Source organism: Hirundo rustica, chromosome 7 (assembly GCF_015227805.2).
Source record: "Hirundo rustica isolate bHirRus1 chromosome 7, bHirRus1.pri.v3, whole genome shotgun sequence".
NCBI classification, from domain to species: domain Eukaryota; kingdom Metazoa; phylum Chordata; class Aves; order Passeriformes; family Hirundinidae; genus Hirundo; species Hirundo rustica.
The window spans coordinates 676220-745934 of record NC_053456.1 but is presented as its reverse complement, the minus strand read 5'-3'; the positions used below and the strand labels follow the sequence as shown (position 1 = coordinate 745934).

The 69715-nt window shown below is 54.5% G+C and overlaps 2 protein-coding genes and 2 non-coding genes across 6 annotated transcripts in view; 2 read left to right on the top strand and 2 right to left on the bottom strand.

Annotated features, from left to right (window-relative positions):
- Positions 1 to 20395: 20395 nt before the first annotated feature.
- On the bottom strand, positions 20396 to 25616 carry NR4A2 (nuclear receptor subfamily 4 group A member 2). The gene is made up of 7 exons (XM_040069499.1): positions 25535 to 25616; positions 24541 to 25406; positions 23589 to 23718; positions 23344 to 23507; positions 22619 to 22821; positions 22021 to 22199; positions 20396 to 21946 (listed from the first exon to the last, which is right to left on the bottom strand). Exons 2-7 carry the CDS (start codon positions 25402 to 25404, stop codon positions 21690 to 21692), a joined length of 1797 nt encoding a protein of 598 aa, XP_039925433.1. The 5' UTR covers positions 25405 to 25406; positions 25535 to 25616; the 3' UTR covers positions 20396 to 21689.
- Positions 25617 to 44849: 19233 nt separating this feature from the next.
- TRNAA-CGC (transfer RNA alanine (anticodon CGC)) lies at positions 44850 to 44921 on the top strand. The gene has a single exon. It is a non-coding gene; the product is annotated as a tRNA-Ala (tRNA).
- Positions 44922 to 45158: 237 nt separating this feature from the next.
- TRNAG-GCC (transfer RNA glycine (anticodon GCC)) lies at positions 45159 to 45229 on the bottom strand. The gene has a single exon. It is a non-coding gene; the product is annotated as a tRNA-Gly (tRNA).
- Positions 45230 to 52328: 7099 nt separating this feature from the next.
- GPD2 (glycerol-3-phosphate dehydrogenase 2) overlaps positions 52329 to 69715 on the top strand; it is a 47270-nt gene continuing 29883 nt past the window's right edge. The window contains exons 1-3 of one of the 3 annotated variants that reach the window (XM_040070041.2): positions 52329 to 52459; positions 63031 to 63138; positions 67713 to 67881. In XM_040070041.2, coding sequence (XP_039925975.1) covers positions 63037 to 63138; positions 67713 to 67881 — 271 coding nt within the window. In that variant the 5' untranslated portion in view covers positions 52329 to 52459; positions 63031 to 63036. Of the gene's footprint in view, positions 52460 to 52754; positions 52774 to 62455; positions 62543 to 63030; positions 63139 to 67712; positions 67882 to 69715 lie in introns of those variants that run through there. The other 2 variants (XM_058421382.1, XM_040070042.2) reach the window with 2 other exon arrangements.

Here is a 69715-nt window from a genome sequence, read left to right as displayed (position 1 = left end):
TAATGGAATATGTCTCCCCAATGTAATCAAAGTTGACCTAACAGATTTGTCTTTCTGGCGAAACAATCCACTGGAAATCTTTAAGGAAATCAGGACTGGATTCAAACAACAAAGGGGAAAAATCACTTTTTAAATATGAAACAGGCCTAGAGAAAGCAACTCCTACCAGTTAGAAATGCTGCAATCATGGAATGGTTCCGGCTGGAATGCATTGCCCGGGAGCCTCCAGCAGTCCTTTGGGATGGGACACTCCAATGCAGCCAACACCAGGCTTGGAGCACAGCAGCACTGACCTGAACCTCCAGGGAGGCTGAATAAATCCAGTTTAGAACACAAAAATTTCATCGATTAGGACTCCTTTCTTGTCCAGGGGTACAAAAGCAAAGCACTTCAGGCTTGCCTCATAAATGCATAAATTTAAAGAAGCGTTTTTCCAAATCTGTGCCTAAACAAGCGGCTCTGAATTGGCACAATATTAAATTGATTTTATTAAATCCCTCCATGTCAAAACATGCGAATGATTCTCCCCCAGAACGGTTTAATCACACCCTGAGTCAAGTTTACCTGTCACTAAAATATCTCAGTTTTAGGATCGCTGTTAACTGAAGAACGTAATGCTGATTTCTACAAAGTTAAGAGCAAGGAGTAAAACTCTAAAAATCCAAACTTCTCTTGCCCAGGAGCTGAGCAGAGGAGCCTGGATCGGGAGGCAGAGCCACTGCTGGTCCCTGAGCACACACAATAAAACCAGTCAGATTCCATTTGCTCGAACATGTGATTCAATTAATTTTGCCATCTTTACTGAATAATTCACTTGATGAATCAATTCTTCTGGTAAATAAGCACTTCTACATCCCATTGACCTCTGTGTGGGCAAAGCTAATGTTTCTCTTGGCACTGATGTTCTCTGGGGCCGGGGCAGGAGGTGGCTGGTTCCGGAGGCAAACCCAGAGGAGCCCCTGGCGTGGATGGACACACCCGTGCCCAAGGCGGGACCTTTCCCGGGGGACAGGAACCAGGAGAGGGCTCAGGCCGAGCCCAGCAGACGAACAGCTCCAGGGAATGAGCCCTGGAAGCTCAGCAAGCCCCAGGGAATGACCCCTGGAGGAGCCCACGCCCGCTCCAACCAGCGCCGCGCCTGACGACGCATCTGGAGACTTCCCGCGGTTTGGTGGGCTCCCGGGAGCCCCTTGGCCAATAGACAGGACATGGGAGCTGCTCAGAACGATTTTTTGGCGTTCTGTGACGGGTGAGAAACGCTGTAACATTTTTAAAAACCAGGCTTTCCAGTAAGCACCTCCAATTTCCTTAAAATGTTTGCGGCGGAACCTTTATCTCGCTGAAAAGCCAAACATAAGGACGCGGAGACAGAGAGGAGATATTCCTGCGTCTATTTGAAGAAATCTCATCCATAAAGAAGCAAATTGCCATGGTAATTATCACTCCCTTACTCGTAGTTGTGGGAATAACCGTGCATGGGTTATACATATGGACCGCTCTCATCCCGCGTGCGTTAATTCTCCCTGGAAAGAAATGATCTTTTATGGAGCAGGAGTATTAAAAGCGTTCTGGCGGCGGGGAGCGCTGCCTGGGCCAGGCGCTGCGCCGCAGAACGGGGATGGAACCGCTCCTGGGCGCTGCAGGGCGGCCTCACCCCACACCAGACCCCGGGGAACACACACTCCATGCTCCCAGATCCCCTGGCTGTGCTCCAGGACAGCCCTGGCACAGCTGGGACCTGCACCGGGGCCGTTCCCACCAGGCTTCCCCAAAAACCTCCCAAACGAGCCTGGGCTGCACTCTGGGCACCACAGGTTATTTAATTATCCAGGGGGTGAGTGGGTCTGCCACGGTTTGGGACGGGGAGCTTGGCCAAACTGTGGCAGAGCACCGAAAAACACATAAAACTGAAACTCTGCGCTATAAAGCCAGACGTGGATTAGTATTTAGTTCCTCTAGTCACTGCAGGGAATCTGTTCCAAAAGGCCAAGGAGCTGGAGCACTCCTGTTCCTGGCCCAATTAGTCACTGGGAATAAATCACCAGATTCTGCTGGACAATGGCCAGGGACCTTCTGGGAACAGAAGCTCTCTGCCTGCTCACCTGGGCTGCAAACCCAGCGGGAGAGACACAAGCAGTGTCCCTGGATGCCCCTGGATCCCGGGAAGTGCCCAAGGCCAGCCTGGACAGGGCTCGGAGCACCCTGGGATAGCGGCAGGTGGCCACGAAAACCAACAAACAGACCAAAAAACCCACCAAAATAACAAATAACCTCATTTTTTAAATTTCTGTCCTTTTCTGCTGAGATAAAGGAGGTGGCCAGGCCATACCTCTGCTAGTCCAAGTGGTGCAGGAATATTTCAACCCACTGCTCCCGTGGTTCCACCGCTGAAAAATTCCACAAGAATCTCCCCTCCAAGGCCCTGTGCCCCAGCCCTGTGTGCCCAGAGCTCTTCCTGCCTCCTTACCCCAAAATTCAGCTCCTCACCCCAAAATTCAGCTCCTCACCCCAAAATTCAACTCCTCACCCCAAAATTCAGCTCCTCACCCCAAAATTCAACTCCTCACCCCAAAATTCAACTCCTCAGCCCCAAAATTCAGCTCCTCAGCCCCACAATTCAGCTCCTCACCCCAAAATTCAGCTCCTCACCCCACAATTCAGCTCCTCACCCCAAAATTCAACTCCTCAGCCCCAAAATTCAGCTCCTCAGCCCCAAAATTCAGCTCCTCAGCCCAAAATTCAGCTCCTCAGCCCCAAAATTCAGCTCCTCACCCCAACACTCAGCTCCTCACAAGGGTTTTTTGTGATTTGAGTTTAACTCTTTTTGACTCACGGATGTTTCCAGCAACTGCCCTTTGGAAACCTGGAACTGGGATCTCTCATTAGTCAGATTTTTCTGCCTTCTGCGGGGAGCAGCAACTGCTGCTGTAAAATTATTTATGAACAGCGAAAAGAAGACTTGGATTTCACCTAGGGCACCAAAAGAAGAGGATTTTTATCACAACTCCAGCCGACAGATGCAGGGTTGGAGAGCAGCGCTGCACCTGCAGCAAGAGGGTGGTGGGAATTTTTTGGTCAGCGCCGACTGCTCTCCACGCGCAAGGAACAGAGAAACTGGAAATATCCTACGCTGCACGCTCATCCTGCCTTTTACCCCCAGTACTTGGACGCCTGTGAGGAAAACACGAACTTTCTTTAGAAGTTTCTTCCTGGGATTTTTTTGGCCTCAAGTTTACATTAAAAAAAAAAAAAAAAAAAAAAAAAAAAAAAAAAAAAAAAAAAAAAGAGCCCCTATTCCTATTAATAAACGCAATCAAACTGCAAGCTAGAATGTTAATTCTGGCTCTTAGTGCTTCCTAATCTGTTTGTTGGGCTTTTTCTTCCTCCAAAACCATCTCCAGGAGGAGAGGAGAGGAGAGGAGAGGAGAGGAGAGGAGAGGAGAGGAGAGGAGAGGAGAGGAGAGGAGAGGAGAGGCGAGGAGAGGAGAGGAGAGGAGAGGATGAGGAGAGGAGAGGAGAGGAGAGGAGAGGAGAGGAGAGGAGAGGAGAGGAGAGGAGAGGAGAGGAGAGGAGAGGAGAGGAGAGGAGAGGAGAGGAGAGGAGAGGAGAGGAGAGGAGAGGAGAGGAGAGGAGAGGAGAGGAGAGGAGAGGAGAGGAGAGGAGAGGAGAGGAGAGGAGAGGAGAGGAGAGGAGAGGAGAGGAGCGCTCCTGGCCGCGGTGTCCCCGGGACACGCGTCCCCTTTCGCCGGCGATGCTCGGCAGCGCGGCTCCCCGCTCCTCGCTCCTCGGGCCACCTTCAGACGTTGTTTTTGAGGCTGCTCAGAGCCCGGGGAGGCAGGCTGGGATCCGATCCGCTCTGACAGGTAAAGGGCACCGTGAAGGCTCCGTGAGCTCCCTGCTACAGGGGGAATGCGCCGGGGATGCGCAGCACCCTTCGTGTGCCGGCCGCTCCTGAGCAGCAAAATCACCCATCTATGGAGGGGCAGAGCAGCACCTTCCCCTTCCCGGGCTCCCCTCCTCGCCGCAGCCGCGCAGAGCCGCGGCAGGGACGGCAAAGCAGGGAACTGGGGGAAGGCAGCACCACAAAATTCATCTGTCGGGGGAAATGATGCCCTTCAAAGGAAACCCCTCTGTATAGAAACCCAAGCACTTCACTGCTACTACAGGAGAGCCTAAATCGTGCGGGCATTAAAAAAATAAATGGTTTTTTCGTGGTTTTTTTCATGTTTTTTTCCACTGATCCGGTCAGGAGGAGAAGTTTGTATTGCCACAGACCACGAGCACAATTAATTACGCGTGAAACTCCAGAATGCCTTATCGGCAGAGGGCTCCGTGTGTCACAGAGGGGTTTGGGCGGGGAGGGACCGTGGAGCTCCTCCGCCCCAGGGCCCTGCCCTGAGCAGGGACAGCCTCCCCCAGAGCAGGAGCATCCCCTCCTGGAGCCCTGGCACCTCCCTGGCACGGCTGGCCACGGGCACGCACAGCCCCTGCTCGCCCGTGAAAGGAGAGAGGTCTCATCAGCCGGCTTTAAAAGTCGTGTTTTGATCTCTGTAATCAGGGTTTGTGCCCAGCAAAACTCTCAGACAACCCCACGGGGCTGTTCCCTACCAGACAACGCCGGTGGGCTCGGCAGGGCTCCTGCAGTCGCGCTCTCAGGATGAAAAATGCTGTAAATAGGGTGTTACAGCGTCTATTTCGAGAGGCATGAGGTTGGAAAGTGCAAAAGAAAAAAAAACCAACTAACTATCGCTGCAGTAATTTCTGCTTCTCCGGTTCCATCTGAAAATCTCAGAAGTTGCAGCTCGGCCTTTGCAAGGCTCGTGTTTGTGTTCCAATTTTTCCCACATATTTGATGACGACTGTTTTCGCCAGCAGAGCGGCCAGACTCCCTTACAGAGCAATTACACAAGGAATTAATTATAGGAAAAGCAGATGAGAGCAGCACTCAAAATAACTCGAGGTCAGATTCAAGCCGTGTAGCAACTTTACGTAACCAAAGCGGGTTCAGGGTTGAGCTGTACCCCAAAAAAAACCTTCCAAAGGGAACATAGATATTCCTGCCGTGGTCATTGGCAGGGCAGGAGGCTCAAATTCACCTGCTGGAGCCAGAGCAGAGGAGCCACAGAGCTGCTCCAAGGGCTGGAGCCCCTCGGGAGCCAGGCTGGGAGAGCTGGGAATGTTCCCCTGGAGAAGGGAAGAGCTCAGAGCCCCTGGCAGGGCCTGAAGGGGCTCCAGAAGAGCTGGAGAGGGGCTGGGGACAAGGAATGGAGGGACAGGACACAGGGAATGGCTTCATAACGACAGAGGGCAGGGATGGGTGGGAGACAGGGAATTGGGAATTCCTGGCCGGGATGGAATTCCCAGAGCAGCTGTGGCTGCCCCTGGATCCCTGGCAGTGCCCAGTGCCAGGCTGGAGCAGCCTGGGACAGTGGGAGGTGTCCCTGCTCATGGAACTGGATGGGTTTCAGGGTTCCTTCCAGCCCAAGCCATTCCAGGAGCGCATGGAAGAGAGGCAGATCAGAAACATCCCCGTGCCCTGAGCTCCAATCCCTTGGAACACGGGGCAATGAACAGCCAGTGCTTCCTGCGGGGTCCCAGAGCCCCAGCCTGGCACGTCCCCTCTGTCCCCCTCTGTCCCCTCTGTCCCCGCCCTCGGGACAGGGGGCTGCTCTCACCCCCAGCTGAGCTGCTCTGGGTGAAGTCATCAAGCCTGGGCTCTGCATTTTTTGGTTGTTTTACTGGGATTTTGGTTGTTTTGTTGTTGTTGTTGTTGTTTTGTTTCATTTTGCTTTTTTTTAATTGAGTCTCCTTTAACACTTTGGGTTCACTTGTGCCCAAATCCAGCAGCATTCGGAGCTCAGCTCAACACCAAAGCCAAAGCTGCTGGGTTTCATAAACATTTGCTGCCGACACTCATGCTGATGAAGATTTTCTCCTTTTACAGCTTTATTTTCCCTGAAAAGTTGATACTTTGCACTGCTCAAACTCGGGAAAATGTAAGGGTTTTATTCAGAGATATTTGGCAGATTTTGTTTTGCCCCCACACCACTCTCTGGTGGCAATCTCCAATTTTCCCTTTGGAAATCGGGCACATCCGGAGGCGAGGCGGAGAAATGCCACACGGCAAACTTCAGCACGGCTGTGCTCCCCCCGCACCTGAAATGGAGCCATTGTTATGACACCATTCAGGAACCCAATGACTCCTAAGCACAATTTAGCGAAGATCAAGTGTAAAATCTGTTCAATAATACCCGGTACCTCCTCTGTCCCGGAGATTATATCCTGCATTTGCAGGGCATTGACTCCATAATCTAACAGGTCTTTTCCATCTCTGACTTCTATTAGCCTATGAATTATAACAAAAGGACCATTAGGCAAACCATAATTGTGGAAACAGCCTCTGACACGTGAGACTAACTCCTGCCACGGCAGGGGAAACTAAAATTAAAACACAGACAACGGAGGGGAAAGCATTCCCTTTATCCAAGTATTAACTCGCTCGATTGAAATCAGGAAACAAAACTCAGTAAGTCACAGAAAAGGTTTTTGTTGGGTTTTTTTTCTCTCCCCACATCTTTAGAGGAAAGACTTTGAGCAGCACAGCAGGTGCTGCTTTGTCCCTGCAGGAGGGATGGGGCCGGGGGCTCTTTTGGGATATTTTCCTTATCTGCTGCCTCTGCCCAGCCCAACTTGTCTTGCACCCCGGAGCCACTTCTGCCAAGAAAAGTCACATCCTCGGAGGAGCTTCACCCGGGGAAGCACAAAGCGACAAAGCAGCCCCCAGGCTCGGGGAAGGCAGAGAGCATCCAGCCCAGGCTGCCGGGGAAGGGGCTGGGCTCCAGCCGTCCTCCAGCAGCCCTGGCTAGCACACATCCCTGCAAAGGTCACGGGCTCTGCAACTCCTCCGAGGGAGAGAGCAGCTCCAGATGGAGTCACAGGCTGTACACACGCACGGGGAACGCAGAGCCGGGCAGGGCAGCGGCCAGGGACACCCTCAGCTGCTGCTGCGGGGCTGGGCCAGGGCTCCCAGCCCGTCCTGGCTGCCCGGACACTGCCCGGACACTGCCCAGACACTGCCCGGACACTGCCCTGACACTGCCCGGACACTGCCCAGATGCTGCCTGGACACGGCACAGACACTGCCTGGACACTGCCCGGACATTGCCCGGACACTGCCTGGACACTGCCCGGACACTGCCTGGACACTGCCTGGACACTGCCCGGACACTGCCCGGACACTGCCTGGACACTGCCTGGACACTGCCTGGACACTGCACAGACACTGCCCTGACACTGCCCTGACACTGCCCGGACACTGCCCGGACACTGCCCAGACACTGCCCGGACACTGCCCGGACACTGCCCAGACACTGCCCGGACACTGCCCTGACACTGCCTGGACACTGCCTGGACACTGCCCGGACATTGCCCTGACACTGCCCTGACACTGCCCGGACACTGCACAGACACTGCCCGGACACTGCCTGGACACTGCCTGGACACTGCCCGGACACTGCCCGGACACTGCCCGGACACTGCACAGACACTGCCCGGACACTGCCTGGACACTGCCCGGACACTGCCCGGACACTGCCCATGCTGGGGGGTGCCAGCACACAGGGGTCATTCCTGCCCAGCATCCATCCTGCCCCAGCACAGCCTGGCCCAGCCCATGGCTTGGCACCATCCTGGTGTCCAGCCAGCACTGACCAGAGGGACAGGATGGGCTCAGCCCTGGTGTCCAGTGGGCACTGACCAGAGGGACAGGATGGGCTCAGCCCTGGTGTCCAGCCAGCACTGACCAGAGGGACAGGATGGGCTCAGTCCTGGTGTCCAGCCAGCCCTGACCAAAGGGACAGGATGGGCTCAGCCCTGGTGTCCAGTGGGCACTGACCAAAGGGACAGGACGGGCTCAGCCCTGGTGTCCAGTGGGCACTGACCAAAGGGACAGGATGGGCTCAGCCCTGGTGTCCAGCCAGCACTGACCAAAGGGACAGGACGGGCTCAGCCCTGGTGTCCAGCCAGCACTGACCAAAGGGACAGGACGGGCTCAGTCCTGGTGTCCAGCCAGCACTGACCAAAGGGACAGGACGGGCTCAGTCCTGGTGTCCAGCCAGCACTGACCAAAGGGACAGGACGGGCTCAGCCCTGGTGTCCAGCCAGCCCTTACCAAAGGGACAGGACGGGCTCAGTCCTGGTGTCCAGCCAGCACTGACCAGAGGGACAGGATGGGCTCAGCCCTGGTGTCCAGCCAGCACTGACCAAAGGGACAGGACGGGCTCAGCCCTGGTGTCCAGCCGGCCCTGACCAAAGGGACAGGATGGGCTCAGCCCTGGTGTCCAGCCGGCCCTGACCAAAGGGACAGGATGGGCTCAGCCCTGGTGTCCAGCCAGCACTGACCAAAGGCCCAGGATGGGCTCAGCCCTGGTGTCCAGCCAGCCCTGACCAAAGGGACAGGACGGGCTCAGCCCTGGTGTCCAGCCAGCACTGACCAAAGGCCCAGGATGGGCTCAGCCCTGGTGTCCAGCCGGCCCTGACCAAAGGCCCAGGATGGGCTCAGCCCTGGTGTCCAGCCGGCCCTGACCAAAGGCCCAGGATGGTGAACATGGCTGTGGGAAGGGCTCTGGGGATTCCAGCACCGTTCCCTGAGCACAGAGTCCCCCCACCCTGGTGCTCCTGGCAGCCGTGCTGCTGTACACTGAGCCCCCAGGGAAGGGACACCCCGTGAGGTCACCTGGGTCCACCCCAGCAGGATTTCCCTCACCCCTGTGCTCAGAGCAGGGGCTGGAGGAGCACGTCGTGCTTTGGGGCCAGCAGAGCCACCCTGGCACTGGAGTGAGCCATTCCCAAGGCATCCCTGACAGAAATCCCAGCTTTCGGCGCTCCGTCACATTTCTCCAGCTTAAATAAGAAATATTTTCACATGGCCAACTGCTCCTTTTCCCCATAACTTGTAACACAACTGCTTGTGCCAAACACGCTCATCACAGGCGGTTCCGCAGCCTCATCCGCACACGCCGCCGTCTGCGAGGGGAGAGCGGGGGCTGATCCCTTACCTCTGCTCCCGAGGAGGCAGGCTGGGGCAGCCGCGGGCCGGAGCCCAGCCCGTGGATGCATGTGCTGCAGCAGGCTCTCACAGCTGCGCTCCGCACCGCGAGCAGCCTTGCAGCGCATCTGCTCGCCGCCCGGCCCTGCACAGCACGGGCGCCAGCGGCGCCTCGCCGGGCCACGCCGGCTGGCAGAGGGGGCTGGATGTTATTTGTGGAGCAGAGGGATCTCCAGCAGGGATTAGGAGGACTCTCAAGATCGCTTCTGTTTGCGACTTGAGCTGGCTTTGAGAGCGGGTCCCTTCGAGCGGCGGCGAGTGAAACGACACAACTCAGCCGCGATGCGCTTGGAGAGCGTCAATGCCTTCGGTTAAAAATCAGCTTTACGCTCAGATTTACACTCAGCTTTACACTCAGCTTTACACTCAGCTTTACACTCAGATTTACACTCAGATTTACACTCAGCTTTGCAATTAGCTTTGCAATCAGCTTCACAATCAGCTTTGCAATCAGCTTCACAATCAGCTTCACAATCAGCTTTACACTCAGCTTTACACTCAGCTTTGCAATCAGCTGTACACTCAGCTTCACAATCAGCTTCACAATCAGCTTTACACTCAGATTTACACTCAGATTTACACTCAGATTTACACTCAGATTTACACTCAGCTTTGCAATTAGCTTTACACTCAGATTTACAATCAGCTTTGCAAACAGCTTCACACTCAGCTTTACACTCAGCTTCACACTCAGCTTTGCAATCACCTTCACACTCAGCTTTACACTCAGATTTACACTCAGCTTTACACTCAGCTTTGCAATCACCTTTACACTCAGCTTCACACTCAGCTTCACACTCAGCTTCACACTCAGCTTTACACTCAGTTTCACAATCAGCTTTACACTCAGCTTTACACTCAGCTTTACACTCAGTTTCACAATCAGCTTTACACTCAGCTTTACACTCAGCTTTACACTCAGCTTTACGCTGAGTTGTACGAGGGGTTCGGGAGCTGGCAGCGAGCGCTCCCCACGAGCCAGAAGCGGCCACACCCCAGCTGCTGTTCTCGTTCCAGGCAGATCCCGAGGAACGGCGGGGCGAAGAGCCGCGTGGCCGAGCGGGATCCGTGGAAAAGCGCACGGCACCGGAGGTCACCCGGGCAGCGTCACCTGCTGATGGCCGTGACGCCCCGCTGCCGTCCCCGCCGCGCCTCAGAGCCCCTGCCTTGGGCAAAGAGGCAGGAGCAGGGCAGGAGCCGTCCCGCATGGCCAGGAGAGGCTTTGTGCGCTCGCCAGGAGAGTGACCATCGCCTCTCCCGCCAGCGCACGGCCCTGCTGCTGCTCCCAGTCAGCGCCCCACCTCAGAGCACAGCCCCACCCCGCATGCCGCGCAAGAGCGAGGCTGTAAAAGACTCCTGGCTTGGAAAAGTGCCCCCAGCCCGCCCCTTTTAGCTCCTCTTCCCAGCAGGATTTGGTGGGACACTGTCTCGGAATTCCCAGCGTGTTCTCAGCCCCGAGCTGTAACTCAGCCTGGAGCAGGAGCTGCCGGGACGTGGAACCTTCTGCGCCAAAAGCAGCAGCTCCTGGTTTCGTTTTCCTCTTCCCTAAAGGAAGATCTCCGCAGTATTAATCCCTGTTAAACCCACATTAAATATTATTAATGAACTTGGGAAGGAGCTGGGGCCGGATGCACGAAGCCAGGATTGCTCCCTGGAAGCACAGACTCCAGCACAAACACGCGGGATCGCTCCCAGGGCTCGGACAGCCTCGGATCCCCGCAGGAAATAAACCGGCTCCAGCTTTCCACGGCACAGGGGTTCTGGGATTACAACACCGAGGGTTTCTCTTCAGCCCCTGGTTACCAAACCCGCAGCTTTCTCCCCCGGGACGTCTCCAAAGGCAGAGGGCAGAGGTTTGGAATTCACTTCAGCACCGCCTCACCAACAGCAGGGAAATTCTCCCGGTAACTGTCATTAAATCACATTTTGTTCGCAAATCTGTTAAAAATACAACTCCAACCCAAACGTATTCTACGGAATCTGCATTTCTCGTCGTGGCCCTGCTGCTCACTTACAGATGAGGGAAGCATCGTGAACACGTGAAATGTGTCAGGAAATGCAACGAAATGAAAATATCACAAATCCTTCCGTTCTAGAAGATTCATCTTCGGGAATTAGCACAAAGAATCATTTTTACAGTGGTTTTCAGGAGAAAAGACATCAGGATGTGACTCAAAATTAATTTGTAATAAGCTTAAGTGTGTTTTATTGTGCTTCTTTGTGCTCTCTTACACAGGAGACGATTCATAAATATCATGAATATATGAATTTGGGGTGCTGTTCTTCAGGACCCTCAATCATTTACATTTAAAAAATATTGATATAAAACGTTGTGATGCTGTGGTCACCAGCCCTGAGCTTCAGCAGTTTGTTGATGCCATAGACTCACGCGCCTAAGGTGTAAAATTCAGGGCCAGGTACTGGAAGTCACATCGCTCAAAAATCATGTCCTTTCTCTTCGGACAGCTCCAGGAAAACACCCAATTTTACAGCAAAACGGGACAAAACAGACGATGAGAGTCACTTCATGGCAGCTCTAGGGAAATGCTGTGCTCTGAAAATACGAGAGTCCTGAACCTTCACTAAGTACCTGCAGAGAAAAACACAAAAAACCTCAAAATACAGGAGTTCTGACCCTTCACTGATAACTGCAGAGAAAAAAACCCAAAAAAACCCCAAAATATAGGAGTTCTGAACCTTCACTAAGTAACTGCAGAGAAAAAAACCCAAAAAACTCAAAATATGAGAGTCCTGACCCTTCACTAAGTAACTGCAGAGAAAAACCCCCCAAAAACCCCAAAATACAGGAGTTCTGAACCTTCACTAAGTAACTGCAGAGACAAAACCCCAAAAAACTAAAAATATGAGAGTCCTGACCCTTCACTAAGCAACTGCAGAGACAAAACCCCCCAAAAACCCCAAAATACGAGAGTCCTGACCCTTCACTAAGTAACTGCAGAGAAAAACCCCCAAAAGCCCTGAGGGCAGAACAGCCAGCCCTGGTTCCAGCCCCAGCAGATTCCTGCTCTTCCTCTCCTGGGTTTGCCATTTCTGACAGCAGCAGGGTGAAATGGTCACAGCCGAGGATCCCAAACTTCTGGAACGGCTCTGAAAGAGAATTCCCCAACCAGGAAACAGCGGCACAGCTCCTACAGAAGGGGCTTTGAGCACCGTGGGACCACAAAATCCCGGAGTGCAAAGCCAGGAGCGTCCAGGAGAGAGCAAGACCCCAAAGCAGGAACACTGTGTCCACGGAGCAGGGCCTGAGCCCTGCAGGACAAATCTGGGAGAAAGATTTTGAATGGGTGTTGGGTTTGGGGGGGGGGGGGTTTGGGTGTTTTTTTTTTTTGGTTTTTTTTTTTTTTTTTTAACTGGTTTGGGAAAATAACTTTTTTTGGAGAAAAATGGAAAAAAATTATTGGTTTAACCAATAAAGTGCCTATACATATAAAGAATGAATAATGTGAAACAGTGTCACTTTTTGTTGTTTTGAAATGAGATGGTAAATTTAGAAAGCTTGTTTAGTTTTTCATTAGTCTTTCTGGAGGTTTAGGCCCTGGTGGGCTGCAGGTGTGAGCTTTTGGAGGTGGTTTTTTGGCTTTTTTTTTGTTGAGGTTTTTTGGGGGGGGGGGGTGGTATTGTTTTTTTGGTTTTTCTTTTTTAGTTTAGAGTAGGTTTAAACAGTTTTAAGAGAAAAAAGAAGTTTACAGAGCTTCTTTGCTTCTAGCTAGTTAAAACTAACTAAAAGCAAAGAGATTTCTGTTGTGCTGCTGTTTGCACTTTGGGTGAATTTACAGTTTAGGAGAAGCAATAGAGAGGTGTGGGTGCTGCTTTCAGGACAAACTCTGCCTTTTCCCTCCTCGCTGCTCGCTCTCAGAACCAGTCCTAAAGGCGCAGACTGAGCTCACAGCACAGACAGGAGAGCTGGGGGGACGAGCACCCCCAGGACACCCCTGCAGGGCAGAGACCCAGAGCAGCGTGTCCCCTGTCCCAGGGGACCCACAGCAGCGTGTCCCCTGTCCCTGAGAGACCCACAGCAGCGTGTCCCCTGTCCCATGGGACCCACGGCAGCGTGTCCCCTGTCCCTGAGAGACCCACAGCAGCGTGTCCCCTGTCCCAGGGGACCCACAGCAGCGTGTCCCCTATCCCACGCGACCCACAGCAGCGTGTCCCCTGTCCCTGAGAGACCCACAGCAGCGTGTCCCCTGTCCCACGGGACCCAGAGCAGCGTGTCCCCTGTCCCACGGGACCCACGGCAGCATGTCCCCTGTCCCATGGGACCCACGGCAGCGTGTCCTCTGTCCCACGGGACCCACAGCAGCGTGTCCCCTGTCCCATGGGACACATCGCAGCGTGTGTCCTCTGTCCCTGAGAGACCCACAGCAGCGTGTCCCCTGTTCCATGGGACCCAGAGCAGTGTGTCCCCTGTCCCTGTACAGCACAGTGACACACACCTGGCTCCAGTGTCCCCTGTCCCTGTACAGCACAGTGACACACACCTGGCTCCAGTGTCCCCTGTCCCTGTACAGCACAGTGACACACACCTGGCTCCAGTGTCCCCTGTCCCTGTACAGCACAGTGACACACACCTGGCTCCTGTGTCCCCTGTCCCTGTACAGCACAGTGACGCACACCTGGCTCCAGTGTCCCCTGTCCCTGTACAGCACAGTGACACACACCTGGCTCCAGTGTCCCCTGTCCCTGTACAGCACAGTGACACACACCTGGCTCCAGTGTCCCCTGTCCCTGGCAGCACAGTGACACACACCTGGCTCCAGTGTCCCCTGTCCCTGTACAGCACAGTGACACACACCTGGCTCCAGTGTCCCCTGTCCCTGTACAGCACAGTGACACACACCTGGCTCCAGTGTCCCCTGTCCCTGTACAGCACAGTGACACACACCTGGCACCTGGCTCCAGTGTCCCCTGTCCCTGTACAGCACAGTGACACACACCTGGCTCCAGTGTCCCCTGTCCCTGTACAGCACAGTGACACACACCTGGCTCCAGTGTCCCCTGTCCCTGTACAGCACAGTGACACACACCTGGCTCCAGTGTCCCCTGTCCCTGTACAGCACAGTGACACACACCTGGCTCCAGTGTCCCCTGTCCCTGTACAGCACAGTGACACACACCTGGCTCCAGTGTCCCCTGTCCCTGTACAGCACAGTGACACACACCTGGCTCCAGTGTCCCCTGTCCCTGTACAGCACAGTGACACACACCTGGCTCCAGTGTCCCCTGTCCCTGGCAGCACAGTGACACACACCTGGCTCCAGTGTCCCCTGTCCCTGTACAGCACAGTGACACACACCTGGCACCTGGCACCTGGCTGGGCTCTGTCCCTCCTGGCCCAGCCCAGCACTGCCTGGGGCTCCACATCCCCTCCCAGCAGCAGTGTTGGGGTTTGGGCAGGAGTGGGGTGGGATTATTGACGATGAATTTGTATTTTTGGTAATTGCTGTGGATATAGGTTAACTTTGGGAAGTTTAGTTTAACTGTTTGAGTAATTATACCGAAATCTTGAGTTTCTGTAAGTAGGGTGACTGGGAGTAACGCTGTACTTTGGAGGTTTATTTTTGGTTTTTTGTTTTTTTGGGTTTTTTTTGTTAATCCTAATTTGAAAAGGCGAGACAGAAATTTCACAGCTCTCTAAGAACCTGATTACCTTTGACATTTGGCACACAGCACGGCGCTGCCCTGCCCGCCGAGCCCAGAGCCGGCCGGGCTCGGGGCTGCGCTCCGGGTGCGAGCAGCACGGCAGCGTGCCCCTGCTCCCCTCGCTGACCCCGGCCCACCCCTGCCCGCCGGGTGCGCTCCCCGCCCCAGCCCCAACCTTCCCGGAGGGGCCGGGCCGCTCCTCCCGCAGCCTCGGCTTTGGAGCTCTGCCCCGGAGCTTGGCGCTTCTCTTCACCTCGCTCTGAAGCTGCTGCAGGGGGCTGAGGCTCAGGTGGGTGCCTGCACTGCTCCCGGAGCCAGCCCTGTGCCCACAGCGTCACCCACAGCACCTGGGAGAGCAGCGATCACCCACAGTGTCACCCACAGCACCCAGGACAAAAAGTCATCACCCACAGCCAGCCCTGTCCCCACTGTGTCCCCCATAGCACCCAGGAGCAGCAGTTGTCACCCTCAGTGTCACCCACAACACCCAGAACAAGCAGCTGTCACCCCCATAGTGTCCCCCACAGCACCCAGGAGCAGCAGTTGTCACCCCCATAGTGTCACCCACAGCACCCAGGACCAACAGTCATCACCCATAGCACCCAGGAGAGCAGTGGTCACTCCCAGAGTGTCACCAAGAGCACCCAGAACCAGCAGCTGTCACCCACAGCCAGCCCTGTGCCCACAGTGTCACCCACAGTACCCAGAACTAGCAGCTGTCACCCCCAGTGTCACTCACAGCACCCAGAACCAGCAGCTGTCACCCCCAGTGTCACCCCAGTGTCACCCCAGTGCCACCCCCAGTGTCACCCCGGTGTCACCCCCAGTGTCACCCCCAGTGTCACCCCAGTGCCACCCCCAGGGTCACCCCCAGTGTCACCCCAGTGTCACCCCAGTGCCACCCCCAGTGTCACCCCCAGGGTCACCCCAGTGCCACCCCCAGTGTCACCCCGGTGTCACCCCCAGTGTCACCCCAGCATCACCCCAGTGTCACCCCCGGTGTCACCCCCAGTGTCACCCCAGTGTCACCCCAGTGTCACCCCCAGTGTCACCCCAGTGTCACCCCAGTGTCACCCCAGTGCCACCCCCAGTGTCACCCCAGTGTCACCCCAGTGTCACCCGCAGTGCCACCCCCAGTGTCACTCACAGCACCCAGGCCCAGCACTGGTCACCCCCAGTGCCACCCCCAGGGTCACACCCAGGGTCACCCCAGTGTCACCCCAGTGCCACCCCAGTGTCACCCCAGTGCCACCCCCGCGCCCAGGCCCAGCAGCCGTCACCGCCAGCCCTGGCCGTGCCCCAGCAGCCCGGCGCTGCCCAGCACAGCCGTGTCACACGCTGCTCTGGAGGACGGGAGCGCACAGAAAAGACTTTTTGCTGTTTGCTTTATCCCTGTGTCATTGCAGCTCTGGCTGGGGCGCTGCAGTTCACTGTGATTCCGAATGGAACATCAAAAGGAAATAATAATAATCAACATTTTATATTTTTCTTTGTAGCAAACCGAATTAGTCAAGAGAAAACGAGCTGAGTGATGCAATTTGGTGTTTACTAACGCCCGTGAGTCCCTGTGCCCTCAGCACGGCACCCAACAAGCAGCCAAAGCTGGGCTGGGCCGTGCTGCGGAGCTGAGCTGAGCCATCCCACTGCAGCCCTTAATTCAGGGAGCACCAGCGCACACAGCACCAGCAGCGCTGCCAAAAGCCACCCCAAAGACCCCACAGCTGCCAGGGCCACCAGGCTGCAGCCCCCCGAGGGGGTGACACGCCAAAGCTGAGTGTCCACGTGCCGAACCTGGCCCGAGATCTCTGCTCCTAAACCGGAACATTCGCCTGGAATGAAACTCTCCCACCGCGGTGGTGAGGGAGGGGCTGAGGAGGAAAGGCTGAAGTGACCAAAACACCCGAGTTCTGCTGCAGGAATTCTCCCCTTAGTGATGGTCCTGAAATTACAAATGAGCTTTGGGTTCTTGCGGAGAGTTATAGAGATTTGAAAAGAAATTGGAGATTCCCTGGCTAGACAAGAGGCCTGGTCAATGGAAAGCGCTGCTTGCACGGGTCCAAAGGCAGATTTCCCCCGAGTGCCTCAGCCTGGCACCTTGCCCTGGTGCAGCACACAGCGGGCAGGAGCTGGAGCCGCCCCAGACCTCCTCCCTGCTCGTGTCCTACCGAACCAAACACGCTCCTGCCGCACCTCACGGAGCTCCGGCTCGGCACGCACCCCTCAGCCCCGGACCCTCAGGGATCCGCAGGCTGGGCTGGCTGCTCTGGAAGGAGAACGCAAACCACCTGTTCTGTCCAAACGAGCTCTCCTGGCCGTCCCTGCACCCCATGGAAATGCAATAACCCCATCAAAATGCACTAATAGACACTTTGAAATAGGATAAATTAAAAAAACAAACAACCCCACCAAGCTCGAGCTTCTCTACCTTGTGCCTCCAGCCCACAACGCCAGAGAAGGAAACTCCTCACTGCTAAACCAGGGCAGCAGAGACAGGAGGGAATCGGGAAAACAGAGAAAGCACAGCACATAGGAAATGTCAAATATGTCAAAACATTCATGAATACCAACATCTCCCTCTGCACCGTCCCCAGCTGCAGAGGTTACTCAGGGCTAACGCTTCAGCAAGTGCAGATTATGCAGCGCGGGGTTTACTTATACATAAAAAATCAGCTACAGGTGCATCCGAGGTGCTTTTTTGCGTGCAGCCAGGCCGGGGATTTCTCCCACTCAGGAAAAGCCGGGAGGGTAAAATCATATAAAATGCGAATTTCCCAGCTCTGAGCACCCCAGATGTAAATTCCCGCCGGCTGCTCGCGGTGCCCGGGATGAGGAGGATCAGGGCAGGGACCAAAGCAGCTCTTGCCGATCGCATTCCCAAACCAGCCAAGCTCCCGCACGGGGCTCGTGCCCCGGGCAATCCGTCTGCAGGGGGAAAACCTCCTCCCCGTGCCCGAGCCACCAGCTGGGAATTGTGCCAGCCCAGCCCGGTGGCACCCGGAGCTCAGCGCAGCACCACATCGCCCAGACCCTCCGAAAAACGCAGCCGAAATTAAAAGTCACCCCTCGGAGCGCGGTGGGCAGGGTAAGCAGCGAACACCCGGGCCTGAACCCACCCCCGGGTTGCTCGGCAGGTTTGGAAACCTCGGCGTGGTCGGGGAATTGTGCCGTGGTGCGGCCTCCCCGTGCCTCCGGGGCAGGAGGAGGAAGGTGCCCAGCTCCGGGGAGGAGCGGACTCTCCCCTGCTCGGGCTCCCGCGGCACCCCGGGGTGACTTCCAGACAAAGCAAGCGCCCTCCATCCTCACACCTCGGAGCGCCCCGCGGAAAACGGGGCAGTTGCACCGAGCAGAACAAAAACTTGGGCTCCAGTCAGCCCGGTGGGTTGGTAAGGAACTACAAAGCCCGAAATTCCGAGGGAACAAACCGGGATGGGTCTGGCTGCTCCTCACACGAGCCCGGCAGAACGAGCGGTAACAAATCCCAGCAGCAGCAGGCGGCTAAAAATAATTAAGATAGCTATTGATCCGGAATATTGCAAGCCTGGAGAAGCGAAATCTTTTAATAAATCCTCCCATTTGATACCACCAGTTAAAAATTATTCCTTCGGCTCCGCACTCCGCCTCGAGCTCCGGCTCTGAACATTTTTCTCAATGTCTCTATAGAGCGCTCGGCGTTGCCTCCGCGCTTTCCTGCCTCGCTCCAGCCTGCGGAGCCCGGCGAGCAGGAACCCGGGAGCGCGGAGGCTGCGGCAGCGCTCTGCTCTCCAGCCTGCCCCCAGAACCGGCCCCCAGAACCGGCCCCCAGAACCGGCCCCCAGAACCGGCCCCCAGAACCGGCTCCGTGCCCGTGCCCGGCCGGGTCCCTCCGGCCTTTGCTCCGCGCTGTCCCGGCGGCCGAGTTGGGGGCACAGCGGGAGGAGGGGGTGAGCGGGGAAAAGCCGAGGCAGGTGCGAAATGGCCGCCTGGGAAGGAGAAATTCTGCTCTCCCCAGGTGCGGAGGGTTAAACCCGTTAGAAAAGTTCCAGCAACAGACGCTGATGCCAGCGGTGGAGGCAGCTGATTCCTGGGAAGAACAGGAAATCTGAGAGGACCTGGGCGATGTTCAGAGGGGGATCGAGTTGTTAAATTCTTTCTATAAGCAGGTTTTTGTTTTTCTTTTGCATTTTAAACCCCTTCTATAGCACAGACATTTACACTTCCGTATTTATTTACACATACTTAGGGAATGTCCGTGTTCTCTCTGCATATTCGGGGGATATCCGTATTCCATGTGCGCTGCTGGGTTAAAGCCACAGCTCCTCCAGCCCCGCGCCGGTGGCGATCCCGAGCTCAAGACCCCGCTCAGGATGAATTCGGCAGCTCCGGCTCTGCCCCGGCCCCGCTCCTGGCTCTCCCGCCTGCCTCGGCACCGACTCCTCGTGCATCCTACAGCTCTTTATTTGGGGAGTTGTTCTCCTGACCGAGCCGAGCCGCAAAGCGCCTTCCCGGGCAAAGCGGGGTTCGGGGCTCGCCCGCACCGGGGGCTGCAGAGCCGCGGATCGCAGAGCCCCGGCACGCCGGGGTGGGGACGGGGCACCGGGATGGGGACGGGGCACCGGGATGGGGATGAGGCACCGGGATGGGAATGAGGCACTGGGATGGGGACGGGACACCGGGACCGGGATGAGACACCGGGATGGGGACGGGGCACCTGGATGGGGATGAGGCACCGGGATGGGAATGAGGCACCGGGACGGGGATGAGGCACCGGGACGGGGATGAGGCACTGGGGCAGAAATGCGGCACCAGGACTCTCCCCGCCAGCTGCGGGGCGAGGCTGCCCCGTGTCCGTGGGTTCTGGGCACCGCGGCACGCGTGGCACAGAGGAGCCAAACCGATGCCGGCCGTGCTCCCCCACCCTCCCACGGGCGTTCCGTTGTCTCCCCGAGGCGAGAGGCTGGAGTTCCGTCCCCGCGGGAGAACCGGCGGAGTTCGGGTTCCTCCTCCCCCTCTGCCCGAGAGATCCCCGTGAGCGCATCCCGGAGCCGGGACCCGCGGTGCCCCGGGCGCGGTGACCGTGTCCCGGAAGCGGTGCCGGTGCCCCGAGCGCGGTGCCCTGGGAGCGGTGCCGGTGTCCCGGGAGCGGTGCCCTGGGAGCGGTGCTCCGGGAGCGCTGCCGGTACCGCGGAGCTCCAAGAGGCGCTCCCGACCTGAAGCGCGGCAGGATCCCGGGACTCCGGAGCCCCGCACCCCGCTGTGCCCCGCGCCGCCCCCCGAGCCCCTCCGCCGGTTTGGGAGCTCGATCCCTCCGCTCAAGGTGTGTTCCTGCGGAATCAGCCCCCCCCACGAAGGGATGCGCCCGAGCGAACGCCGGCGCGGGAGGACGGAGGGATGGCGCAGGATGCGGCGGGGACCGAGCGGGGCGAAACCCGGGGAAGGACCAACCTCCGAGCCGCGGGTTTTCCTCCTCTTCCTCCCGCGGAGCCGGCGGCCGCGATCGGGAGCGGCCCCGGCCATCGCCGCTCCGGGAGCGCCGCACGGGCAGAGGCTTTTGTCCCCTGGCTGCGGCGGAGCTTCGCACTTCGGCAGAAAGGAGACGAAATTCGATTCGTTTACATGTTTTATTGTTGTAAACATTAAAATTGTCTTTCTCAAAGAAAGAGTTCTCGGGAGAAAAATAATAATAATAATTATAATTATAATAATAATAATCCGCGTTTCTAACTGTCGTACACCATTATTAAAAAAAAGGCAGCGACTTTCCCGTGTGCCAAACCGGGGCATACAAAGAAAAATACTACAGAATATGGCAATATTAAAAATATTACTCCAACATAAAATAATATATTAACCGACGATTTTTAGACATTAAAAAAAAATAAACCAAACGGAACAAAACAAACCAAAAATTCAAAGTGCTCAGTAATTTCCAGGGAGTTATGTATAGTATAAGCACTCTGGAAACAGTCAAAAGCTGCTGCATGCAAGATCTGTTTAGCTTTAGACAACAAAATAATCAAGATATAAACTTCTTCTTTAATCAACATCAACAGTACATACAACACTTACAAACAAGGGGTGTCGGGCGGTGTTTACAAACACTATGTGTCCCTTTGGGGGGAATTCCGGGGGGTAACACTTGTGCCCACCTATTTTACAATTGAGAAAATGTTCGAAGCTTAGATAACTACCAGTCTTTATAAAAGCTACCAGACTACATAGTGTCTGAAATACTATTTATAGAATATAGACATTACTGAAATAGCAAGTGCCTATAACATTGTCACCCTGGAATCGTCATGCTTCCCTGGTATGGACAGATTGAGTTCTCTTTTTTTTTTTTTTTTTTTTTAATTCTCTCTTTTTTTTTTTTCCCCCAATTATTTTTTCCAAACACATTTAGCTTTTATTTTTGATTATTTTTTTTTTTTAAGACTCGTTTCCCATGTTTCATCATAAATAGGCACAGAATTTCTTTTTTTTTTTTTTTTAAAGAGTCGAAACCTCATCTGATAAATTTACAAGCCTCCGCCTTCATTAATGCCACGCCACCCACGCGCCGTTTGGGGTTCGGGGACGTTACAGCTTTCTTTTACAGCAGAAAACTTTAGTCTGTAGGAGGGTGAGAGCGGCGCTCGGTTTGTCACCGGGGTCTGAGCCCGCGCTGCCGGGCGCGCTCGTCTTTCGCACCAGAAGTCCTTAAGAATAAACTCATTTAGAAGCCGATAATAAAAAGTTTATACCATGGTATTTGTGTGGAGTCCACGAGCCGCATTCCGTGATGCCCCAGAGCTTTTCAAAACGCCCATCGCGTTCTGCCTGCGGGAGCTCGCAACGCCGGCCGGGCGGGAGCTGGCACCCAGGGGTGCTGCTCCGGGCCCAGGCCGGCTCCCCTCCAGGCAGGTGGAGCTTCTCCTCGGGTCAGTGGAAGCGCACGGGAAGAGTCTTAGAAAGGTAAAGTGTCCAGAAAAAGTTTGTCGATTATTGCTGGCGGTGGCACCAAGTCTTCCAGTTTCAGGTAGAAAATGCGCTGCAGCCCCTGTGTGCAAAGCGTGCGGAGTTCGGGGAGCTTCCCCAAGAGTTTGGACAAGTAGTTGGGGCGATTCAGGCCCCCGTTATTGAAAGTCACGTGGTCTTTGAGACAATTTACAATCTTGTTCTGAAGCTCTTCCACCCTCTTGGGTTCCTTGAGCCCGTGCCTCTCTGCAAAGAGAAGGGCGCGGGACGTCACAGAGCTGGCGCGGAGCAGGGCGGGCAGGGGAGCGGGGGACACTGACCTGTCACCATGGCCAGGGCAGCGATGCAGGAGAAGGCGGAGATGTCGACGTTCATGTTCTGCAAGTTGGAGGAAAATTCCACGATGGAATCGATCCACTCCCCAAAGCCACGGACGCACTGCAACCGGTGCAGGACCACCCCGTTGCAGAAGATCAGCTTCCCCTCCACGGGGTTGGACCTGGAAGGAAGGGGACAACCCCAGAATGAACTGATGGATGAATGAGAGAGGGAGGAAAATCAGGCAGAAGGAGAAGACGGAGGGAAAGAAAGAGAAAGACAAAAGATAAGAGAAAGACAAAAGAGGAAAGAAAAGAAAGAATGAGCGAAAGGAAGAAAGCAAGAAAGACGGGGAGGAGAGAGGAAGATAAAATAGAGGTGAGGGAATGAAAGAGGAAAAAGAACAAGAGAGAACAGGAAAGAAATAAAAAAAAAAATATATATACAATAAGAAAGGAGATGATGGGGGAGAAAATCTAAACAGCTAATTACGCGAGGAGCAATAAATGAAGGATTTAAGAGGCACCTAATTACCGGGGAGTTAATAAAATGTAGAGCAGTGGACCTTGAAAGGGTCTGACTCGCCCGACCCGCGCTCACCTGTAGGCCAGCCGCAGCACGAAGAGCTCCAGGAAGGCGGACTCGAAGAGCAGGTCCTGGTCCGTTTTGGGGAGGTCAGTGAAGCCGGGGATTTTTTCCGCCCACCCTCGGATGATCTCCATGGAGCCGGTCAGGAGATCATAGAACTGCTGGATGTGCTGGGTGTCGTCACCGCTCAGCTGGTAGTCGGGGTTAGCCTGGAACTGGAAATTCATTTCAAGAAGCACTTAATGAGGTTCTCTAAAGTCTACAACCCGTGAAATTGCTCACCCCGTCCCCGGCCGGGGAGCGGGCTGGGATAACAATTAAAGCTCTCTCTGACCGGTGAGGAAATTAGATGTTCCGGGGCAATTAATTCGATTAGGAACGGCGCTCCGAGGCCGCCGCTCTCCGTGCGCGGGGGGCCCGATCCCGGGGCGGCGCCGGCGGGGCCGAACCGAGCCGAGCCCCGGGCGGGCAGAGCCGAGCCGAGCCCCGGTCCCGGCGGGGCCGAGCCGAGCCCCGGGCGGGCACAGCCAAGCCGGGCCGAGCCGAGCCCCGGGCGGGCACAGCCAAGCCGGGCCGAGCCGAGCCCCGGGCGGGCACAGCCAAGCCGGGCCGAGCCGAGCCCCGGGCGGGCACAGCCAAGCCGGGCCGAGCCGAGCCCCGGGCGGGCACAGCCAAGCCGGGCCCCCCCTCCCCGGGCGGCGGCGGCGGGGTCCCTCCGCGAGCTCGGTGCCGCTTACCCGGGAATAGTCCAGGCTGGTCATAGCCGGGTTGGAGTCGACATGGGCTCTCACCAGCGCACTGATCAGACTCACCGGGGGAGAGGGGGGAGAGGGCTCCTGGGGGCTCTTCGGTTTGGACGGCAAGCGGCCCCGCCGGCCTTTTAGGCTGTCTGTGCGCACCACTGCAAGAGAGAGCGGTCAGCCCGGCGCGGCCCCGCGGGGCGCGCCCGGACCCGCGGCCGCTCGGACGCTCGGACACTCACCCTCCTTGACCATGCCGACGGCCAGGCACTTCTGGAAGCGGCAGTACTGGCAGCGGTTGCGGCGGCGCTTGTCCACCGGGCAGTTCTTGTTGGCCAGACACACGTACTTGGCGTTCTTCTGCACCGTGCGCTGCGGGCCGGGACGGGCGGCGGCCTCAGCGCCGGCTCGGGGAGCGCCCGCGCCGCCCGCTCCTGCCCGCGCCTCCTTTCACCTCGATTTTCTTTTCAATTACCCCACCTTTGTTTTCTTTTCCGTTTCCCCGCTTTGTTTCTTTCCCGTTTCCCTTCGTTCTCCGCTCCCGCTTTCATTTTTTCCCCTTTATTTTCTTTTCCCTTTTTTGTCTTTACTTCTCCTCTCTTTTTTTTTCTTTTTAACCTTTATATCCCTTCCCTTTTTTTCCCTTTAATCTCTTCTCTCTTTTAAATCTTTCTTTGCTATTATTTCCTTTTTCCCTTTTCTTCTACCTTTTAAGATTTATTTTCTTTTCCCTTTATTTAGTTTCCTATTTTTTCCCTTTTATTTCCTTTTCCTTCCCCCCTCCCTTCCATTTTTTTTTTTTCCCTTCCCCTTTCCCAGAGCATTTAAGAGGAGAAAATTGACAGCGTTAACATCCGAGCTAACCTCGCAGCTCCTAGCCGCGTTTTATATGCCAAGAGGAGGGAAAGAGACGCTCGGTAAATACAAATCCGTGGGCATTCATATTATTTACATTCCTCGGAGACCTCCTCTATTTAAAATGATAAGATTATTCAATCAGGATGGCGAAATAAAGAGATCACTTAATTTTCCCGCGGGGAATTCCGTTCCACATGGTTAGCTCAGACGCGGTTCTCTGTCCTGACCGATTCCCATCCGCGGGCCGCTCGCCCCGCGGGTCCCCCCGCGCTGCCCTGCCCGGCCGCGCTCCGCAGCCGCCGCTGCCCGCCGCTGCGCCCGCCCGGCCCCGCTCACCTTGAAGAAGCCCTTGCAGCCCTCGCAGGTGCGCACGCCGTAGTGCTGGCAGGCCGCGTTGTCCCCGCACACGGCGCAGAGCCCCTCGTTGGACGGGGACCCGCGGGAGGGCGGCGAGGGCACCTGGCTGTCCAGCAGCTGCGGAGGGTGGCCCAGCTGCAGCCCGGGGAAGGCCATGGAGGGCTGCTTGCGGATGGGGTTGGGCACGGCGAAGGCCTGCCCGTCCGCGCCGTGGTGCGGCCCGGCGGGCTCGGCGTTCATGGGTACGTGCAGGGGCCCGTCGAAGCGCATCTGGCAGCTGGACACGGGCGTGCCGGGCGGAGACTGCTTGAAGGAGAACAGGGACAGGCGGGACACGGGCGTTTTGCGCTGCTCGATCATGTGCGTGGTGGCCACGTAGTTGGGGTGGAAGTTGTGCAGGGAGCCGGGGTCGTCCCACACGGGGCCGTGCTGCACCTGGAAGCCGGGCGTGGAGGGGGTCGGGGGCGACGAGGGCTTGTAGTAGACGGAGCCCGAGTGGGGCATCATCTCCTCGGACTGGGGGGGCAGGTGGCCGTGCTGCTGGTAGCCGTGCATCTGAATGTCTTCCACCTTAATGGAGGACTGCTGTCCCGACAGGGGCATTTGGTACAAGCAGGGGGGCTTCACGTCGTAGCTCGTGTTGTAGTTGTCCATAAAGGTACTGAAGCTGGGGAGAGAAGTGGTGGCGGTGATTTCGGTGTTGGTGAGGTCCATGCTAAACTTGACGAACTCCGGCGTTAGGAAATCGGAGCTGTATTCTCCCGAGGAGTGGTAGCTGTAGCTCTGGGAGGCCGGGCTGGCTCCTTGAGGCGAGGACCCATACTGAGCCTGAACGCAGGGCATGGCTGCGAACGAAACAGCGTCAGGTAGACTCGGGCCGCGCCGCCCCGCGCACCGGCGGCTGCGGGGCCGGGCGCCGGGACCCCCCCTGCCCGGCCGGGGCCGCGGAGCCGCGGGGACGGAGCGCACCAACCTTCAGCCGAGGGAGCGGCGTTTTCGGGGCAGCCGAGGGCGGACAGCGTCGGAGCGCGGCGGGGAGCGAGGCGTCCGCGGGTTCAGAGCGCGGCGGCGGCGGCTCCAGCCTGCCCGGCGCGACGGCTGCGGGGGACACGCGGGGCCGCCGATGAGCGGACGGACACACGGACACACGGAGCCGCCGGGGAGCGGACGGACACACGGACACATGGACACACGGAGCCGCCGGGGAGCGGACAGACACACGGACGCATGGACACACGGAGCCGCCGGTGAGCGGACGGACACACGGACATACGGACACACCGACACACCGGAGAGCAGATACACGGACAAACGGACTCACGGAACCGCCGGTGAGCGGACAGACACACCGACACACGGACACACGGACCCGCCGGAGAGCAGACACACGGACAAACGGACCCACGGAACCGCCGGTGAGCGGACAGACACACCGACACACGGACCCGCCGGAGAGCAGACAAACGGACCCACGGAATCGCCAGGGAGCGGGCGGACACACCGACGGACCGAGACGCCGGGGAGCGGACAGACACACGGACACACCGACACACGGAGCCGCCGGGGAGTGGACGGACACACCGACCCGCCGATCGGGCGGCCGGGGCGCGGGACTGACACACAAACCCGCTGGTGCGGGGTCAGACACACGGACCCGGGGCGGGGAACAGACACACGGACCCGCCGGTCAGGCAGCCCAGGCGGGGAACTGACACACGCACGCACCGGTGGAGGGACAGACGCACGGAGCCGCCCGGGCTCTGGGGGAGCCCCACCTGCGGAACCCGCGGGAGCGGTGCCGGGGCAGAGCCAGCCCGCGCCCCTCGAGGAGCAGGTTTGGTTTGGGTCGGGGTGATTTTCCCGGTACCCGGGCAGAGGCTCCCCGCGGGGGAGCTGTCACCGGCACCGGCTGCCAGGTTCCCTCCGGGAAGGCGCGGCGCGTCCCCCGGGAGAGCGGGCGAGGCGCGGGGCTCCCGGCGCGGCGGTGCCGGCACCGGGTGTCAGCCAGCCCGGGCGGACCCGGTCAGCGCGGCAGCTCCGCGGGTGACACGCGACCCGTCCGTGAGCGAGACCCGCCGGCAGGCGGGACGGGACGGGACCGCACGGGACGGGACGGGACCGCACGGGACGGGACGGGACCGCACGGGACGGGACGGGACCGCACGGGACGGGACGGGGGGCGCATCCCGCGCCTCGCGCGCGGGACCCCGCGCGGGGAGGGGGCGCGGGAGGCGGGCCGGGCCGGGCCGGGCACTCACCGGGGAGCGGAGCGCGGGGCGCGCATCCAGCGGGGCGCGGAGCGGCGGCGGCGGCGGCGCGGGCGGCCGGACTGTGCCCGCCCGCAATGTGCCTTTGTTTATGTGGCCGCGGCCGCCGCCGACCAACGTGCGCCGCGAGCCCCCGCGCGTCACCGCGCGTCAGCGCCGCCCGCCAATCGCCGCCGCCGCGGGCCCGCCCCGGACACGCCCCCCCCCGCGCGCCCTTCGGGTGAGGTGCCGGGCGGTGACGTCACGCGGGGGGGCGCGCCCCGGCCGGGCGCGGGGCGGGGGCGTGGCCTCATTTGCATAGAGGGCGGTGCCGCCCCCGCCCCCCCCCGCGCGCGTCACCGTGACGCGGAGCCCGGAATAGCGCGCGCGGCCGCGACCCGGGACCGGGACCGGGACGGGACCGGGATGGAGCCGGGATAAGGACCGGGACAGGGACAGAACCGGGACAGGACCGGGACGGGACCGGGATGGAACCGGGATAAGGACCGGGACAGGGACAGAACTGGGACGGGACCGGGACGGGACCGGGATGGAGCCGGGATAAGGACCGGGACAGGGACAGAACCGGGACAGGACCGGGACGGGACCGGGATGGAACCGGGATAAGGACCGGGACAGGGACAGAACCGGGACGGGACCGGGACGGGACCGGGACAGAACCGGGACAGAACCGGGACAGCACCGGGACAGAACCGGGACAGAACCGGGACAGAACCGGGACAGGACCGGGACAGAACCGGCACAGAACCGGGACAGAACCGGGACAGAACCGGGACAGAACCGGGACAGGACCAGGATGGGACCGGGACAGAACCGGGACAGAACCGGGACAGCACCGGGACAGGGACAGAACCGGGACAGGACCAGGACGGGACCGGGACGGAACCGGAATAAGGACCGGGATAGAGCCGGGACAGAACCGGGACAGAGCCAGAATAGAGCGGGGACAGAGCCGGGACAGGACCGGGACGGGACCGGGATAAGGACCGGGATAGAGCCCGGACAGGACCAGGACGGGACCTGGACAGAACCGGGACAGAACCGGCACAGAACCGGGACAGAACCGGGACAGAGCCGGGTCCGGGGCCACAACGAGCGCAACGCGTCCCCGCTGCCACTGCCCACACGGAATTTAAGCAAATTTTATTTTATTTTATTTTATTTTATTTTATTTTATTTTATTTTATTTTATTATTAACTTTATTTATATATTGTGTTGATTTTATTTTACTTTTATTTTGGAATTACTTATTGTAATATTTTTCATTTTAGTTATTTCTGCTTCTTTTTATTTCTTATTAATTTTCTTATTTTCTGTTTTATTCTTTTTTATTTCTTGTTGTTGTTGTTGTTGCTTAATTTAATTCATTATTTTCGAGGTTTTACTTTTTCTTTTACTTTGCCTTTTTTGTTTAATTTATTAAATTTTCTTCTTTTTAATGTATTTTAGACTGATGTCTTTAAATTTCCTTTATCTCTTTATTTAAATGGCTGATGTTTATTTATTTAGATGCACATGGGGTATTTTTAATTATTATTTTATTTATTTTTATTTTTATTTTATTTTATTTTATTTTATTTTATTTTTTATTATTTTATTTTATTTTTTAATTTAATTTAATTTAATTTAATTTAATTTAATTTAATTTTATGTTATTTTATTTCGCCTGTCCCTAGCAACACCCCCAGAGCCCCCGCAGTTTCCATCGTTCCCAGCCCAAGCCCAGGTCGTGGTGGCTGGACAATTAAAGGCGCAATTAAAGGTGCTGCATTTATTAAGAGTCGGTCCGGAATCTCAGTTTGGAGCTGCGTCCGGTGGGGACGGGACTCTGGGTGAGAGGGAGCGACAGAGGGAGGGGACACGGCCTCCTCCAGGCGGGGTCTGCTCTCTGAGCCTGGATTTTCCCGCTGTCCAGCCCGGGAAAAAAGACAGGATGGCATCAGGAAAAGGAAAGGATGTCCTCAGAAAGAAGGAAAGGATGGCAGGAAAAGGACAGGATGGCATCAGGAAAAGGAAAGGATGTCCTCAGAAAGAAGGAAAGGATGGCAGGAAAAGGACAGGATGGCATCAGGAAAAAGGACAGGATGGCATCAGGAAAAAGGACAGGATGGCATCAGGAAGAAGGAAAGGATGGCATCAGGAAGAAGGACAAGATGGCATCAGGAAAAGGGACAGGATGGCAGGAAAAGGACAGGATGGCATCGGGAAGAAGGACAGGATGGCATCAGAAGGACAGGACGGGTGAAGGACAGCTCCCAGTGCAGCCAGGACAGCCCGGCTGCTCCCGGTGCCTTTCCAGGGGTTCTGTGGCATGGAGCACGCAGGAGCAGGTTTGAGGACTCCTGGCCCGGGATCAAACCCTGGACACCGTTGTTCCTGCTCCACGCGGACCAGAGGAACCCAACCACCCGAGCAGAGGCTCCCACCCCGGGACACATCCCACAGGTGCTCTCCCGATCCCACCCAGCTGCTCCCGGCCGCACCCAACAGCAGAGACGGGAGAGGGACGCCCCAGGGCTGGGGGACACCGCTGGGGGCTCTCCAGAACGGCATTTTTGGGGTGGTCTCCGTGGGTTCACCCCCAGGAGGGGCTCGGGCCGCTTCCCTCGGCTGCGGCGCTCGGATCCGTTGGCGTGGGTCGCATCCCAAGGGCTCGGCCGGCCCGCGGATCAACGCCACGGCACCTCCCAGCCAAGGCCCTTGGCGGGCTAAGTGATACATCTAATTACCATATCCTTAGAATAGATGTAATATAAATTTCATTACTCACTTAAAAGTTCTAAAGTTAACAGCATAAACTTGAAGTTGAGTAATTAAGTAATCCTTATATAGACACTTATTAAAGTATTTATACATATTATCTTAAATCTACATCTATCATTTTGCCAATTAAAATTAGGACTTTAATTGCAATTAAGTAATTTAATTGCCAATTGAACAGCAAAATTGCTAAGTGACTAATTTTAATGCCTATTTTAATTACCAATCATGACTGGGGAGGGAGCTAATCAAGCAGTATCAGAGTAATGATGTGAAAAAAAGCGGAGAACAAACATTCCAGACTCCATGCTTTTTTAAAAAGACCTCCAAATTAAATAACTGCAAACACAATTCCAGACATGTGGGGGAATGCTGGATTTGGGTGTCTGAAGGCAGGAGCACAAGGAACACGTTTGGTCACAGACGCCCCAGCGCCGCTCACGGAGGGTTCCGTGTCCCTGGAAGCGGGCTGGGAGCTGGGGATGGCCCCTGGCTCACGGGACGGGCTCCTGGAGGACAGCAGCGCCTAAAGCCACAGCTCTGGGAATTCCAGAAGATCCAAACACAGGGAAACGGGCCCCGGGTCAGGCCAGAACCGCAGGACCGCCCGCATGGGAAAACCGTCCCCACGCTCGCTCCAGCCCATCCTCCTGGCAGCTCCAGGCACCACAAGCGAGGTTTTCCAGCCCACGGCTCCTGCGGGGTCAGGCCAGCCCAGCTGGTCCCACAGGCCGTGCTCTGCACCCACCCGTGGGTGGAAGTGCCTCTGGCGCTGCCATTTCCCACAAAAACCCCAAACCCATGGCGGTCCCGGCTGCCAGTGCAGCAAATCCCCCAGGAAGGAAAGTCAGTCCTTGTCCAGGAGGAGCAAGCCCAGGAACTCAAGAGCGGTTGTTCCTCTCTAGTGGGAATGGGATCGCCATCGCCATGGGCAGCTTTTCATCCTTGCAGTCCTCAGGCAGCACTCGGGGTGCCCTGGCAGCACTCGGGGTGCCCTGGCAGCACTTGGGGAGCACTGGGAGCACTCGGGGTGCCCTGGCAGCACTCGGGGAGCACTGGCAGCGCTTGGAGAGCACTGGGAGCACTCGGGGTACACTGACAGCACTTGGAGAGCACTGCGTGCACTTGGGGTGCCCTGGCAGCACATGGGGTACACTGGCAGCACTCGGGGAGCACTGGGAGCACTCGGGGAGCACTGGCAGCTCTCGGGGTGCCCCAGCAATGTGGTGCTCAGCACTGAGGACAGCAGCCAGCACAGCCAGGAGGGTCAGTGCTGTGTCCCTGACCATCAGCTCCCCCAGACACCCTCCTGGCGGGCAGGGCTGTGTGCGTGGGGCACGTTAAAGAGGGTCCTGCAGCGCCAGTGCAGTTCTGCATCAGGCCCTGCCCTGCATGGACACTTTCACTGCTCACAACCCCTGCCTCAGCACGTGTTTCAGGAGAGAGCTTTGGGAGGGATGAGATTTGTTGCCTCTTCAAGAGACCAAAACTTTCAGACTAACAAAGAGGTGCTGATAGCAAGAGACATTTTGTGTGTCCACGGCTGGCGCTGCAGGCCGGGCCCAGGGTGAAGGAGGCAGTGCCAGACCCCGGCACAGCCACCACCCATCCCCACGGCACGGACACGCGGGCTGGGCACGGGCACTGCACTGGTGCCACCACCACGGGGTGGGGTCACTGCAGCGAGCGCCTTCCAGGGGAAAGAGGCCTGGGGTGTCCTTTGGTCCAGAATCCCACGGGGTGCAAAGTCCCCAAAGGCGGGAGGAGGCAGCTGCACATGGGGCACAAGCCTGGAGCAGGTGTCCGAGCCTGGGGCAGCCGCCAGAGATCGGCATCCTCGGGGCTGCAGCAGCACCCAGCTCCCCTGCAGCCACAGCTGGGCTCGGAGTTCCAGAGCACACAGCGTGCACACAGTCCCAGAGCACACAGCATGCACAGTTCCAGAGCACACAGTTCCAGAGCACCCAGCATGCACACAGTGGCAGAGCACACAGTTTCAGAGCACACAGCGTGCACACAGTCCCAGAGCACACAGTTCCAGAGCACACAGTGTGCACACAGTTCCAGAGCACACAGCGTGCACACAGTGGCAGAGCACACAGTGGCAGAGCACACAGTTCCAGAGCACACAGTTCCAGAGCACGCAGCATGCACAGTTCCAGAGCACACAGTCCTAGAGCACACGGTCCCAGAACACACAGTCCCAGAGCACACAGAGTGCACACAGTCCCAGAGCATAGAGTGCACACAGTTCCAGAGCACACGGTCCCAGAGCACACAGTCCCAGAGCACACAGTTCCAGAGCACAGAGTGCACACAGTCCCAGAGCACACAGTTCCAGAGCACACAGCTCCAGAGCACACAGTCCCAGAGCACACATCGTGTTCCACGGTACCCCCAGGCCTCCCCTGGCGTCCAGCAGCTCAGACAGACGCTGAGGCTGCACATCCCCGTGAGGTTTGGTGCCCAGGTGATGCTGGATGTCCCGGTGCAGAGCCAGAGCGTGGGGGTCTCGCTGCCAGGTGTGGATAGGAATGGGCCATCTCACAGGCTCTCCGTTATTCCCCTCAGAATTCCCTAAAACTTCGAATGGAGCGTTACTGCCCCGTTTGTCCTGCTCCTGGCCCGCTCCTGAAGCTCAGCCGTGCAGGTGGTGCTGGACACGAGGTGTTCATCACAGCGATGCTGGTTCCCAGCGAGGCTCCTGTCAGCACGTGGTGGTTCCATGGGAGCCCACGAGGCCGGGCTGTCCCCGTGTCACTGCCGGCCAGGGCCCTGAACGCAGAGATGTTCACGTCGCTCGGTGTCCGGCTCCGTTGGCCACGTCCTTCCCCCCCAGGTCCCTTCACCGCCCGGCGGCCGCTGCCGGGGAGCGGGGCCGTGTTCCGGGACGGCTGTGATGGATAGCCCAGGGTGAAAGGCTAAACGGGCCATATGGCGCTCGCTGCAGCCCATCTGCTCCCTCCCGGCCGCGCAGCAACATCTGCCCGTCCGCATCCAGCTGTGCGGGCACCGCTGGCGGAGCAGCTCCGCCCCGAGCCCACGCCTGGCTGCGGGGGCCGAGTTCCGGGACCCTCCGCATCTTATCCCCATCCCCGTCCTCATCCCCTTCCCCTTCCCCTTCCCCTTCCCCTTCCCCTTCCCCGTCCCCATCCCCATCCCCATCCCCATCCCCATCCCCATCCCCATCCCATCCCCATCCCGTCCCGTCCCGTCCCGTCCCCATCGCCCGCCGCTACCTGTCTCCGCCGCGGGCGGGGAGCGGAGCGGGGCGGAGCGGCCGGAGCCGGAGCCGGGACCGGAGCCCGGTGCCGGGGGCCGCCGCGCCCCCTCGCAGCTGCCGCCGCGCGTCAGCGCCCGTCACGGCCCGTCAGCGGCGGTGGGTGACGGCAGCGCCGGGGGAGCGGCCCCGGGGCCCCGCGGGGGGAGCTGGCGGCTGGCGGGGGCGGCCCCGGGCTGTTCCGCTCATCCCTGGGCTGCCCCGCTCATCCCCGGGCTGCTCCGCTCATCCCCGGGCTGTTCCGCTCATCCTTGGGCTGTCCCATTCACTCTCTGTTCTGTCTCGCTCCCTCTCTGTTTTGTTCCATTCCCTCTCTGTCCTGTCCCGTTCCCTTTCTGCCCTGTCCCATTCCCTCTCTTTCCTGTCCCATTCCCTCTCTGTCCTGTCCCATTCCCTCTCTGCCCTGTCCCATTCCCTCTCTGCCCTGTCCCATTCCCTCTCTGTCCTGTCCCATTCCCTCTCTGTCCTGTCCCATTCCCTCTCTGCCCTGTCCCATTCCCTCTCTGCCCTGTCCCATTCCCTCTCTGTCCTGTCCCATTCCCTCTCTGTCCTGTCCCGTTCCCTTTCTGCCCTGTCCCATTCCCTCTCTGTCCTGTCCCATTCCCTCTCTGTCCTGTCCCATTCCCTTTCTGCCCTGTCCCATTCCCTCTCTGTCCTGTCCCATTCCCTCTCTGTCCTGTCCCATTCCCTTTCTGCCCTGTCCCATTCCCTCTCTGCTGTCCTGATCCAGGAGTGGTTTTTGTTTTGATTTGAGCGGGTTTTATTTGGTTTTTTCGCTCGGTTGGTTGGGGTTGGGCTTGGTTTGGTTTCCCCACCTACCTCTCACCCCCCATGTTCCAGGCTGGCTCAGGGAATCTTCCTGCTGGAAGTGTTGCACCGGCTCCAGCCCTGGCTCTGGGGGCTCAACCTGGAGAAAAGGAGCTCAGGGGGAACCTTGGAGCTGTGCACAATTCCTGACAGGAGGGGACAGCCGGGAGGGATTTGGGATCTGCTGCCAGGGAACAGGGACAGGAGGAGACGGAACGGCCTCAGGCCGGGCCAGAGCACATTTCTTTTGGATATTGTGGACATTTTCTTCCCTGGAAATGCTGTCCAACCCTGGCACAGCTGCCTGGGGCACCGTTGGAGCTAAACCCCCATCCTGGAAGTGGTTTAAAATCCGTGTGGATGTGGCACTCGGGGACACGGGTGACCTTAGCAGTGCTTGGGGAACGGGCGCGCTCGATGGTCTCAGAGAGCTTTTCCAACCCAAACAATTCTGTCATTCCGTGATTTTGGGATCAAACGGGCCCAGCCCTGCCCGGGGAGCAGCTTCCCACCGCGGTGACGAGGAGCGCATCGTCGGGGTTTGATGTCAGACGCGCGTCCTCTGGATGCAATTGTTCCCAGCAAACAGACTATTTCAAGCGCCTGCTGAAGTTTCGTTCCATAAAACACATCTCCAGCCTCACCCCCGCGCACACGCGCTCGAAGCCAGGCGTCGGTCGGGTTTTTCGCTTGGCAGCGTTCTCCTGAAAGGCTCGGAAATGCCAAAAGTAGTAACTGCTGCTGCGGAGTCTGTCACAGCCTTTCATCTGCTACTCAGTCCTGAACTCCAGGGACGCCAGCCGCGCTGCAAGGATGGAAAAACAACCCCGAGCGTGCCCCAGGAGGAGCACAGACCCCTTTGGCGCAGACGGGCGGGGGAAGGATCAGGAACAGAGCTGCACCCTTCCCACCCCTCCAGCAGCTTGCAGGGACATCACCGCGCTGTCGCCTCCAGAACCCACCTGTAGGGCCACGGAGCTGCCCCGGCTGTCCCTGGTGGAGAAAGAAGCACCGGGAGGGGTGTCCCGGGCCAGCCCCGGCCACAGCCCGCTTCTTTGGGAATTGCCTCAGGGATGGTCTCAGCCCCAGGCTGTCCTGCCAGCTCTGGAAACCCCCAACACACAACACTTGACTGATGTATCTGAGCCACAAACAGTCAAAAATAGCAGCGGTGCACACTGTTTTCCATGTATTTTGGGAATTACTGACACGAGACGCAGAGATCTGGTTTAATTAACTGCTTTCGTTAAGTGAAATGTATTTTGTTGCTTTAAGTGAAATCCTCTCTTGGTTTGGGAAGGATTTGCTCAACATATCTGGGATCCTCCCCCCTCAGAAACACATTCCCTGGAAGAGGCTGTGGTGCAGGAAAACAAGTGTCTGCAGAAGCTGGGAAAAGGGGGATGTTCCCAGTGACTGCTCATAGTGGGAGGCGCTGCTGGCCCCATCCCCAGAGGGACGAGGCTGTCCAGGGGTCCTTGCACACGCAGAGGGGTCAACAACGAGCTCCCGAAGCGCCCCTGGGTCTGCTCGGAGCGGAGGCCGGGAGACACGCTCGACACAGAGCCCAGTGTGTTTCCCCAAGATGTTTCTCATTACATTTCTCATGACAGGGGCCTCGTCACAGCAGCATGAGGACACTGGGGGCTCGTGTCAGGAGCCATGTCCCCAAAGGCACCCGTGCAGAGAGGGGGTCCTGGGGACACCAGGGCCCTGCAGGAATCACTTGCACCCTGTAGGAATCACTTGCCCCTGAAGGAATAACTTACACCCTGTAGGAATCATTCACCCCTGTAGGATTCACTTCCACCCTGTAGGAATCACTTCCCCCTGAAGGAATCTCTCACCCCTGTAGGAATCACTTGCACACTGTAGGAATCACACTGTGTAGAAATCACTTCTACCCTGTAGGAATCACTTGCCCCTGAAGGATTCTGTGATCCTGTGACTCTGTGATTGATCCTGTGACTCTGTGATTGATCCTATGATTCTGTGATTCTGCGATTCTGTGATTCTGTGATCCTGTGACTCTGTGACTCTGTGACTCTGTGATCCTGTGACTCCGTGATTCTGTGATTCTGTGATCCTGTGATTCTGTGATTGATTCTGTGATTCTGTGATTTTGTGACTCTGTAATTCTGTGATTCTGTGATTGATTCTGTGATTCTGTGATTGATCCTATGATTCTGTGATTCTGTGATTCTGTGATTCTGTGATTCTGTGATCCTGTGACTCCGTGATTCTGTGATTCTGTGATTCTGTGATCCTGTGATTCCGTGACTCTGTAATTCTGTGATTCTGTGATTCTGTGATTGATTCTGTGATTCTGTGACTCTGTGATTCCGTGACTCTGTAATTCTGTGACTCTGTGATTGATCCTATGATTCTGTGATTGATCCTATGATTCTGTGATTCTGTGATTCTGTGATTCTGTGATTCTGTGACTCTGTGAATCTGTGATCCTGTGACTCCGTGATTCTGTGATTCTGTGATCCTGTGATTCTGTGATTGATCCTATGATTCTGTGATTCTGTGATTCTGTGACTCTGTGACTCCGTGATCCTGTGACTCCATGATTCTGTGATTCTGTGATCCTGTGATTCTGTGATTGATTCTGTGATTCCGTGATTGATTCTGTGATTCCGTGACTCTGTAATTCTGTGATTCTGTGATTGATTCTGTGATTCTGTGACTCTGTGATTCTGTGATTGATTCTGTGATTCTGTGACTCCGTGATTCCATGATTCTGCAACCCTGCGGCTCTGCGATCCTGAGCCCAAGTTACACAGCACAATCTCCTGTGGGCAGGAGGCAGCTGGAACCTTCCTGCACTGCTGAAGATGATGATGGACAGAGGCCAGCCCCAAGCTGAAGCTGTGACCCTCAGGCCTTGCCAGGACTGCAGATACCTCCCCTTTGGGACATGGTTCCGTGGTGGGCTTGGCAGCCACGGGTGAATGTTTGGGCTCGGCAGCCACGGGTGAATGTTTGGGCTCGGCAGCCACGGGTGAATGTTTGGGCTCAGCAGCCACGGGTGGATGTTTGGGCTCAGCAGCCACGGGTGAATGTTTGGGCTCAGCAGCCATGGGTGAATATTTGGGCTCGGCAGCCACGGGTGAATATTTGGGCTCAGCAGCCACGGGTTAACGTTTGGGCTCGGCAGCCACGGGTGAATGTTTGGGCTCAGCAGCCACGGGTGAATGTTTGGGCTCAGCAGCCACGGGTGAATGTTTGGGCTCGGCAGCCACGGGTGAACGTTTGGGGTCCCCGGTGTGAGAGGGTTTTGCAGCCCGAGCTCTGGCAGGCACCAGGACGGAGCTCAGCAAGCTGTGTTTGTCCAGGAGCTGCATGACAAGCTCCTCTCCTGCTGAAAGGCTCGTGCCCTGCTGCAGGCCTCAGAAAAGGGGGGTGAAACGAGGAGAAAACAGTTCCTGGGAGTTATGAACTTGCAAAACTCTCCACGTCCGTGATGGCTGCTGTCATTAGAGGGAAATGGCAGGGAGAACAAAGCCATTAAAGCAGCTGTTAATTGAAAACAGGACTGTGTGGAGAATGGCGTTTGCAGTTATGAGAATAGTTATTAAAATACCATTTTTGCTTTTTAAAATGCCTGACTTCAGTACGGAGTACGGAGGAGCTATGTTTCAAAAAAGTTAATTATTTCCAGCGCTTCAGAAAGAGGGGCCTAAGCTGAAAATGACTTACCAAAACAGTTAGGACAGTGTCTTTAATTATCAATTTTCAAACTGTGCGGTGGAGCGTTGGTGAGCGGTGGTTTTAGTTTCAGTCTGGAAGGTGTTTCCCTCCCATGCAGGTCCTGCTGCTGCCCAGGCTCTCGGGGCTGAGCTGGCCCTGGCTCGGGGGCTCTCAGATCCCTTTTTCACTCCGACCTTCTGGGGCAGTTCTCATCCCGGCGGCGTTTCCCCTCCGTGTGCCCATCCTGGCGGGGGCTCGGGGCGATGCTGGGCCTCGACAGCGCCACGAGGATCCTGCACGGGGCTCTGAGTGCTGGGGTAAGTGATTCCTGCTACAGGGTGTAAATGATTCCTGCTACAGGGGCAAGGGATCCTGCTACAGGGTGTAAATGATTCCTGCTACAGGGTGTAAGTGATTCCTGCTACAGGGGCAAGGGATCCTGCTACAGGGTGTAGATGATTCCTGCTACAGGGTGTAAATGATTCCTGCTACAGGGGCAAGGGATCCTGCTACAGGGTGTAAATGATTCCTGCTAGAGGGTGTAAGTGATTCCTGCTACAGGGGCAAGGGATCCTGCTACAGGGTGTAAGTGATTCCTGCTACAGGGGCAAGTGATTCCTGCTGCAGGAGCAAGTGATTCCTGCTACAGGGTGTAAGTGATTCCTGCTAGAGGGTGTAAGTGATTCCTGCTACAGGGGCAAGGGATCCTGCTACAGGGTGTAAATGATTCCTGCTACAGGGGCAAGTGATTCCTGCTGCAGGAGCAAGTGATTCCTGCTACAGGGTGTAAGTGATTCCTACAGGGGCAAGTGATTCCTGCTACAGGGTGTAAGTGATTCCTGCTAGAGGGTGTAAGTGATTCCTGCTAGAGGGGCAAGGGATCCTGCTACAGGGTGTAAATGATTCCTACGGGGTGTAAGTGATTCCTACAGGGTGTAAGTGATTCCTGCTACAGGGGCCAGTGATTTCTACAGGGTGTAAGTGATTCCTGCAGGGACAAGTGATTTCTGTTGGGGCAAGAGATTCCTACAGGGGGCAATGGATTCCTAGAGGGTGTGAATCCTACGGGGTGTGATTCCTGCAGGGTGTAAGTGATTCCTGCAGGGTGTAAGTGATTCCCGCAGGGAGCAGTGTGTGAGGGAGCTGCACTCAGCCCTGTGCTGCACACACTGGCTGTGCCCGGGGCTGTTCCCCAGGGCACTCTGCCCCTCTGCCCTGTGCTCAGGTGAGACCCCACCTGCAGAGTGCCCCAGCCCTGGGCTCCAGCATCAGAGAAACCTGGAGCTGCTGGAGAGATCCAGAGGAGCCATGGAGCTGCTGCAGGGCTGGAGCCAGGCTGGGAGAGCTGGGAATGTTCCCCTGGAGAAGGGAAGGATCCAGGCAGAGCTCAGAGCTCCTGAAGGGGCTCCAGGAGAGCTGGAGAGGGGCTGGGGACAAGGAATGGAGGGACAGGACACAGGGAATGGCTCCCACTGCCAGAGGGCAGGGATGGGTGAGAGATTGGGAATTGGGAATTCCTGGCTGGGATGGAATTCCCAGAGCAGCTGTGGCTGCCCCTGGATCCCTGGCAGTGCCCAAGGCCAGGCTGGAGCAGCCTGGGATATAGGAGGTGTCCCTGCTCATGACAGGGGTGGGATCAAAAATGGGATGGGATGGGATCAATGGGATGGGATCAGTGGGATGGGATCGATGGGATGGGATGGGATGGGATCAGTGGGATGGGATGGGATGGGATCAGTGGGATGGGATGGGATCAGTGGGATGGGATGGGATGGGATGGGATGGGATGGGATGGGATGGGATGGGATGGGATGGGATGGGCTCTAAGGTCCCTTCCAGCCCAAGCCATTTGGGGATTCCCTGATCCTACAACCACGAGGGTCTCCAAGCTTCAACTCCTCTTCCCTTCTGTCAGCACTTCTTTGCTTCCAGCAAAGCTCAGCTGGAACTCAGCGCAAGTGTGGGATGGACACGCACCCAGTGGTACTAAAATGCACACTCACCCTTCCCTGACAATGGGATAATCATGGAGAAACAGGCAATTAATCATGCACAATAAATAATTTAGTCCTTCTTGCAACACTTGAAGCACAGTGAGTAAAAAACTCTGATTTGAGAACAGCGGTATTAAATAAAACTACACAAAATGAAGTTCAGCCTGCACGCTGAATGGAGGAAAAACTGGGTTTTATTCAATTTTAATTAAATGGGATCTGGTTCTTCAATATGGAAAAACTAGATTAAAACTGAGGCAAAAATTGAATCCCATTAACATTACCGGTAAATAAAAATACATTATTTTTTGGTTGAGGGAGCTTTAATAATAAGAGGCACCACAAAGAGAGAAATCAAAACTGGATTGTACATTCACCAGATCGTTCAATACAAAAGCCAGCAAAATTAGGCCATATTGATGTGACAAGCGAGAAGAAATATATTCGTTTCCAGCTCACAACATCCTGCTACGAGATCTCATCGGAAACGGAGTCAATCCCGGTATCAGTCCGATCCCGAGGAGATGAGCCCGCGCCGGCAGCTGGCAGTCCCACCGGCCCGGCCCCGCCTGGCACACCCACAGGAGATGGAGACGGAATCACCGCAGCCCTCCATCGCTCTCCAGCGGGGCCTGCGTGGGCAAGTGCCGCCCGGCTCGGGGTGGCCACCGCAGCCACGGCCACGGCCGGGGGCAGGGAAACCCAGGGAAGGGATTTTTGTCATCTCTGCAGTGATATTGAGGTCTCGATGCCGGAAACGAGGCTGTGGGGGTTAGCCAGTGCTGGCTGGTGCTTGCCACGGAAGGTGTTCGGGGATATAAATACGTATTTCCAAAGCTGATCCAGGGAAAAAACCCACACTGTGTCCAGGAGAGAGTTCCTAATATCCATTCCTTAAAATGTGATACTAAGCAAACAAAGCGGGAAAAACAACTCTCTCTTACCTGGAGTGTTTCTGCTCTCTGGGGACAGAGTGAGAGCTGCAAATGGAAAATGAGGTCCAGGGAATAAGTCAACACTGAAGAAAAGGATGGCAATAACATTAACAATAACATTAGCATTGACATTAACAATAGTAGCAATAGTAGTAGTAGTAGCAGCAATAGTATTAGTAGTAATAATAGTAACAATAGCAACAATAGTAACAATAGTAATAATAATAGTAATAACATTAATAATAGTAATAATAATAATAATAATGATAATGATAATAATAATGTGATGGTGTACTTTTTAAGGGTTAGGGTAAACTATTTCAATCAGACCTTCTCTAAGCAGATCCGAAGCGTCCCGTTGAGTGATCCGCCCTAATGAGGCTCCTCGTGGGTTTCCAGAGCAGCTCCTGCCTCGGTTTCCCAGGAAGGTCAGTGAATTAAAGGCCTGTGAGGAGGCAGGAGCATCCCGCTGCCTGCACAGCTTCACTGCCAGTGTAACCCGGGTAATTGTGCTAGAGCCCGGCTCCCGAGCCTGGCAGAAGCCTCCTATTTGCCTCAAATCCTGAAATGTTAATTTTCATCTCTGATTAAGCTGCAGACCAGTCGAGGCTCCTTTTATTAAGTCAGGCAGACTCCTACCTGCTTCCCGAGGGCTAAATTTGGCTGGGAAAGCCATTGTAATATTGTGTAATTAATTTGCCAGTCAAATAATTTCTGCAGGGCTCTAATTTACTTATCTGTCTGCAACACTAATGAATCTCTCAGCTCAGTACTTTAATCATGTTTTCTGCCTTTTTATCTCCATTTTTAACTCCAACTTTCCTAATTGTTTACTATGGGCTCATGTGTAACCTGTGTTTTGGGGATGTGCTTGTTCTCACAACAAAACCCAGCCAAGCACGTGGACTCTGTGGTTCTCCTTCAGGACTGGGAGCTGCCAAAAGCCTTACTTGCTTTATTCCTCAATTCCAACGAGCAACAGAGCTGAGTCGATAAAAATCCAACATGCAAAAATCCAGGAGAAAAAGCCATTTGTGTTTGGAGGACTTGAGGTGGGAACTCCATTCCAGCTCGGTGTAACCCGCGTGCAGAACTTCCTAAAGGTCATTCCGAGCACTCCACTCCCTGGTTAGAGGCAGTGGGTAAAAATGTTCCAAAGAACGTGGATATGACACCTGAGGACCATTGAATGGTGGCCACAGCAGTGGTGGGTTGATGCTTGGACTGGATTATCTGAAACTCTTTTCCAACCTTAACCATTCTTTGGTTCTTTGCCTGTAATGTTGGCAGGTTTTCAGTTGTTTAACTTTGCAAATCACAAGTCCATAGTGTTTTTTTGTTTTTCTAAGGCATTTATTGCATAAAATGCTGTGATGAGTGGCACATTTCTGTGCGGTTCAGTACTTAGGTGTCGTTCCAACACACAAACTCAGATATTTGTCTCATCACAGTTTCCCTAATCTCTAACAGGAATGTTTTCTGAAGAACAGGAATGCTCAATAAAAGATAAATAATCATACACAATCACAGAATCCCTGAGGCTGGAAAAGCCCTACCAGCCCAGGGGGTCCCGGCTGTGCCCGATGATCCCACCTTGTCCCCACCCAGAGCTCTGAGTGCCACCTCCAGGAATTCCTGGGACACCTCCAGGGATGGGCACTGCAAACCTCCCTGGGCACTTCCAATCCCTGAGCTCCCTTTCCATGGGGAAATTCCTGCTGCTGTCCACCCTGAGCTCCCCTGGCCCAGCCTGAGGCCGTTCCCTCTGCTCCTGTCCCTGTTCCCTGGAGCAGATCCCAAATCCCTCCAGCTGTCCCCTCCTGTCAGGGATTGTGCAGAGCCACAGGGGCCCCCTGAGCCTCCTCTTCTCTGGGCTGAGAGGCTGGAATTCACCTTGGAATTCTGCACCCCTCATGTGGATACCTCAAACAAACGGACGATATGGCCACGTGATGGAAGAAAAATAAATTAATGTATTTGAGTACGAATGGCCGGTGCCACTGCCGCGGGCTCGGGTGTGACACGGAGGTGTCAGACACACCCGGGAGCAGAGACCGCAGCTCTGTCATGGCTCCAGGGCTGGATCCACCGCAGGAATCCTCTTCACCTGCTTGTTTTACACCACTGGGCTTGGCTGCTGGATTCCAGTGAACGAGAGCCTCGGTTTGAAGAAGGAATTCTGAGTGTAAGCATTTAATCCTGGGAACAAGTGCCGTGGCAGGGAGCTGCGCTAGAAGGGAACTCGGAGTTGCCCATCTGTCCCCTCGGAGCCCGGCTGTGATCCCTGCTCCCACGCAGCCCGGGCACTTCGGAGCAGAGCTCTTGCCAGGCTCCAGCAGCTTGGAGAGGAGCTGCTGTGGAAAACAGCGAGCGGCTTTACGCGTGTGTCTGACGAGAACCGGGGAAAAACGCAGGAACTTGAGTAGATGAAGGAAAAGCCGGTCCCCAGGGCCAGGGGAGGCCTCCCCGAGAGGCTCCCGAGGTACCAGGAATGAGTTAATCCCACCAAGGAATGCGGAGGAGCTGCCAGATAACAGAGTGACATTGTTTTTCCCTGATGTCAGCGCAGAAGCCCAAACACAAAGAGGTGAATGTAGTCCTCGGAGGCAGCTGAATGTGGAGCTTGTGCCGGCGTCCAGCAGCATTGAAACAAGATGACAAAGTGTTTCCTGGAAGCAGGGGCCGGGCTGGCCAGCGCCCGCGGCGGCCGCGGTGGGAGGGATCAGGGATGTGCCCTGATGGGAAGGGTCAGGGATGTGCCCGAGTGTGTTAGGGGCAGGACAGAGCCCCATCCCAATCCCTCCTGCTCATGAACGCGCAGCTCTGGTAGGTCTGGGCTTCCACCCCGTAATTCACAACAATCCACGGGCATTTTATTTTCCTTTACAGACACTTTAAGGCATCTTAATTTTCTCCCGTCACATCCTCGTGCTGTGTCTTGTCTGAATAACTCACTTTATTCTGTGTTTGGTAGGTGGTGAGGTCCGGAGGATATTTAGACCAGGCTGGAAGAGAAGCCTTGTTTCACTTCAATGTAGGCAGCACTTGTATTTCTTCCACAGGGACAATAATTAAATACTTGCTGATAGGCTTTGGACGTGGAGCTGCTCCTCTCAGCAGCCAGAATGTGCTCTGCCTCCATCCACCCCCCAGCTGGGAAGCCTCACAATTGGGTGACTGTCCATCACAGCTGAGTAATCCATAGCAGCATAGTAATATCTGTGTTATTCATTTTCGGCTATTCTGAACTCAGAAAGGTAAATAAAGGAGAAAAAAAAAACCTGAAGAGAAGGGTTTAAATTGCTTTGTGTTTTTATTGCAAGGCTGGTATTAGCCTTCCCAGCACCCCTGGCTCAGCCCGGTGAGCCACTCTGCACCTCAGGTTGCACACAAACCAGAGTCTGGGTGTAGATGGGGAAAACCAGATCCAGGAACTGCCAGAAAGCAGCTTCTTAAAATCTGGCTGGAAGAGAGTCAAGCTGTAAGTGTTGTTTTCTGACAGGATGGGAAAACCTGAGTGGCCAAGGTTATGGATGTCAAAACGGGAATGGCTGGGTGGGGAAGAACCCTGTGGGCTCGGTACGACTGCTTGTGGGAGAATAAATTAAACATGTTCTGCTAGTATCCAGTATCCTTCCATGTGAGAAGCAGGCCCTGGCACAGGGTGCCCAGAGCAGCTGTGGCTGCCCCTGGATCACCGGCAGTGCCCCAGGCCAGGCTGGACACAGGGGCTGGAGCAGCCTGGCATCATGGAAGGTGTCCCTACCCGTGGCCGGGGTGGGATGAGATGGGCTTTAAGGTTTTAACCCGTTCCCAAACTCTGTGCTCAGCTGCACATCGGGCACCCAGCGCTGCCGTGGAGATGCTGCTGGGGCTCTGAAAACAGCGGGACCGGGCCCCTCCTGTAAAGCTGTCCGACGTTGCTGGTTTTGCCGGGAGTCCGCCACGGGAAGAACGTGTTCGGGTTCCTCTCCGTTAGCAGCCGCTCCAAAGCGCCAGGTCCTGACCCGGGCTGGGGGGATCAGCACCGCGGCTGTCCCGGGGCCCGGGGCTCTCCCTGCTGCTCCCCGCTCACGGACCGGGCGGTGCCGCTGCGGGGCCCCGTGTCCGTGTCCTTCTCCGTGTCCGTGTCCTACTCCGTGTCCGTGTCCCGCTCGGTGCCCGTGTCCCGGTGCCGCTGCGGGGCCCCGTGTCCCGCTCCATGCCCGTGTCCCGCTCCGTGTCCTGTTCCGTGCCCGTGTCCCGCTCCGTGTCCGTGTCCCGCTCCATGCCCGTGTGCCTCTCCGTGTCCCTTTCCGTGTCCGTGTCCCGCTCGGTGCCCGTGTCCCGGTGCCGCTGCGGGCCCCCGTGTCCCGCTCCGTGTCCGTGTGCCTCTCCGCGTCCCGCTCGGTGCCCGTGTCCCGCTCCACGCTCATCTCCCGGTGCCGGCAGAGGGAGCTGTGTGCGGCCGGGCCGGGCCGGGCCGGGCCGGGCCGGGGTGAGCATTGGGACGGGCCGTGCCCGCTCTGCCCTCCATTTGGGGGCGCCCGGCGGCCGGTGCTTCCAGCCGGGGATGTAGCTCAGTGGTAGAGCGCGCGCTTCGCATGTGTGAGGTCCCGGGTTCAATCCCCGGCATCTCCAGGCGCTTATTTTTTCTTTCTCAATCCCTTTTTTTTTGTTGTTGTTGTTTTTTTTTTCCCGTCTCCCCGCGCGGCCGCTGGTTCCGCCGGGCCAGACCGGGCCAGCACCGCACCGCCGGCACCACCCGGCCCCGCCGGCCCGGCGCTGCTTCCACCAGCCCGGGAGCCCCGCGGGGAAAATCAAAGAAAACGCTGCGGCCGCAAAACGCGGCGGCTCCTCCGCCGGCAAAAAAGGAGATGCATTGGCCGGGAATCGAACCCGGGCCTCCCGCGTGGCAGGCGAGAATTCTACCACTGAACCACCAATGCGCGCTCGACAGGCTCCCCCCGCCCCCGGCTGAACCAGCTCACGGGATGTCACCGATGTCACCGCGGTCCTGGGTGTCACCCGTGTCACCCCATCTGCCTGCTTGATTCTGCTTCTCAGCCCCCCGCGCTCACCCAGCACTTCTCAGCCATCATTTCCAGAGGAAAAAAAGAGTTTTTTAAAAGTCAGCACTACCCGTTATACATTTTTCCTCTAAAGGATGAAAAAAAAAAAACAAACCCTGGGAAAGTGTACAATGCACCCATCACACACTCCACAGAGTCTGGCCTGACTGTTGGTTTTGGTCTCGTTCATCTCTCACAGATGCAAGATGTCACTAATCATTATTTCAGTAATCATTTCAAAAACTTTTTTATTTTTCCTCAGCATATTCTTTGAAAACTTCCTTTGTTTCTAAGCATTCTGTTTGTATCAGGGATAAACTAATATTATTCCTTGAATAAGCAAGGAGTGATTTAATGGAAGAACTTCAGGAGATTACAGGTAAAGGTTTCAAAGATTCTTTACACCTAGCACTATGGTTGGAGTTGATCTTAAAAGTCTTCTCCAACCTAAATGGTTCTATGATTATTTTTTAATATTTAAAAGCTTTCAGACCAAGTCACAAATGTGTATTTTTGTTCCCTTCCTGTCCTGTTGGGACTTTGCCAGGGAAGGCCCATGGTTAAGGGCTCAGAGGCTCAGCTGATCCACAAAGGAGTGGTCAGAGCGCTCACAGCGGTCTCTGTGACTCGCCAGGTGATGACATTTCAGCACACGGTGCCTGTGCGTGGTGATGTCAACAGTGAGTCCTTGCTCGTGCTGTGATGTGGCCGTGCTGTGTCCCAAAATAAACAATGCACGCTCCTGACACTCAATTTGCCTTGGACACACTCCCACAAACAGCCACACGTGAGCCAGAGTGCAAGGAAAAGCTGCAACCAGTGCTTCACGTCAAGGGAACATCAATATTTATGTAAAACGTGCTGGAGAACGCCGCCCGGGCAGGAGGAACAGGAGGACAGGAGGACAGGAGGACAGGAGGACAGGAGGACAGGAGGACAGGAGGACACCTCTGCACAGGTAGGGAGGTGTTTTCTGTTCAACCACCAGCGCTGCAGCACTGCATGTTCCTGTGTCTGGATGTGCATGAACACCACGATGTAACAGCCCTGCACAGCTCCCTTTCCTTCTCAGCTTCTGCCAGCAGGAAGTGACATAATAAAAACTGTAAGTAGTTATTATTATTTTGGTTGTTGTTTACGGTTGGAAGAGTCAGCCTAGAAAAACTGTTTTCTCAGACAAGCCCAGGACCAAAACCCCCAAGAATTAGGCAAAGGATATTCATATTGAGATGCCCCTAATTCCCCATCTTACTGTGTCTAGAAGTCAGTCACGAGCAGGTTTCCCCCTGCTTTTGTTCTCCCACCTCCTCATCCCTGGTGAGCTGAGGCTCTGCCAGGCAGGGGCATCTGGCAACATCTGTGCACAGCCACAAGGGAGCCACCAGCGTGTCCCTGGAGAGGATCGTGGAATCCAGGAACCCTGGGCTGCCTGAGGCTGGGAAAGTCCTCTGAGATCACTGGGTCCAATGGGTAACTCCAGGGTGCCAAGGCCACCTCTGAACCCTGTCCCCTAGTGCTCTCTGCTCTCTGGGGCAGGCAGAGCTGAGCAGAACACGCTGCTTGCACCACTCCTTGGAGAATTATTGCACAGAGGGTGACAGAAATGAAACAAAACCTGTCCTTGTCCGTGGCTAATAACTCAGAGAACAGTTTCTCATGTCCATTAGACTGGTTTGCATCTGCTCAGAACATCTGGGAGCATTGACTGACGTCCTGCAGGGAATTCTGTCAGCCAGGAGGAGTTTGGCAGCTCCCAGGCCTCCCTGGGGACCAAATGTCACTCCAGAACAGGCTCTGGGAACCCGTTCCCAAGCTGTGTGACCCAGGCTCACACTTGGCTTCCCTCAGAGCTGACTGTGAGTGGGAGAGTGCTGCAGAAATCAATCCCTGAAATATTAGAAATGGTGGTTCAGGGCCTCAGAACTGCTGAAAACCTCACAGCATCAGTTCAGCTGAGTAGGAATCAGAATCCTACTCCCACAAAACAAGGAGTTCTAAGGGGTTCCTTGTCTTAGCCATCAAAACGGCTGGGAGAACGCTCCCTGCCAACCCCCAGTGCAGACGGATCTGCTCCGTGCCCCCAGTGGACACGGCACTGTCGCAGCAGGTCCAGAGGAGGTTACACACTTGGTGAGGGGACTGGAGCACCTCCCTGTGAGCCCCAGAAAGTCCCATCAGCCTGGAGGGGAGAAGCTCTGGGGAAAGCTCACAGCCCCTTCCACTGTCTGAAGGGGTGTACAAAGAGAAGGGCTCTTCACCAGGAGCTGCAGTGACAGGGCAAGGGGGAACGGCTTCACACGGACAGAGCGGAAATTTAGGCTGGATACGAGGAAGAAACCCTTCCCTGTGAGGATAAGGAGGCCTTGGCACAGGTTCCCCAGAGCAGCTGTGGCTGCCCCTGGATCCCCGGCAGTGTCCAAGGCCAGGCTGGACATTGGGACTTGGAGCAGCCTGGGACAGTGGAAGGTGTCCCTGCTTCTGGCTGCAGGAGCTTCAGGTGTTTGTGCTGACCCTGCAGAGCCCCTCTGAGGAGGATGCTGCAGCTCAGGGCCACCCGCAGCCTCCCTCCCCAAGCTGGTGCACTGTGATAGGAACAAGGTCAGGTCAATAGACAGTGGTAAATCAGCTCAAATCAAGCTTAAAAGTGCAGGTGTGGCTTAGCTGGGGCATGTCATTCCTTCCGTCCTGCCTGCTGGCACGGACACGCATTCCCATGGCACGTGGGGGGACTGTGGCTGTGCTCTCAGCCCATATAAAATGGGTGTGGCATCGATCCTTGTCCTGGCACATGAACATGGGGAGATGTGATGGCACAGCTGTCCCTGTGCCGCTGGCTCTGATCCACCTGCTCACGTGGAGCTGGATTAAACCAGGTACATCCTAAAGGAGCGGCTGAGGGAGCTGGGAAGGGGCTGAGCCTGGAGGAAAGGAGCTCAGGGGAACCTTGTGGCTCTGCACAACTCCCTGACAGGAGGGGACAACCAGATGGGGCTTTGCCCCCAGGGAACAGGGACAGGAGGAAAGGACACAGCCTCTGGCTGGGCCAGGGGAGCTCAGGTTGAAAATCAGGTGAAAATTTTTAGAAATTCAGGAAGATTTTCTTCACAGAAGAGTGGTCAGGCACTGGAAGTGACTGCCCAGGGAGGTTTGGAGTGCCCATCCCTGGAGGTGTCCAGGGAATTCCTGGAGGTGGCACTCAGAGCTCCGGGTGGGGACAAGGTGGGCATCGGGCACAGCTGGGATTTGATGGTCTTGGAGGCTTTTTCCCAGCTTCAGTGATCCTCAGTAAATGGAGATGTTAGAAATAATGACTAATGAGTAAATCAGAGCGCCATGAAAGACAGCAAACCTCTGCGCAAGAACCAGGCCGTGTTTCACTAACACACACAACACTTTGTACCACCAGGCAAGCGCAGCCACGGCTTCCAAAGCACTGAGACAACAAGAGGCCTTTCAAAATGGCTTCTCCACGCCTCCCCACAAAGGCTTCCCAAGCGTGTTCCTGTCTCTTCTTGCAGAGCGCAGAGAAATTGCTCCAGCCCCGGCGAGTTCTCCGCTGAGTGGAGCACACGCACATCAACTCGATTTTAACAGGTCACGGAATAAGCCGGGCATTTAAAAATACCCACCTAGCCAAAAGGACAAATGAATCCGTGCCGCAGAGCCTTCAGCAAAGATGGCTGGAACAAAACAAACAAAACAATCGTGGTAATCTTTTAGGGAAGACTTATAACGTAGAACAACTTGTCAGTGTGGGTTAAAGTTTTAAGGCCTAGCAATTTTGACAGCGTCCCTTTGAGCACAGCGAGCGCGCGGGGACGAGCAGGACAGCAAAAGGTCACTTGGTCACACATATCTGCTGCCTCTCTGGAGTTTAGCTCGAGACCCACTAGGCACGTCCCAATTAATTATTTAAATCTGCAGGGAGAAATATTTCAGTAGATGAAAAGGCAGAATCTGAAATTCCGGGGAAGGTCCGGGATGGCTGGCGTGGTCCAAGCGGTGCTGAGGGAAGATGGGGTGAGAGACCCCTGCCACAGCCCTCAGACACGGAGAGGAGCCACCCGCACCCAGGAATCCCGATTGCTCCAGGTACCAGGCTCTCAGGGATTTTCCAAATATCCTTTCTTTTTCAATGGAATAGTCCTGGATCACAAAAGGTCACTGAAACCAAATTGACAATGATATATGTGGTTATTTAAAATAACTTTTCCCGGCACAATTATTAATGATGTTGCTGGCAATCTGTAAGTTCCTTACAAATGCATGGACACCCTGAAACTGTTCATCCCAGATCCTGTCTAAAGTGTCTCAAAAGAAAGTCCTCAGGCAGGTAATGCCAGGGAAATGGGCACCGGAAGCAGAGGAGACTCAAATCCTGCATTTATTCATTATGGGGTACCAGGCTGGGAATTCTAAAGTCACTGTACATGTCTTTGAACAGCTTTTCTAAGCTCTTCCTAATCAATTCAATGGAAAAAATACCTGGATAAACAGCAGACACGTACAGTCAGCAGGGCCGGTTTTCATCTGTCATTGTCTGAGAGAGAAAAATAATACGGCACAAATTCTGAAGAGCCTTTTGCCTTGCTTTTGCTGAATACAGTCTCTCACTCCAGCACATGTAGAGAAAATAAATTTAATAGGGTTTGTTTGGTGTGGGTTTTTTTTGTTTTGTTTTTTTTCACAACAAAGCTCCTAATACATTTAAAGAGAAAATAAGTACTCTTGACTAGTCCAAGCAGTCTTGCTTTCTAAAAGATACCGTCTTTCTTTTCTTTACCAACAGAATTCATGTTGTCCATCAGACCTAGCTCGGCTGTTTGCCCCAGAAAAACACGGATGCTCCACATCCCTTCCTTCCATTCCCTCCTGTGCTGCCATTGCAGGGAGAGGCCAATTAATTATGGTGTTTGTTCTGCTACAAATAACATTGACCCCGTGGCCTTATTCTTTTAAAACTGCGATTTTTGCGTTTGTCTCTGCGGCTCAGCCCTGATGTGGGCTCTCGAAGGGACAGCAAACAATCAGACATAATTAGGACGATAACACATCATAACAGCAAAAGGAGCCGCTTTCTCTCCCTCTGACACAAGAACGTGGATTTCACTGCTGCAGTGTAGGGGAAACGCCTGAACACCAGCAACACATCCTGGTCCAGTGGCAAACTGAGCATCGATGGGAAGCCACAGGGCTGTACTTGGAGCGATACCCGACACCCACAGCCCGAGATGGGAATGATTCCAACGCCTAATCGCAGCCACGACCAAGTACCTGGACTTCCCAACGGGGAGGACCTACCACGGATGCTGCTGGGAAAATCCCATCAGAGAAATTCTGCATCTGTCTCTGCCCCTTTGTCTCAGCCCTCCTGCGATTGTCAGCACCCTCGCTCCTCACATTTTCCTGAAGACAGATTAGGAGAAAACGTATTTGTGAACGTATGAACAGATTTTCCTCTCATGATACATAACTTTGGCACGCAGTCAGGAAACGATGATGATCTTTTTCCCCATCTTCCCTTGCTAATGAAGAGAAACTGCCTCTGGGGTTGAGGACAAAAGGTGAACTCTCCACTCTCCCTGCACACAATTTACACCTGCTGAGCATATGATTTCAGGCATCTGAAATTCCTGTCTTGGCAGGTGTCCCGGGGCCCAAGCCACACGCACGGAGACTTTGGAGGTAATATTTTCATCCAGGCATTAAATAAATAACAGACTGGAGAAGGATGAATTTTGCAATACTTTCAGGCATCTCATTTTTTTACTTAACCTTGTAAAACTTTTTCACTCTTCAAACTCATGAAGCCCAATCTTAATCAATCAGTAACTAAGATAAAAAGACCATAGTAGTTGAACAGAAGCCTAAAGTAGGGAAGAGAGCAGCCCATCCCTGTTTATTGGTAGCTGCACTGGGAAGGTGAGGAGATCCTCACCCGGGACTGTGATCCTTGTTAAGTTTTCACTTTCCCTTTATGAGGAGAGTAGTACAGCTCTCTCATTTTCTACCCCCTTCAAGATTTTGCAGGTTGGAAAAAGCTGATGAGACGCAGCAGTGACAGGGAACAGAAATTGTTCACTTGGAAACTGGCTATAGATAAATTTTACCCTCATGAACTGCCCTGTATCAATCAAAATTTAACACACATGAACTCTGACAGTGCAGCTACATCTGGGTAGACAACCAGTTTGAGGGGTGGGAGGAGAGGGGATTCCCCTAGCTCTGACAAATATTTGTTAGAGATGGATAAAACAACATCATCTAGTGCCATGTTAGAACATATATAAGGGGTAGGATTCGCATCTAGAACTTGTGTGTGTTGGATCATGCTGAAATCATTTGCCACAAACTGCATTTAAATCCCTTTTTTTTCTTTCGTATCCCAATTATTCTTCTTCTGTTCTCACATGCTCCAAAAACCCCATACACCCTAAAACCACATCCTTAGAAAACAATGACTCATTTACTGGTTTTTTTTTCCCCTTTTATTTTTAATTCTTTCTCTTCAGTTGACAGCTTCTAAGCCAGAGTATTGACTAATTTCAGCTGCCACTCGAGATCTTAGCCCCTTTTTAGAGCACTAATTTTCCTGCGATAAACACTGCTCCCATCACCAGTGACTGAATATCACTGACTTTGCAGAACTCGCGAAATCCAATCCTTGCAGTTGTTAACTGACTTGAAATGACACCCAGACAGCTGAAGACCCCGATCAGCTGCGGAAGGCGGTGGAAGCCGGGCCCCACGCCTGGGCCGGAGGCCTCCGGTACCGCCTCCGGTACCGCCGCGGGCGCAGCACCGGGGAGGGGCCGCCATGGGCGGCGACCCCCATCACGCAAGCCCGGGGATGAGGAGGCCGCGCCGGGCCCCTCCCCGCGGGCCCAGGCCGCAGCGGCGGCGCTCCGGCGGCCTTCGGCGGGGCAGCGGCGGCCCCGGGCGGGGAGCAGGGCGGGGAGGCGCCGGCCGCGTTCGAGGCGGAGCTCGGGGGAGCCTGGCTGGCTGCTGCAGGCGGAGGGCGGGCAGGGAGAGAGCCGCCCTCCCCTCTTTTCCTCCCGCCGGCCGGCAGCAGCCCGCAGAGGGACGCGGGCTCGGCGGGCTCCCGCAGTAAGTGCCTTGTTGGGGTTTCTGTCTGAACGGGGGGTTCGGAGCCGCGGCGGCAGCGGCGCGGGCGGGATGGAGGGAGCGGGGCCGCTCGGACACACGCCTGGAGCCTCGCGTTAAACGCCGCAGCTGCCTTTTATTACAAACGTGTATCAAACGCATCGTGCCCGCCTCCCCTCCACGTCTTGCCCTGTTGCCCAGAGAGGCTGCCCCATCCCTGGGAGTGTTCCAGGCCGGGCTGGACGGGGCTTGGAGCAGCCTGGTCCGGTGGACGCTGTCCCTGCCCACGGCAGGGCTGGGACTGGAGCATCTTTAAGGTCTCTTCCCACCCGAACCATTCTGGGATTTTATCATTCCGTGTGTAAGGCTCGAGAACAGCACGGCTAGATGGGATATTGGGAAGAAATCCTTCCCTGTGAGGATGAGAGGGCCTGGAATGGATTTCCCAGAGCGGCTGTGGCTGCCCCTGGATCCCTGGCAGTGCCCAAGGCCAGGTTGGACGCTGGGTTTGGGAGCAGCCTGGGACAGCAGAAGGTGTCTCTGCCATGGCAGGGGTGGGAATGGATGGGCTCTGAAGGGCCTTCCAGCCCAAACCACTCCATGATTCTATGATCTTACACAGCAGCTTTCACTACCGAGTGCTCTCAGCCTCCTGTTTTATTTAAGCTTTTGGATGGGGGGGGGGGGGGGGAAAGAAAAAAGAAAAAAAAGAAAAAAAAAACAAGAGAGTTGTGGCAGTTTTACGGAAGTGGTGCAGAGCCCCTGGCAGCTGCCCCGTGTGCGGATCATCCCTGTGCTCCCTGAGAATGTCCCACAACGAGAGGTCCAGCCCCAGTGTCTCCCTGTCCAGGACAGCTGCTGTCTGCCTGTGGGTTTCTATATATAATAAATAAGGAGGCTGCAGAGCTCATTAACTCTATTTTTTTTTTTCTTGGATGGAGTTGATAGAAACAATATCTCCCATTATCAAAAAAAACACCCTAAATTCTTGGTAAAAAAATAGTGCAGCTGTAGTTACACTGAACTTTGTAAAATGAAAGTAAGTTATTGCTTCCACTGAGCGTACTCGTGGGACCATTGCTCTGTGTCCTAAACTCCTCAGAGTTCTTACCTCTATTACACAGTCAGTAAGTGTTTTTAAGCCCGATTCTACAAGAAAAGGTGTAAATGGGTGTGTAGAGAGCTTGGGTTGAAAACCAGCCAGATTTACTCCCTACTTGACTTCCTCTCATGTTTCTGTGAACAGGTAGTGCAGGTCTACAGCTCCTTTCACCTGCTGCTGGGGAGCAGCAGCTCTCCTCCCCTCCAAAGCAGTTTTCTTTTCTTCCTGCTCCTTTCTACCCCTTTTTTCCCCTCACTTATTCATGGTTACAGTTCTTCAGGAGTTTTCAGTGATGAGCAGTGACTGAGTAGCCAGCAAAGACTTGGTCTGATATTTCGGGATCTTTCTGTGTTAATATGTAAAGCAAAGTCCAGTGTTGCCCTTTCAATAGCAATAACCAGAATATTATTAATTTTAACATTAGGCAATTAGCAGTTTACTTAGTCTGAAGTTGGATGGAAGTTTTGAGTAGACACAGGTTTGCGTAAAAAATTACTCACACCCCTTGTAATTGATAGCATTACTTTGGTTGTATATATATATGTATGGATTTACACTTTGTTTTGTTTAATTATGTGTGTGCCCGGGAGCACAGTAATAATAACAACTTTGTGAACTAGACCTTGCTGCATTATGTAGTATTTTCTTTAGAGATCCATTTCTACCTGCTGACTGTGCCTGACAGCAGTTTAGGAAGCTGGCTGGATGTGGTCAGTGCAGAGGCCATTCATGCAGAGGACAGCTCCTACAGGTTCCTTGCTGCTGCCTGCTTTGTCTCCACACAAGTCTCTGCAAGCTTTAGCGAATTTTTGAAAGAAATGTGCATTTCCGGCTGTCAGTTTGCAGTTGTGACTTTCACCTTCCACTTGCAGTCGATGGTTTCAAAACAGGCCTTGGCATTTCCAAGTAGCCAGCTCAGTTAGGCAGCGTCTTCCTTGTGCTGGTGCTTGTTTGTGTGCTGGCGAGCGGCACCTGGGGAGTTACTTTGCCTTTTTATGGGCGGTGTACCCTCAGTCCCAACCAGAGCTCTGCCAGCCCGGTTGTACAGATTAACTAAGCCGCTGGAAGTTCTTGGCCTCGTGGTTGTAGTTGGAACCTGCGTTTTTCCAGGGATTAGCTGTGTCATCGTGGGTGTGCTCCTGCAGTGGATGTGAGCACGAGGGTGCTGATCCCTGTCCTTGCCACCTGTGACCCACTGGGCGCACTTGGGAGAGTGGGACACCACGGCCAGGGTGGGAAATGGGAACAGGCTGGGCTCTGCTCCAGAGAAGGGCCTCAGGCTCGACCAGGGCAGCTCAGGGTGGGCAGCAGCAGGAATTTCCCCATGGAAAGGGAGCTCAGGGCTTGGAAGTGCCCAGGGAGGTTTGCAGTGCCCATCCCTGGAGGTGTCCCCGGAATTCCTGGAGGTGGCACTCAGAGCTCTGGGCTGGGGACAAGGTGGGGTTGGGCACAGCCTGGACTCCATGATCTTGGGGGGCTTTTCCAACCTCAGGGATTCTGGGGATTCTGTGAAATAAAGATTAAAGGGTGAAAAAAGAAAGCTGAAGCAGGTGGGACAGAAGTGGAAGATCACCCTTTAAGGAAGGAAGGGTTCCTGCACTTCCACTGCTCCATGGTCTCAGACAGGAGCCACTTGGGATAAACACTGCAGAGCACAGAGACCACAAAGCTGTTTGCAGCACCAGCTGTTGGGCTCTAGGGCTCCACTAATTACCTCTTGGTAACGTAGATGCAGCCTATTTCTTCCAAAAAGCTTCACTTTAGGAAACAGCTTTTATTACGTAAGGAACAGACAGTTAGTAATCAGACCTCTTCCACAACATCACAGTATTGATTTTGGAAACTTGCCATATCCCTAAATGGCTCTCTCTGAGCCAGGATCCTGAGCCAGCGTGTAGCTCTGTCTCCAGGGGTTTCCAGGTGAACTCACCCCGAATCACAACCAGATCCTGTGGATGGAGTCCAAAGTCTTGGCCTGGGCTGGTTTTATTTGCTATGCAAAGCTTCTCAAGTGAAGCATTGATTCTGATTTCAGAGTGATTCTGAATGCAGGCCCCTCCTCCAGGGTTAGATTTGCATGTGCTATCAGGTCTCAATCTGTATCCTAGTTTTATATCTAGGCTACTTCCTTGCCACACCTAAGTATTCACCTAATTTGTAGCTATTTTTTGAGCAGGTTCCTGTTTGTGTGTGCAGGTATATGTCCAGTCTTGTAAAAAGCAAAACACCTCGTTTTCTGATTCCTGCTGCTTGAGTCTTTGACTCGGGAGTGGAAGGAAAAGCATGGATAAAGTGCCAGCATTGGGATCAAGCTGAACCGGCAGACTGTCTGTTCAAATATCCACATTAAAAATGAGGGGAATGAAGAATATAAAAAAAAACTGGGAAAGAGCTATAAATTAACTGTATCTGACAAGAACGTTTCATTCTAGTGACAGTAATTGGCTTATAGTCATTGTATTGTGTGTGTGGTTGATGGCTGGTATTAACCCCCACCAACAGAGAAAGCAAGAGTGACTGTTTGAAAAGTTTAAGTTGAAACAACATTGGCACAAGAACACAAACGTATGGAAATCATCCTGCACGCATTAGTCAGTGATCAGGCTGGAGACCAGGCTTCCCACTCCTTCCAGGAGGGAATTAAAATACTTTCATCTAGAACTCCATAAATATACTGTGATGTTTGTATGCTAGGAAAGCTCAAAATACCTGTTGACATTGGTGTTTTTTGTATTCCTGTTAGTCCTTAGATAAAGTTCTTGCACTGTATTACTGCAGCCATCCCTGTCTGCCCCATTCCCAGAAACACGCTACTGTCTGTGGCAAGACTATTGCTATTGAAATTCCGGGAGGGATTTACACATTGGACTTTTCCCCTCATCATCTGTAAGTGGGAGCGTAAGGAAGCAGAAGAAAAATAAGTGGTTGGGCTAAAATGCAGGCACTCGAAAGAGGAGCCAAAAAAGTTTGTTCCTTGTGGGACAGAGTTTACAGCAGTTGTTGTGTCATCTGAAGCAGGGTGGGAACATCTCGGTGTCTGAGTACAGAAGGCAGATGAAGCAGTTGGAAGCAGCAGGGCCAAGAGGAGGAACGAGGGTAGGATACCTATCTTCTGCTTTGTTTCTCCTTTATTTTTGTGCCTGACAAGTGGTACAACTGCTTTTGGGCATGGGAGCCGAGCTGGTTGCTTGTGCTGGAGCGTGGGAAGGACTTTCCCCATATGGCAAAGTGCTGCTTGGCTTCCACTCACCAGCACAGGGTGGCCTGGGGGGATGGGGAGTTTAAATTCTTACACATCTGTGGGGCGAGCCTGTGAGCTGTCTGGATATCCCAGGTTGGTTGGAGAGGTGGCCTTGGATAATGACTTTCGTTGCCGTGCCCTAAGCTGTGTTTGAGAATCCAGAGTGGCCATGGGGGGCTCCAGGAAAGGCTCTGGAGGGTGGATGTGTCCGTGTTGGGACCCTCTGGAACCCTTCCTTGGGGTGTGTTGTTCCTCACATGAGATCTGCCGTGCAGGGGAAGCATCTCCAGCTTGGGTTGGTTTTAGCTTTAATCAGTTCCTTTCCAGCTGCCTCAGTTATGCTGGCCTGACATCCTGTGTAACATGCACCACTCCCAGCTTCTCAAAGGCGCACCAGAGGCAGCTTGCTAGGTGACCTGGTTATCAGGGTGCTGACTGGGCTATTTTCTGGTTACATCCCCTTTTTCTTGTTAGTTGGCCACTTCCTGCATTGACACAGCCTGAAACTTCCAGTGACAGACCGGTGCAGCTGTAAAGGCTGGAATTGCCCCAATCCCAGCCGTGGCCTCGCCGCTGCTGTCACCGTGGCCACCATGTGAGTGGTGCTGCGAGAGGGATGGGAGCCGGGTTAGAGGGAGCTGAGGGCAGGACTGCAGCTCCTTGGAGAGGCAGGAGCAGTGCAGGAGTCAGCTCAGCCCGGAGGGACGTCGGCCTGCGCCTCTCATCGTCCCAAACTTACCTGAGGAGCTTTGGGAAGGAAGGAATTAGACAATGCTGCTGCGCCAACGGCAGGTTATGCAAACTGTAGTGGAGATGATTATAAGTTTTCTATTTTTAAGCCTTTCATTGAGTGACTCACTTTATTAGATGTGTTCGTTTGCGATGGAATGCGAAGCACCCGGATTCCATGGCAATGGCCTCGTAAGGCACACGGATACACAACATAACAGATTGGGTTTCTCCTCCCGATTTCCCGGCGTGTGCGTCTCAGAGCCTGTCTGATGGCAGCACAGCTCTGCAGCCTCCATCCATCTGTCCCTCCACTTCTGCCGGAATTCTCATCCTGCTTCGCCCTCTAGCTCATGGCTCTGGGGCTCAACTCCCCACCATTCCCCTTCCTTCATTCCTTTTGTTCTTTCCCCCGGCTTTGGCCATGGGTTGCTCAGATCCAGCCCCATATCTTTGTAATTAGAAGGTACCTGAGTAGAGAAATGCTGGTGATTATGGCACTTCCCTTTCAGCCAGCTCTCCCTCGGGTGGGAGCGGGTTGCACAACTCCCAGTAACATCCAGACAATAGTCTGGCAGCTGGCTGGGCCGGGCATTACGGGAAGTAAGGAAGGCAGGTCAGTGCCAGGAGCTGTGCCAGCCTCGTGAGGGCTGCGGGTGGCAGAGGTTTGTCGTGGGGGACGCGGTGTTCAGAGGCATCTGCTGAGGACAGGTGTTGAAATGCCTTCTTTAAAAACCAGGGTGTAAGTGGTGCCTTGTAGGGTTTTGGGTTTTGAAATGTGGGGTTGGAAATGGAGACACCCTGTGTCCAACACTTTATAGAATATTCCAAAGAGCTCTGCAGAACTGAAACAAAACCGACATGCTGGACACAGCATAAGGAGAGCATTAACTGCAGGAGTGGAGCCCTCGCCTGTGACACAGCAGGTGCAGGGTCTGGTACCTGGGGAGGGTCACCTGGGGACCTCACCGAGGCAGGGAGCTGGTCACCAGCCTGGGACTGGAGGGGACACTCTGGAAGTGACTGCTGTGTGTTGCTGTTGTGCAAGTGAGTGTGACTGAGCTGCTGGGCAAGGAGTGCACCGAGGAGTTCCCACTGTGCCTGGGGTTTGTACTAACTTCTAGAAAATGAAAGCAGGAACTTGTGCTGATAAATCTTTCATGTAGTTTCCATTTTGTGTAGACTGCTCTCCCCGCCCCTTTGTGTCCTTTCAAGTTTAAAGCCTATTTCTTTAATAGCACTTTGAGCTAATGTCCCTCTGAATCTTTACCAGTGCTCAGCTGTCCCTGGGAACTGTTCCCTGGTGTTATTGAACTCCTTGGACAGATCCCTCTATGCAGTAGCTACTCCTTGTGACATGTTCCTGGCTCTTCCCACGCCAGTCAAGGGCTCCTGCTCCTGCCACAGCTTGTTCTAGAGCCTGTCAGGGACCTCAGCCCACCCTCCAGCGGAGGCCGTGGGTCCAAAGGTGCCGTTTATGGCTTCTATTGAAATCAAGGGTAAGGCTTGACATGCAGATTTACTGTGTCAGATGGCACTGACAGCACTAAAACACTCTGAGCCGCTCTTAAAGGTGATTCAGAATATTTGTGTGATGGAAAGATGACATATTTCCGACTGTAGTGCTTCTCATGCTGGTTGCTATTATAATTTTCATTAACATAAAATCCCATTTCGGTCACAAGCTATTGATCTCAGCTTGGAAGAGAGGCAGGTTTCAGTACCTGCTCTCAGAAGAGGAGGGGTTTGTAAGCGTGGGCTCTTCCCGGGTACAGCCTCCACAGGGACTGCATTCCTTCTGCTTTCATCTGCTCTCGGGTGTATCCTGCTCAGAGCTGGCAGCAGCCTTCCACAGCCATGTGGGGCAGAGCTGGGGGAAAACCCACGAGTTTCTGTGTCGTGTTTTATCTTTCTCCAGGGTCGGGATTAAATGCACAAGACACCGTTTCTTGTTTGGACTCAGATGTTTCTTAATTCTTATCTATATCACAGTCTCACAAACCGTGAGTTCTACAGCACTTTTCTCCAACAAACTAAAAATGGAGCACCCCTCTCTCTCTCTACAAGGCCTTTTAAGGATAAACTGTCCAATTTTGAGATGACACCTGAATTATTTTTACCTTTAACCCAATAACCGACCACCCGTGGTCTGCAATGTGGATTTTTCTCTCCAGTTACAAAATCCCACCCAGACCCGTGAAGAAGAAGGTGAAAAAGAAGGACTCAGCCTCTGCCCTAAATCCTGCATCTGGCTTTATCTCTATTCCTGTGTTCTAAACCCTTCAACTCTGAGTTTTGCCCCCTGTGACACCACACCCTTCTATCCAAACCCCACAGCCACAATCCCAGCGCTGTCACTCCATTTTGGGAGCTGTTCCACGGCCTCAGGTCAGTGCAGCGTTTGCTGGGGGGTCAGCGCCTGTGGGCACAGAAACTCTGGAATTCTCCATGCCCGGGGTCCCAGCAGGTCTGTTCAGAGCCTCTCATTTCGCTGAGAGGCAGTGTTTGGCTTGTCCTCCTTTCCAGAGGAGCCCTTGTGTGCCGTTTCCTGCTGGCAGTGCCGTTCCTTTCGGGAAGAACCGGAGAAGTGCCGTGCCCTGGCAGAGCCGGGTTAGCCTGGCACGGCGGTGCCCGGGCTCTGCCCACCTGCCGTGCCCTGAGCTCACCCAGCCTCATCCAAACACATCTCCTGACAGCTCACAACTGCGGCTCTGGGTTCCCGGGCTGCAATTGAGCTGTTCCAGGTGCGAAAGCACCGTCTGGTTGGAATGCCTGTCTGGCTTTGTGCTAGAGTGGCTTATGCTAAGCCCTATTTCCCTGTCTCTCCTGATTAAGCTTCTCTTAGGGATGGTGAGCAAGACTGATGTGGCAATTTGAGCAGCCGGTCTGGTCTCCCTGGAGAGTTCTTTTCTCGGGAGAATTGCCTGTAATCAGCTCTCAGCGCTGAGGAGAGCTAATGCAGCACGCCCCAGGGCCAGGCAAGGAGCAGGGAGCCCTGAGGACAGAAACCCTCCTGCACAGCTCCCAGTCTGGGACTAGAGATGCTTCCTCCATGATGAATGGATGGATGCGGGAAAGCTGCACCCTGTGGCACATCGAATGTCACTGCAGCGTGGCTGGAACAGCTGTATCTGCCCTGAGACTGGGGCCAGGTGACAAGCCGGTGTAGGTGACGATCACTGAGCCTCTTCGTGGTTTGTGGACTTGGTGTTCAAATTCCATGGAAAGGAATGGCCTAACTCTGGCAGGTGTGTCCCTGGTGTCCAGAATGAAGTCTCAGGAGAGGTCCAAGCCAGGGGACAAGAAGCAGGGATGAGTGCTGTGTGTGCTTGCAGGAACCCTGATTCTGAGCAGGGGTTGTGCTTCAGCCATCACCCCTCTGAGCTCACACAGCATGGAAAGGGCACGCTTCCCTTTGTTTTCCTGCAAGCCAGCATCTCTGCAGACGTGTGAGACAGCTCCTTGGAAGATGCTAATTTGTTCCTTTTCTACTCCCTGGATTGTTGTGTTCCAGCACAGGCGCTTGGAGGGTTTCAGGCTCTCAGAGCAACTCCTTTCTGCTGTGTGAGGGGTGTGAAAGTACTCTGATGCTGCCACCAGGCTCCTTGGAGAGCAGAGCTGTCAGTGCTGCTCCTGGAAGCCTTGGGTAGAGCTGTGTGTCCCGCAGTGCTGGGTGCTGTGTGCGGCACTCCTGTCACTGTCCGTGTGGCGTGGCTGCAGGAATGTTCCTTGTGCTTTCTCAGTTCCTCTGCTCTCCTGGATTCCCCCTTGTGATTGTCACAACTTTGTGACTGTCCGTGGCCTTCCTCTCTGTTTTCACGGAGGTGCTGTGGTTGTGGCCAGGCCTCCACAGTGACTTCCCTCCCAGGAGCTTCCTGTGCTGGGGTTTGTCTGTCACCTTTCCCTTTCACTCCTCCTTGTCACAGCACATGGGAAAGGTGAAGCTGATCTTTTTTTGCAACTATAGTAAGAAGTAAATGGAAAATGCAGTACAGGAAAGGCAGTCATGATGGGAGTCTCCAAGGGCAGAAATTCCCCTCTTTGGAAAAACTCGTGGGAAGCTGCAAGTCTTGGCCTTCTGTACATGATCCCTTACCCAGTTTGTACACACAGCAGTTTTGGTTCGAATGCTTGCCCCAGAAATTGTGGAGGGGATTTCCCCCACGCTGAGTGTGCTGCAGGCAGAGTGCTCAGGGAATGAGGTCAAGCCTTGGATTGGGAGGGACTTTAGAATTCATCTCATTCCATGGGCAGGGAGAGCTCATCTTTAGAACTTTAGAACTCATCTCCTTCCACCGTCCAGACTGCTCCAAGCCGCAGTGTCCAACCTGGCCTTGGGCACTGCCAGGGATCCAGGGCCAGCCACAGCTGCTCTGAGCGCCCTGTGCCAGGGCCTGCCCACCCTGCCAGGGAGGAATTCCTTCCTTTGAGGCATTCCAGCCCGGGAACGTGTTTCCATGCAGGGCATGTGCAGGTACAGGAGCAGTTCAGTGAAGTGCCCTGGTTGTGTGTTTGTGTCCTGACAAGCGTCAGGGGAGGCTGCCAGGGCCGATCCTGCCCAGGCTGGCGCGGGGAGCTGGCTCCCTGCTCCCCATGCCAGCTGAGCGCGCCGGTGCTCCGGCTCTGGCGCAGGGCTGCACACATTGTCTGCCTCTGCTTTAAGCGTTGGTGCTAAATCAGCTGTCTGGGCACTGAGTGGGCTGGCCAGGGGTGTCCCCGTGTGGGGGCCCAGGGTGCTGGTGGGATCCCCACGTGGGATGGGTGCTGTCCCTGCCGCGGGCCGGGGAGCACGGAGCGGGCTGCGCCTGCTTAAGATTCCGGTCAGTCCCGTGCAAATTTGTCATTCAGGATCCGAACGCTGGGTCTGTTAAGAATTTGCCTGACCCACATAGGGCTGGTTTCAAACCCTCTGGAGCCGGGTGGAGAAGTGCCACCCTGCTTTGGAGCCGCTCAGTCCTGTCCCTGGCCTGCTGCTGCTTCTCGCTGGGGCCCGGCTCCTGCTGCACCGCCCGGGGTAGGACAGGCTGGGCTGCGGGGCAGTTCCTGCCCGCAGGGCAGCAGGGGGTGGAGCAGGAGGTGGATGGGACGGGCAGGGAGCTGAGGGAGGTGTTGTGGGGCCGATCAGATCTGCTGTGGCGTTGGGATAAGCGTTTGGTGGCCCTGTGGCTGGGGACGGGCTGTTCCTGGGCTGCCTTTGCCGTGGCACTGGCAGTGCCTGTCACATACTCGGGGTCACTGTGGGGTGTGTAAATCTGCTCTGATCTAAATGCTCTTTCATCCTTCAGCTTTCTCAGCAAACACCACAGCGCTCTGGCTTGCCTCTGTCTAGACTTTGTTTAGGAGTTATTAATATTGCAGTGAAAATCTCTAATTAAGATGTTGCCACCCTAAATTTCAACTTGTCACAACATTGTCATTAGTTTCTTCAAATGGTCTATTTTGCGTGTACCAGATCCTGACATGGTAAAACTGCCAATTAATTTTTATCTTCTTTTCTTCCAGTAAAAGATGGCATTTCAGAAGGCAGTGAAAGGAACGGCTCTCATTGGAGGAGGTGCCATAGCAACAGTTTTTGGCCTCTCTCAATTTTCTCAGTATAGAAACAAACACGTAAGTATTAATTATGATTTTTGATAAAATAGGAAACTTAAAATCTGTCAGAGCACATGTCAGGCTTGTACAAATAGTTTTTAAAAATGACCTTTGGGTGCCCCTGGGCGCCTTGCTTAGTTGCAGGAGGAGTGGATAGACCTGGTTGAAGTAAAAGCGCTGCCTGGACAGTGTTTTCAAGCTTAGAAGCTGGAAGTGAAACCACCAGCACTACCTGTGAACATCCCAGCTTCAACACAGTGCTGGTGCCAGCTGCTGTCGGGTTCCTGGGGCTGGGGAGGGGCTCTGTGCCAGGGCACTCGTGGGGCAGGCTGCTGTTGCCTGCGGTCCCTGCAGGGCTGTGCTGCGGGTGAGGACATGGACAGTCCGTTCCCCAGCAGGGAAGGCTGATGCTGGAGACCCGGCACAGTCAAGCAGCAGCAGAGGACGTGCAGCCCATCCCCGTGTCAGTCTGTGTGCTGGATCTCGCTGCTGGAGAAAGCAGATTTCCCTGGGATATCTGCTCCTCCCAGCAGGGTTGCAGTGGCCGTGCTCTTGAGCTCCCGTCTCAGTCATTGCACCACGGACTTGTTTGGGTTGGGAAATTCCTCCAAGACTCGAAGTCCAACCATTCCCCCAGCACTGCCAAGGCCACCCATGTCCCCAAGTGCCACATCCACAACGGTCTTTGCATCCCTTTTCTGGCTGTTTCTGTGGGGAGAAGGAGGAGGAGCAGCTGGGAATGAGATGAGTCATTTCTGGGGAGCCAAGCTGGGAAGTGGATAAGGCAGGATTCTTAAGGCTTCAGATACTGTTGCAGAAAATAAACCCCAGCATTTCAAGTGAGCTCCCCATCGGGCTGCCTGCCTCGCTCCGAGCTGGTAATGCTCTCTCCAGAGTCTTTATCCCAGGGTTTTACAGCCTGGCTTCATTACTGTCAAAAATGGCAGCTGCAGCTTTTAGGACTGTTAAATAAGAGGAGTTGGAAGAGAAGAGTCACCTGGAGAGCTCACTTGTTGCATATTGTCTGCAGTATTCCAGAATTCGGGGAACTCCCATTGTTCTGGGGAGAGATGGGTTTTACTGAGCGTGATCATGGTGCCACAAGGACAGAGCCACTTGTGCTTTTATCCCAGCTAATTTCTCTGTGCTGACACTTTGGGTCACATTTGTGCAACTGAAGTTGAATCATTGAATCCCAGAACAGTGTGGATCGGAAGGAGCCTTAAAGCTCGTGTCGTTCCACCCCTGCCCCACCTCTGGCAGTGCCCCAGGCCAGGCTGAGCAGGGCTTGGAGCAGCCTGGGACAGTGGAAGGTGTCCCTGCCATGGCAGGATGAGCTTTAGGTCCCTTCCAACCCAAACCATTCTGGAATTCTGTGGTTTGGCCTCAAGCACTCAGACACCTGCAGGGCCCAGGTGGCACAGTGAGCCTTTGCTGGCTGTTTCACCAGCACTTCCAGCGTGATGGGCACAGAGTGTTGGAAACACCAGATCCTCCTGCTTCCTGGCCAAATTGCTGCATTCAGGTCTTCTGGGCCTTTATTTACTGCATCAGGCTGAGCAGGCTGGTGCCAGCTGTGAGGTGGGTGTTCCTGGATATGCCAGGTTGAACTGGAGACACTGGTGGCGTTTCCTTCCCCGCTCCCCTCATGATCACTAAGGGGAGAGGCAGTGCTCCGGTTTGGAGTTGTAAGATCCTGCTGTCCTTTCCCAGTCCTGCTCTTCCTGGTGCCTGGGTGCGTTGTTGGTCAGTAGAAATTGCTCAGCAAGGTGAATCCAGCAGTGTGATAATATGATAATGCATCAGGGTCTGCTTTGGGGAGTTTTAATTACTGTATTTTTTTTTTTTGTTTAAATGAATAAGGATGATGAATTTGACTCTACAAGCCTACCTGGAGATTTACAGTAGCAAATTAACGAGAGCATTGGCTTATGGATTACTAGATCACTTTATAACTTGATGATTAAATTCAAACTGCCAAACTAAATTCCTCTCACTAAGAGCGTAATCAAAACCATTCAGGGAACTCTTGCCTGAGAAATTGTAGATATAAACAGCAATTGCTTATTTCAGTAAACACACTTGTTCACTGCCAAACTAATCACGTTACTGCAGATGGAATCCCTGTGTGCAGCTTTTCTTCACTCCCCCATTTAATTGACAGCAAGATGCATCATATCTATATCAATTCCTGGTACTAATCGCTCTGCTTATATTCCAGGGCTAATCTCCACACTCTGGCTATACCAGGGGCTGGATGCTGGGGGCTCTGCTCTGGGCTCTGCTAGGAGCCATTTGTTGTAAATAATGGGTTTTAAAACAAACCGAAACATGGAGTCAAACCCACCTGATGCCAGTATTTCTTGAACTCCAAACCTGTCTTTTCTGGTGTTCTATTGTTTTCCTGAAGTTAAGTAGTATGCTTGGAAATTTCCCTGGAAATGTAGCGCAAAGTAAATGTGGAGGTGGGGATTTTCCTTCTCTAGAGCTCGTGGAAGTTGAGCACGTGTTGCTGAGCTTGAGCAGCCAAGACACGTGCAAGACAGGGTGTTTTTAGTGTTCCCAATTTCCTGCTCATCACTGCTGTCTGGGAGTGGTCCCTTCCACCCCAAACCATTCTGGGACTTTATTTTATGTTTTTATTACACTTTGGGCATATATTATAGCAGCGCTAGAGCTGAGAGAGCAGGGCAAGAGGTGGGAATGGGCAGAATTCCGTGGCCAGGAGAACAACGGGGGAGCTGAATTTCCTTGAAGCGCCCCAGCTTTGTCCCTCCGCCGGTGATCTTTGCCAGCAGGCGCACGTTGGTGTGTCAACAGCGAGCTCATCAGGATTCACCCGTGTGCTCCCGGCCCCGGGCTGCCTGGGGAGCTGTGCCTGTGTTTGAGGGCTGTAAACACCGGGTGATGAGCTCAGCTGAGCTGAGCTGAGCTGAGCTGAGCTGTGCTCAGTGCAGCTCCCGTGGGCTGGGGGGACACAGCTGATCCCATGGGGATCACCGTGCCTGGGGAAAAATGTGGGCATGCCAGCATTTGTTCTAAATCTTCATTTTTCTCTCTTGTCCCCAGTCCCTCCACAGCTCTCCTGGAGCCCCTTTTTAAGCCCTGCCAGTGGCTCTGAGCTCTCCCTGGATCCTTTCCTTCTCCAGGGGAACATTCCCAGCTCACCCAGCCGGGCTCCAGAGGAGCTCCAGCCCTGGAGCAGCTCCAGGGCCTCCTCTGGGCTCGTTAGATCCTCAACATGAAGTGAAGGACTCACTCTGTCTCCAGCCCGACTTTCCCCATGGATTGAATTGTTCCACACGTGCAGTGACAGTGGTTGCTGCTGTCCTAAGGGATTTTCGTGAGCTACTTGTGTTCTAGCCAATATCATCCCTGATTGCAGGATGAGCCTGGTCATTAATTATCTTTGGAATATGCACTTCCTTGAGTCATGGCTACTAGTCACTGGATTTTATTTTCAGCTCTGTAGTAGAGAGAGGGACACAGAACTAATGCATTTAAATCATGATACTGCTGAGGAATGAGCAAATAATTCTGAACAAAAATATTTAGGCTGCATGCACCATATAATCTGAACCGAGGCTTTTTGTGCTTGGCTGGAAAGGAGTTTCTGTGGTTTGTCACTTGAATTTTTATTAGCCTGCTCTTTCCTGTCTGGGAGATCTGGACAGGAGCTATTCTCTGCATAGTAAAGTCTGCCATTTGGCCTGGAGACTGGCCTAAATTAGGTCTTAAATGAGGGTTAAACGGGTTTTTCTGGTGCTGAAAGTGTTTATAATTTTCAAGAAGGTCTGGAAATGTTTAGAATTCAGCTTAAGTTGATATTAACAGCGAGAGCCTTCAGAGACTGCTCAAACCCCTCAGGCTTAAGCCACGGTCCCTGGTAGGTGACTGAGCATCAGCCCTTCTCTCCACAGTCACTGCACAGACAGCAGCATTGGCTCCGGGAATATCAGCCCAAGGAGATTCCCAGGGCCATTCCAGGAAAATGGGAACCTGTCTGAAACTGCCACACCGCTAAGCTTTGTCACTTTAAAGTTGTATTTTAACGTGCTGTAGGACACAAACTGCATTGCTGAGAACCTTCTCAAAGAGGAGGTGAAATTAGAGTTTCTTTGGTGTTTTGGGGCTCCTGAACCTCATCAGACTTGAGCTGGATTAATGCCTCTGTGTGAGATGTGAAATGTGCACTCAGCTCTGCGTCCTTTGCTGTGCTGAATCTTTTTGGTAGAGAGTCGAGAGCCCAGCCGTGTGTCTATTTATTAAAATGCTGCCTTTGCAATGTTTATTGAAATAGTAACATCATCCTGCGACTTTTGAGTGTTCCTAGAAGTGATTGATACGGGTAGTAACTCTTCAGTACGGTGTTACACTGAGGTGGACAAGGTGAAGTAGAGGTGTTGGAATCACTTGATGGTTTTAGTACCGTTTGCTCCTCAGTGTTTAATACGATATTATTGTTAAATATGGGGGAATAAGTGAATTTACCTTTCTGGTTCTGGAAAAGGCTGTGTTGGGAGGGCTGTCTGTCCCCCGTATCTGTGTGTACAAACAGCCAGGGCCTCATGGGCCGTGTTCCCTCCTTGCAGGGTGACTTGGTGCAGGTTCAAGCTGCAGAAGGTGCCCCAGTAAGGAAGGACCATCTCCCCACAAGAGAGCAGCAGATTCTGGCCCTGCAGAGCAGCGGGGAGTTCGATGTGGTCGTCATCGGCGGCGGAGCCACGGGCTGCGGCTGTGCCCTGGACGCAGCCACCAGAGGTAAGGGCCTGCAGCTTCAGGGCAGCCTCCTTCTTGTCCTGGCTTGTGGCAAACTTCTCAGATGGGCTTTTCTGAAGTGCTCACAGGTGGAGGGTTGGGTATCCTGGCTAGGAAACCTCTGTTCTCCCTCTGCCCATAGCAGACTTCTCAGACTGGCTTTTCTAGAGTGCTCACAGGTAGAGGGTTGGGTATCCTGGTTAGAAAACCTCTGTTCTCACTCTGCCCATAGCAGACTTCTCAGACTGGCTTTTCTAGAGTGCTCACAGGTGGAGGGATGGGTACCCTGGTTAGGAAACCTCTGTTCTCCCTCTGCCCATAGCAGACTTCTCAGATGGGCTTTTGTAAAGTGCTCACAAGTGGAGGGTTGGGTACCCTGGTTAGAAAACCTCTGTTCTCAGTCTGCCCGTAGCAGACTACTGAGCTACTTCTCAGATGGGCTTTTCTAGAGTGCTCACAGGTGGAGGGATGGGTACCCTGGTTAGGAAACCTCTGTTCTGTCTGCCCATAGCAGACTTCTCGGATGGGCTTTTCTAAAATGCTCAGAGGTGGAGGGATGGGTATCCTGGTTAGGAAACCTCTGCTAGAAAGGCAAAAGGGTCCTGAAGGAGGTCACACAGCAGATCTGTGCTCCCGTTGTCCCATTTTTGGGGAACTGGACAGAGCAGAGAGCCCTGAGGTTCTCAGGCTCTTTAACCTGGACACGTACCTCAGAAACAGAGGCTAAACCTGGCCCCAGGAGTGCCTTCCAGTCTGAGCTGGAAAACACTCATCCAGAAGGCGTGGTGATGGGAAATGCATAAAGCAGTAGGGTCTGACTATAGGGAGGTAAGTCCAAACTCCAGCCTGGTTGTTATATTTAATAACACGGGACAAAGATCTCTTCACTTCTGCCTCTGCTGTGCTTTGGCAGCAAATGCAGTTGTAGAGCAGACAGAAATTATTACAGTTAATCTCTGTTTATCCCTTTCTTGCATATACTGGTTATGTCAGTAGGTTTCTGAGGTGTGAAATATTCAGGGGCATTTGGTTAATGAGTTGTGTCTCGTTGCTGTTCATTCATGGAACTTGCTCTTTTATCGTGTTTGCTTCGCTTAACAACAAATTTTGCTTTTCGTATGTTTGATAAATCTTCACCAAATTATTTCTGATTGCGTCCATTAATCTTCAGTCACATTCGACAAAAATAAATTGCTCTGATCTTTCTAAGTTACCAGTAACAATTAGATTTTTAAGGACATAAAAGTTTTGTGAGACCAGTAGATGTTAAAATCCCCGTGTTGGCACTGCTGAGGCCCCTCGAGTGCCGTGTCCAGTTCTGGGTCCCTCGTGACAGAAGGACACGAGGGGCTGGAGCGTGGTTGGCTCAGTGACCCTGGAGGCCCAAGGGATTCGGTGATTAAGGCTGATCAGACTGTTTCCTGTGTGTGTCAGAACACCCTGCCCTGCTTTTGGGCACCTCTGAAGCACACTCCAAGTAAGCAGAGCTGCCAGTTGTCTCCCTCTCTGGAATGCCGCCTCAATTGTTAGTGAAGAGGTTCGGAGCTCTCTGCTGCCAAGGGTTAAAAGTGTCCATGGAACCCCTCTGTTCCTGCCATGCATCCCAGCTCTGTTTCCTTGGGTAGCGTGGCCCCTGTAATGCCTTTCCATTGTGAAATTCCCAGCTTTTAATGTGCTGCTGTTTAAGTTCTGCTTTGACTTTTCCCTCAGGAGGAAGGCTAAAATTTTTCATTACAATATAGACAGTGCACTGCACTTTGAATACAAATTCATCCATGTACAGAGTAATTTTTCTTGTGATTGTCTCTACCCTAGAGAAGTGTCTTTAATGAATTAC

Excerpts from the sequence above, each read along its gene's own strand:
- NR4A2 (XM_040069499.1), bottom strand. The coding sequence starts at position 25,404 with ATGCCCTGCGTTCAGGCTCAGTATGGGTCCTCGCCTCAAGGAGCCAGC. Across the intron at positions 23,719-24,540 it reads GCTGCAAGGGCTTCTTCAAG|CGCACGGTGCAGAAGAACGC; the intron begins GTGAGCGGGGCC and ends CCCGGCCCGCAG. Across the intron at positions 22,822-23,343 it reads CCAGCCTGGACTATTCCCGG|TTCCAGGCTAACCCCGACTA; the intron begins GTAAGCGGCACC and ends ATGAATTTCCAG.